We start from the raw sequence: 58,757 nt of genomic DNA, 5'->3' as shown, positions 1-58,757 counted from the left end.
CTGTTTTGTAGCCAACTGCAACAACTTAACGTATCGATGAATCAGTGTGATGATTTTGCCCTAGCACCCGACGTCCTACAAAACATCATCTCTACTTTGGACATCATCAAGCAACACCGCAGAAGCATTGTGGAAAGCAAGACCACGAAGAAGCTGAGCCGTCTCTATACGGAGGCCCCTCGCTTCTTCCCCAACGCTCAGAAGGGTACATCATCAACCTTTCACATCACAACCTGACAGAAGCACAAAAGGAGCTCCCCAACTTTGGACTCAACTGTCTCATCCAACAAAAATTCGACAAAGTGGATACTATTGCTGTGATAGAGCTCCTCCTTCAGTCCCTCCACCAACTCCAGATAGATGGTAAGATCACTGTTTCTTCTGATTTACGACCCCAGTTATTAGCTGAAACTACCAGGAGACGCAACCACAAAAATAGTTTCCTCCTCTCTCCACAACTCAAGCAAGAAGCTACAGAGCTACGCAACAACCCCGACCTTGTCATTCGGCGAGCTGACAAATCTTCCATTTATATCCTTCTCAACAAAGAGGACCATTTGTCCAAAATTGACCACATCCTCTCTGATAATTCTAAATTCAAGATTTCATGTGACCCCACCGGTAAACTTTGAATCAAAGTTAACAAATTAATCGCAGCTAACAACGCAGTCATGGGCCACCTGCATGTCCCTCGCATCACCGGCGAATTCTCTCCTGGATATATTTACGGGAATGTCAAAAGACGCAAGGCCAACTCCACTCTCCGTCCGGTCATCTCGCAAATCCCCAGTCCTACATATGGACTTGCTAAGCAGCTAAATAGTATCGTCACCCCCATACGCCCCTAAGAAATACTCCCTGAAATCGACAGATGAATTTGTCGGCATTCTACGCAGTAAACAACCCCAAGGAATAATGGCTTTCTTCGACGTAAAATCGTTATTCTCACATGTCCCAATTCTTCCCGCTATTGAAATAATCCCCAATAGTGTGTACCGTCACCCTGAACTGCCTCCACCTAAAATCCCGGAAAACATAAAGAATCTGCCTCTTGCCTGCACCACAGAAGCTCTATTTGTATGCCCCACAGACCAGTTCAGCTATACCTGCAAGTGGAAGGTGTCGCCATGGGTTCACCCCTAGAGAACACAGTATTACAAGGCCCTGACGTAAAATCCTTCACCTATTGTAGATAGGTCGACGATATTTTCATTGAGTGAATCCCACCTGAGAGACACAATTAGCCATGGAAGCAGCCTCTGTATAACACTTCACCTACGAACTCAACATACACAACAAGATCCCTTTCCTGGACATCCTCATCCACTCTCAAGACAACACATACAAGACCACTGTTTACAGGAAGAAGACTGACACTAGAACATGCCGGACTGCCGTAAATGAGTGCCCCCAGCAGTACAAACGTAGTGTCATTCGGGCATACCTTCGACGCGCATTCAGGAATTGCATCTCCCTCCTCTTGAAAACTTCTCCACGGTGAAGTATCGCGCGTCAAACAGATACTTATTAATAACGGTTTTTCCAACCCCATTATTGACAAGGGGACGAGACTTTTCATCATCCGCACCATAACACAACACGAACTAAACAACACATATTCCACTTACACACAAAATCATTACAAAAATCAAATGACACCAGCACACAAAACGGACGAACGAATTTTGAAAGAAATCGCTCCACGTAAAGTTACATACACAAACCCACACGACAAATTGGCTCCTATCATATACTACAAAAAATACAAAGGTCTCCAGCCTTATCATGAGAAACAACTTGACCAAAGAGAGTGTAGTGTATTCACATTAAAGAAATGTTTAGGTTAATGGCGATATGCACCTTTTGTTTTTGTTTTGTTAAATGTTGGATTCGCGCGCTTCTCGGAGCGCCATAATGTAAACATACATACATACATATACCAAGGCTTTTTCCCCCTTACTAGGGAGGTAGCCAAAAAGGAAAAGGCATAAAATCATTCACACCCATTCCATCCCCGAAAACACTCCACACCCCTCCACCCTCCCTCTCATCTTAGCACTTCCTAGATGACGGGTCACCCCTGCACCTTGTCCACTGCCCTGGGTCAGAAGCAGTGTCGCAAGACACAGCACATCCACAGCGAGGCTGCTTCATTAAATCGGCGACACCCCCCTCTCCGTCCCCCCATATAAAGGAGAGGACGGGGAGAAATCCCTTCGGGCTGCGTCAAAATTTTGCTCACACACACTACCTCACCCCCATCCCCCTGTCCATTCCACCTCATGCATCACAACATCTTCCATATACAACCATTCTCCATTCACCCCCTGTCTTCTGTCCTCTCCCGTCCTTCCTCAACAGACATTCCCCTCTTCCCCAAAGCCCTTCACCCCACGCATCCATCTCATCCTAGGACGTCCCCTCATGTTCACTCCCTCCACATCTGCCTTCCATACCCCCTTTACTAGTCTTTCTTCACTCATTCTTTCCATGTGTCCAGACCATCCTAATACTCTTTCATCAACCCTATCTCCCAACCCCCTTTCCACCCCTGTTCTCCTCGTCACCTCCACATTTCTCCCTCTATCTTGCCTAGTAACCCCCTTCATACTTCTCAGACACTTCATCTCAAACACATTCAAACTCCTTCTCTCTTCCTCTCTTATGTTCCATGTTTCTGCTCCATACAGTGCTGTTGGCACAATCACTCCTTCATACAGTCTCTTCTTAGCATCCATTCCCAAATTTCTATTCCTCATTACACTTTTTAATCCACCAAGGCATTTACTCGCTTCTCTCAATCTACATTCTACATCTACCTTTACTCCAACTTTTCCTGCCACATTTGCAATTTGCACCCAAGTATCTAAAACTATCCACTTCCTCCAGTTGCTCTCCCTTAATGCTCACTTCCAGATTACTGTCCCTTTCACCCCTTGTACATCTCATCACCTTACTTTTACCCACATTTATCTTCAGCTTTCTTCTATCACACACTCTCCCAAACTCTGTCACCAACTTCCTCAATCCCTCCTCCGATCCTGCCACAAGAGCAGTGTCGTCTGCAAACAACAGCAGGCTCACCTCCCACTTTTCTCCATTTTCTTTAACAATCTCCAATCCCTGACCCACTACCCTTGCATCTACCTCTCGCACTACCCCATCCATGTATAAGTTGAACAGCCAGGGTGACATAACGCATCCTTGACGAAGTCCCACCTTTACCTCAAACCACTCACTCTCTCCATTTCTAATCCTGACACAAGCTCTACTACTCTCATAAAAACTCTTGACAGCTCCTAGAAGCTTTCCTCCTATCCCGTATATCCGCATAACTTCCCACAGTGCCTTTCCGTCTACCCTGTCGTAAGCCTTTTCCAGATCCATAAAAGCCCAAAAAACATCCTTCCCCTTTCCTATAGCTTTCTCACATATGTCTTACCACAAAAATCTGATCTACACAACCTCTACCTGTCCTAAATCCACACTGTTCCTCACCAATTACTCCCTCTGTTCCTCTCCTAATCCTCTCAATCAAGATCCTCCCATAAGCCTTCCCAACTACACTTAACAAGCTAATCCCTCTGAAACTACTACATTCACAATTGTCCCCCTTTCTCTTGTAAAGTGGAACTATACAAGCACTCCTCCAGTCCTCCGGCACTCTACCTTCTCTCCAGCAAACATTAAATAACCTCACCAACCTGTCCACTATCACTGTACCTCCTTTTTTAAGACATTCTGCATGGCATCCATCCAGACCAGGTGCCTTACCTGCTTTCATCATCTTAACTGCTGCCTTCACTTCATCCTTCCTTATTTCTCCTCCATTTTCCTCACTCATCACGGTCATTTTCTTAGCATTTCCCACTGCAGCTATCTTTCCCTCCCTATCCTCCTTCACATTTAGCAACTCCCTAAAATATTCTGCCCATCTTCCCCTTACTGCCATCTCCTCCATTATCATCTCTCCATCTGCACCTTTTACCTTTTCTTCTCTACTTGATTCGCCTCCTCTTCCTCTCTTAATTTCTTTCCAAAACATCTTTTTATTACTTTCAAAAATTTCTGTCATACTCTTACCCCATTTTACATCTGCTCTCCTCTTTGCCTCCTTTACCTTTTTCTTTACTTCTCTTTTCTTTTCTTTGTACGTCTCATATGACTCCCTCGTCCTATCTTGTAACCAATCTGTGTAAGCTCGCTTCTTCTCTTCTACAACCTTCTTCATTTCCTCATCCCACCATTCACTACCCTTTCTTCTATTTCCTCCTGTCCTTCTTGTTCCACACACCATCTTTGCACACTTTGTGACTCCCTCCTTGAACCATCCCCATTCCTCCTCCACACCTACCTCTACTCTGTCCTTCACTCCCTCCCACTCCTCCTTCAGCTTCTTCTTGTACTCCTTCTCCTTTTCCTCTTCATTCAAAGAGTTCACTCTAAGCACCTCCCTACCTTTTGTCCCTTTCCTCTTTCTCCATCTGTCCTCCACTCTCAACTTACCTTCCACCAAAAAATGATCTGATATTCCCCCACCCTCTCCCCTTAGCACATGTCCATCCTTAACTCTTCCTATCATAATCCTATTTACCACTACATAGTCCATTAAAGCTCTATCTACCACCCTTCCCTCCACCACCCTCTCCCATGTGTACTTATGCTTTCCGAAACACTGTATTTGCTATCATCAACTCTCTTTCTAGACACATTTCCACCATCAACTCTCCACTACGATTTTTTCCTGAAACTCCACATTTCCCAACCACTCCATCAATTGGATCCTTTCCTACCCTAGCATTAAGGTCTCCCAGTACTATTACATTTACACTTCTCCCTAAACCCTCTATGCACTCATTTAAATCTATCCAAAAGGCCTCCCTTTCTTCTACACTCTTCTCACTGCCAGGCCCATATGCACTTACAAAGACCCACATCTCCTTTCCCAGTTTCACCTTCATCCACATTATCCTTGAGGAAACCTCCTTCCACTCCACTACACGTTTACCTATCTCTTCACTTACTAGTATAGCCACCCCTTCCCTCCCTCGCCCTCTCTTCACTCCTGATAACCTCCCACTTACACTCCCAAACTTACAATCGCCCTTCCCTTTCAGCTTAGTTTCACTCAAAGCCAACACATCCATCTTTCTTCTCACAAACATACTACCTATCTCTTCCCTTTTATTCTCATCTGTACCACATCCACGCACATTAAAAGACCCAAACCTTAGGGTGCTGGTCCGAGAACTTCTAGACCCTTTTATGCCTTTGCTTTTACTTTTAGGAATGTGCCATGTGGGGCTACAAGGAGAAGGATGCCTAGTCCCAATCCCCGTCCCTTTCTTCTCGCCTCTTACGATCCAAGTGGGAAAACTTGGTGACAGTATTCTTTTCCCCCACCACAGGGAATTCCCCCACAGCAGAAAAAGAATACTCAGAGAAATGGTACAGGACAGCAACAAGGGGTTGGGGGACAGCATAACGGAGGGACAGTCGTAGTATAAAAGTGTCATCATTTCTCTATGAACAGAGTTTTCCTCTATCATAGACAAAATAATGTGTGGCTCTGGTCCGTAGGGGCGCCCCATATAGACCCTAAAGTATCGACTGCATGCTACTTTGCCACAATAACAAGCATCCAATACACCAGACGGGGTAAACAGTGTAAAAATATACACAGTGCCGAAAGCCTATGTTTCCTTCTACCCTTCTGTGTGACAATGAAGAGCAGGGAAACTGATTGGCACATCAGGAAAAGCCAATACATAACAGAGAGCAATCTCCTTAAACAGGGTAATGTGGTATACTAGTCCACTTGCCCAGAAGAAGGCTGCAAACTTCTCCCCAATGCCTCATACATTGGTATTACCACCACCTCTGTGAGCAGGAGACTCACCCTGCATGCTTGTGATGGTAGCATACGCAAACAAATGACATAAGCGCACAATAAAACTCCTACCAGGCAAGATCTGGTCAACAACATAAAAGTACTTAAAGAGTTTACATCTCACAATGCACCCTAATCATCAACTCACACACTGACATATTTACTTCTTTACAGCTACACAACTAGGCTACGTGGTAAAAGCGAACTTCCTCTAGAAACCAAATGTCCTGCTACCACCCGCTAATGCGAATCCCCCACCCTCCTTTTCCTGGCGTCCAGCTAATGCGAAACCTCCACCATTCCTTGACCTAACGTCCAGCACCACCTACCTCTCCTACATCATCTTATATCCATATTTGAATACCGATCTGTATACTCAATTTTACTTACCTGAAGATGGTTGTATAAGTCAACCGAAAGTTTGCATTCTATTTCTGTGTAATGTTCTTCTGTCAAATAATACCATAGAACTCGGAAGCTCCCTTCGAGTTATAAACAATCCATTCGGAAAAATGAGAAAATCACTAAGATGGATACAAAATTAGCTCTGGTCTTCAATCGAACATGTATACATGAGAACTTACTGTCAGGGTCGCTTTTAAGCCAATGTGACCGAATTTATCAAATTGGGCCCAGCTCCCAAAGGTGCCCTGCACCAGCGGCGACAGTTACCGTTTGAAGCCTTTTCTCTATTCAAAGGAGAATAAACCACTACTGAAAACGTAAAATTACGAATGTGAAATTTTTATTACTCATATAATTAATTTATCGTGCATACTAAATTGACAGAAAATTGTCTTCATGTCACTTCTATCAACAACCAAAAGGTCCTTTCAACCACAAGGGTACAGAAAGATAGAATTTGTCTGCTTTTATGTAAGTTAAGCCTACTCTACGATAAAAACACGTGTTCTCTCATTTTTATAATTGTACTTTGTTCTTTGTATATTGTGTAAAAAAAATTCTTCACGTGACGTTAGTATCATTGCTCTTTGAATATATTTTTTTTTTTTTTTTTTACGTATTCAAGGATATATTGTGCTGCGGCAACATAATTTTACAAAACATTAGTGTGTAAAAATAAAATAGAAAGAGTGGGCTGATTAGCCATATAAATGACACGACAGTAATGTGTGGTTGGCGAGTGATCACCTGGATTGAAATATATCGATTATTTATCGTATTCCATTACATATATTACTTCTTTGTCGCGGCTAGTGCCGCTTAAATTGTTTTTATCGGCTTAAGAAACCTGCACAGCGAAGCTATAGCGGTAATCCCCTACCACACTCCTGGCCAAATGGCCACTTCCGGAAGGGAGTGTGTGGTTGGACATTCCGCATAAATCATCGGAAATTTAAAATTCCCGGCTCTGTGCAGGTGGCGCAAGCGTCTACAACCCCACCTCCCCCTCCCTATCCCCTCCCTTCTTACTCGGCTGCACGGATTGAGCCGTCACTTCAATGAGAAATGAAGGCTTCGCCTGTGGGAGGAGGGAGGGACCCTAAATCTGTGCAGGTTTCTTAAGCCGATAAAAACAATTTAAGCGGCACTAGCCGCGACAAAGAAGTATTATCGGCTGAGAAGAAACCTGCACAGCGAAGCTAAGCATGAGACGAGGATAGGTGGGAGGAGAAGGTGAAGCCCAAATTGTAGTCGAGGACAGGGCTCAAGCCGTTATTACGTGTGTCTCGTATGGGAGACTATTCATCTTATCATTCAGTAGAGGGGAGACAAAAAGCATCAAGTACTTATATCGATATCAATATCAATATATATATATATTCATTTGTTTATTTTTTATAAAAATAATATTGTACAATTTACATAGTGCATAAATTCTATGTAGAATATTGTATCTTGCTCAGCGGTTCCTGGGCCTTCCCCTACCCCTCGGTCGCCCTTTGCCCCCCTTCTTTTGCGAAGAGAGGGGTGGAGCCGTTCCCATGGCGACACATGGGACAGGGGTGATCGAGTGGTAGAGATACCGTGTCTTGAAGGAAGTTGCTGATGCCCAGCCCCCGAGGTCCTGCACCCGTTCCACAGAGTGGGTGCGGAGAAATGCCAGCGATGCCGCGAGGCCTCTGATGTTGTGGGCGTGGGGGGCATGGCCCGGGTCGGCCTTCTCTATAATGCGGCAAAGTAGACGCGCTAGGGACCTCGGGGTTAGGGGGTTCCGAGATTTCGAATTGTAGAAGAGATGATCCTCGGACACCCCTTCCGTGCGTTCCACGTAGTCTTTAAACGCACGGACCGGGCACAGCGGGTGTGGGTTTCCTTCCTCCAGGAAGGATGGTATTCTGATAGGGCCAATCATGTCGTCCGCCTGCTCATTCTTGGCTAGGAATGTAGGTGATGGAGCGAGAGTTAGGGCAGAGCAGTCCTCCTCCAGGTTGGAGAAGGACTGGTGGCGGGTGATCGCCGCCAGCTGTGACGCCCTATAACCCGTAGCCAGGGCGAGCAGAAAGACGGCACGTTGAAGGAAGTGTTCCCCCTCCATGATTGTCCCTTCGAACGTCAGGTACTGCAGAACACGATGCAAGGACCAGGCTAGGACCGGCTGACGTCTCGGCTCTCTCGAGGCGCGGATCCCCTTCATTAGAAGGTTTCGCTCCCTTTGTGGCACTCTGATGTTCATGCCGAAGCAGAGTGGATCAGCGAGGGCTGCGGAGTGAGCCGAGATCGTCGCCGGTGCCCTGTTGGTGGTGTCAGCTAGCCAAGACAGGAAGTCCAGAACTGTGCTAGCGGAGATGGTCACTATCGCGTGTCTCCGAAGGTTGGGAGGGTTGTTGGATCTGGATGACGGTCGGGACCGTAGCGAAGACGCGGTCTGTCGCTTCCTGGTCGAACAGACCACGGGAAAGGGGAGCTGCTCTCACCACGCCCCGGCGAGCTATCTCCGGGGCCGACCGCGTTGCAGACTGACGAGCTGCCAAACGAGCCGCGGTGAAGGCCCTCGCTGCTGGGGGTAGGGCTGATGACGCCATGTTGGCTGTACCCTCTGCCACGGTAGAGAGTGCCGCCAGGGTGTGTCTGCATACAGAAAACACGCGAATCAAATTAGTAGGGCGAGAAGGATCCCGATCCCCGGAGGGTGTAATAAAGTCACATCGCTCAAGTGTAGAACGTATAACATATGCGAGGCCGAGGTCGTTTCCGAACGACCTCGTCCTCGGGCGCTAGTCAAGAGGCTCCGTCCTGGGTGAAGACGCTACCTGAGCGTCTCTCGCCAGGACAGGTCTGGACCCTCTGTATAGATTGAAATATCCCACTCACCTCAATTCTTCCCGCGGGAAGTCCTCAAAGCTCGTGGCGAGCGTCGTCAGCCAGTTCCTCATCATCGCGATTGCCGTGACGGTCGAGATGGTAGAGGCAAGGTCTTGTCTGGTCGAGGCCTCCGTCGTCAGCAACTTAGCCTCCGGTTCACTAAGTTGATGGGGGAGGGCGGGGTCCCTGCCCGAGTGCCATAAGCAATCGCGCAGGCCCTCCGGCGCGAAGGGTGGTGGCAGGACGACGGGGAATGATGAAGGGATATGCCGTCGAGGAGGAACCGTCTTGGGTTGGTCTTGGGCCCGCTCGAAGAGAGCAGGGATGTCTAAGGCCTTCTCCCCTTTCTCCTGCGGGAACCAGGCGTTTGGGGAGAGTGCTACCGCCGGCGAGTCCCCCGACCTGTCGACAAACATATGCCCATCAGGGTTTAAACGAGGGTTCTCCAGGAGAGCACCTAATGCGTCCAGAGTGTTAGAGGTGGAAATCCTGGAGGGCGTGGAGGCCGGGGCGGAGAGGGGTCGAATCTTATATAGAACCTTAGCCCCCTCCTCGTCGTTGGCCCACTTTAGGATAACGTCATCTCTCCTCCTCCAGCCCTCCGGTAGCGAGTAGTCGGGAGACCAGGCCACTAGCTTGTGGCCTTCTCCAAACGAGTACTCCCAGGACCGGGGAAGGTCACACCATGAGAAGGGGCGGAACTCAAAAGAGTCCGTCATGGTAGGATGATAAGGTAAAGAAGAACTGTAGTGGTCCTCCACCCCGTCCAACCCGACGGACGTCTGATTGGGGGGTTCCTCCTGAGAGGGGCCTTCTAGTCCTATACCTGTCGCCGGCACGGAGGGGCGGAGGGAAGGACCAGGAGGGAGAGTGGGAGGGGGGGCTAGAGCCGTAGGTTCAATAGGAGGTTGCTCTGGAGAGGGGTGCGTTATGATTTGCGCGGCCTGAAAGGCCGGATAATGTGATAGGGCCGATTCAAGGACGGGGCCTATCAGGGACGGAAGGAGGGCAGCCACTTGGGCAGCCAGAGTTCCCTCTCCCCTCGTTTCGTCCTCCGGCTCCCTGCCCTTGTGGGATTTACGGCGAGGAAAAGGAGAGCGAGGAAGGGAGGGTGAGTTGGGGGGAGAGGCTGTGGAGGGTGGGGACAAGCTGAGCGTCCTGGACCTCGGTGAGGCAGACCTCTTTTTCGAGCGAGATTTCCTGCCGGGTTCACGCGAGTGAACTAGGGAGGAAGACGAGTTCGTGGGGGTGCTTGACAAAGCAAGCCGTAAGGGTTTTAAGGACCCTTGATGGTCGGATGTATGGGGCTGCCGAGAGGCCTGAGGACGCTCGGGGACACCATACTCCGCAACATCAGACTCGTCCCCTTGTACTCCGAGAGGCCCAGGTTGTGCACCAACGGAAGTCTCGGAGACATAGGGAGACGGATGGCGAGGGCGAACGAGGCCCAATTCCACGCCTAACGCCGGATCCGCCCACACTAGGGGGGGGGGGTCGTCAGCGGATTTCAATTTCCGAGCTCTGCGCCATGCCTCCCGAAGGAGTTCGAGGGCAGCTAGCTTGGAACGGGTTTTGGGAGGAGCAGCACGAATCTCCTCAACCCGCGCTTTGCACACAACGCCAGCTTGTGAGAAACAAGGGGTATGGCGGGAGCAGAGGTCGTGGGGGTGCTTGACAAAGCAAGCCGTAAGGGTTTTAAGGACCCTTGATGGTCGGATGTATGGGGCTGCCGAGAGGCCTGAGGACGCTCGGGGACACCATACTCCGCAACATCAGACTCGTCCCCTTGTACTCCGAGAGGCCCAGGTTGTGCACCAACGGAAGTCTCGGAGACATAGGGAGACGGATGGCGAGGGCGAACGAGGCCCAATTCCACGCCTAACGCCGGATCCGCCCACACTAGGGGGGGGGGTCGTCAGCGGATTTCAATTTCCGAGCTCTGCGCCATGCGTCCCGAAGGAGTTCGAGGGCAGCTAGCTTGGAACGGGTTTTGGGAGGAGCAGCACGAATCTCCTCAACCCGCGCTTTGCACACAACGCCAGCTTGTGAGAAACAAGGGGTATGGCGGGAGCAGAGGTCGTGGTGGCCGTCTGACGAGATCCTGGCTGTGCAGCCGGATTCCACACACAAGCGTTTGGTCTGAAAATAGAATAATGGTAATCATAGACGGGGTGTCCCAAAGGTGTCTGGACACAACACCGAAGGGGAAAAACTGCAGGAGAACAGGTAGAGCTCCCTACGAGAACACGAGCACGAGCAGGAACCAGACTTACCTGCATGAAAAGAAGGTGGGTTGTTGAGTGACCGACTCGTCTGGTTCCGCGATGCTAAGTGACGGCTCAATCCGTGCAGCCGAGTAAGAAGGGAGGGGATAGGGAGGGGGAGGTGGGGTTGTAGACGCTTGCGCCACCTGCACAGAGCCGGGAATTTTAAATTTCCGATGATTTATGCGGAATGTCCAACCACACACTCCCTTCCGGAAGTGGCCATTTGGCCAGGAGTGTGGTAGGGGATTACCGCTATAGCTTCGCTGTGCAGGTTTCTTCTCAGCCGATAAATATATATATATATATATATATATATATATATATATATATATATATATATATATATATATATATATTAACAACCACAATGCACTTTAATTCTAAGCCATCAAAGGCCAGCATGCTTGAAATTGAAATGTGGTACTGCCCAGGACTCGAACCGGGCATCCTCATGACAAGTGCGACAGTGACTTTCCAACTAGGCCATCAAAAGAGATCTCTTGATGGGCTAGTTGGAAAGTCACTGTCGCATTTGTCATGAGGATGCCCGGTTCGAGTCCTGGGTAGTACCACATTTCAATTTCAAGCATGCTGGCCTTTGATGGCTTAGAATCAAAGTTCATTGTGGTTGTTAAAATGTATCTCTAATCACTAGGACCCATTCAGTGTTGTACATATATATTTAGTGCATGATAATGATATGACAGTGTTATTGAGTATTTGGGATATCATATAGAGAAAGACTATATAATAACAGCATGAAATTAGCCATGGAATTAGAAATAAGCCTTGCCTACGACCAGTTGTCATGAATGTAAATAATGCATCAAAATTGGCTTGCGGGTGGAACAGCTGATTTTGAATGTATTGATTATTTTTCGTGTTCCATGGATACTTATAAATGCGGTGAGATATTTAGGGTCTTAGTCAAGAATATGTGCCGGGTTACCCCGCAAAGGTCATCGGACAAGAATATTGTCTATCTCTATCTACCCGCCTCTTACAGTCGCCAACTCTGTGTGTCTTCGGGGGTGAGGGGGTGCCAACCGAGCGTTCCCGTCCGTGCCACATTCACTACATTCACACCACAGTACCCACATTGGAACACGACGTGGGCATCCAAATCCGATAAATCTTCTTCACTCGATGTGAATTCCCCCATCGTGTTGCTCGCTGCTCGCTGGCAATACTGACGTCATCAGTTGTCCTAGCCGTGGAAAATGTAACTACGACATTGAAAAGTTCGTCTGCTACAAGGTGCTTCTAAGATCATGCTATTTGGGTAAACTCATGACTATAAAATGCTAGAAACGTGCATTTTAGTTTTCTAACTTCTTCTAAATTACATTTTCATGCATAAAATAACGAAAAAATAAAGATATTTAAAACCTTTTCAGAGTGTAAATTTGAAATCGGCGACCAGTGAACACGTATGCATGATAAGTCTGTAGACACTGGTTTTTTGGCCTATTGCTTGGGGCAGGCAAACATTGTTCCTGTTTTCAAAAAGGGATATAAATCGTCTATGTGCAACTACAGTCCAATTAGTTTGACATCAGTTATAGGTAAAATGCTTGAATCAATAACAGCTAATAGAATCAGTGATCACATCGAGAGACATGACTTGATTTTTAACTCACAGAATGGGTTCTCCAGGTATTAGATAACAAGGATGGTTACGATATCATTTGTCTTGATTTTAACAAAGCGTTCGACAAGGTGCCCCAACAGAGACTACCAAATAAAGTCAAAGCCCATGGCATAGGAGGAAAATTGTATGGATGGATTAGAGTTTGGATCAATGACAGAAAACAATGGGTCACCATAAACGGTGTAAAACTCAAATGGGGGAGTGTTTCTAGTGGAGTTCCCAGGACTTGGTTTTTGGGTCCCTTATTATTCACCATGCATATAGACATTGTGTATATAGACTTGAGGTATTGATTGCATGTTGTGGGGTTAAAAGCTGCTCAGTAGCACGGGCTGATACTTTAGGGTCTATATAGGGCGTTCCTATGGACTGAGCCACACATATTTTTAGTCTGTGGTAGAGGAAACCTCTATTCATAGAGAAATGATGATATTTTACAACACTAAGACTGTCCCTCAGTTATGTTGCCCCCCCCCACTCCTGTTACTTTCCTGTGCCACTTCTCTTAATTAATGTTAATCTTCTCATTTCGCCGAACCCTGTGCCGGGAGGAAAGAATAGTGCCACCAAGTATTTCCACTTCAGTCCTATAAGGCCACAAAACGGGGCGGGGATAGGACTAGGTACCCCTCTCCCTGTAGCTCCAAAGAGGACACGCCTTAGTAATAATAATAACGATAAAAAAAAGGAATAAGAGGGTATGGGAGGAGTTTTCCAACTAGGACCCAAAGGTTTGGGTCTTTTCATGTGCGTGGATGTAATACAGATGAGAGTAAAAGGGAAGAGATAAGCATTATGTTTGTGAGAAGAAAGATGGATGTGTTTGCATTGAGTGAAACAAAGTTGAAAAGAAGGGGTGAGTTTGAGTTTGGGAGTATAGTTGGGAGGGTCTCAGGAGTGAAGAGAGGACGAGGGAGAGAAAGGGTGGCTATACTAGTAAGTGAAGAGATAGGTAAGAGTGTGGTGGAATGAAAGGAGGTTTCTTCAAGGTTAATGTGGATGAAGGTGAAACTGAGAAGGGAGATGTTGGTTTTTGTAAGTGCATATGGGCCTGGTAGTGAGAAGAGTGTAGATGAAAGGGGGCTTTTTTTAATAGATTTAAATGATTGTTTAGAGGATTTAGGGAGAAATGTCAATGTAGTGGTATTGGGAGACCTTAATGCTAGGGTAGGAAAAGAACCAATGGGAAGTGTGGAGTTCCGGAAAAATCGAAGTGGAGAGTTGATGGTGGAGATATGTCTAGAGACTTGATTATAGGAAATGCAGTGTTTAGGAAGAAAGCCAATGGACTATATAGAGGTAACTAGGAGAATAATAGGAAGAGTTAGGGATGTACATTTTCTAAGGAAAGAGAGTGGGGGAATGTCAGATCATTTTTTGGTGGAAGGTAAGTTGAGAGTGGAGGGTAGATGGAGAAAGAAGAAAAAGACAGAAGGTAGGGAGGTGCTTGAAGTAAACTGTTTAAATGAGAAAGAAAAGGAGTACAAGAAGAAGCTGAGAGGGGAGTGGGAGGGAGTGGAGGATAGATTAGAACTAGGAGTGGAGGAGGAATGGGGATGGTTAAAGGAGGAAGTCACAAGGTGTGCAAAGATGGTGTGCAAAGGAACAAGGAGAACGGGAGGAATAGAAGGAAGGGTAATGAGTGTTGGGATGAGGAAGCAAAGAAGGTTGTAGAAGAGAAGCGATCATTGATAGATTTGTTACAAAATACGACGGGGGAATCATATGAGAGGTACAAAGAAAAGAAAATGGAAGTAAAGTATAAGAGAAAGGAGGCAAAGAGGAGAGTAGATGTGAAACGGGGTATGATTATGAAAGGTCTTTTTTTATAAAAAAAAATGTTTTGAAAAGAAATTGGGAGAGGAAGAAAAGGTGAATCAGGTAGAGAAGAAAAGGTAAAAGATGCAGACGGAGAGATGATAATAGAAGAGACGGCAATAAGATGGACAGAGTATTTTAGTGGAGGATAGGATAGTTGTAGTGGGAAGCGCAAAGAAGATGACAGTGATGAGTGAGGAAAATATGGAGGAGAAATAGGGAAAGATGAGGTGAAGGTAGTTTTTCAGATGGTGAGAGCAGGTAAGGCACTTGGGTTGGATGGGTGTCATGCAGAATGTCTGAAAAAAAAATGAAAAAGGAGGTACAGTGATGGTGGACTAGTTGATGTTATTTAATGCTTGTTTAAGAGAGGGTAGAGTGCCGGAGGACTGGAGGAGTGCCTGTATAGTTCCACTTTACAAGGAAAAAAGGGACAAGTGTGAATGTAGTAGTTTCAGAGGGATTAGTTTAAGTGTAGTTGGGAAGCCTTGTGGGAGAGTTTTGATTGAGAGGATTAGTAGAGCAACATGGAGTAATTGGTGAGGAACAGTGTGGGTTTAGGACTGGTAAGGGTTGCGTGGATAAGATTTTTTGCTAATACAGACATGTGAGAAAGCTTTGGGAATAGGTAAGGATGTTATTTAGACCTTTATGGATTTGGGAAAGACTTATGAGAGGGTAGGCAGGAAGGCACTGTTCGAAGTATTGCAGATATATGGGATAGGAGGAAAGCTGTCAAGAGTTTTTTATTAGAGTAGTAGAGCTTGTGTTAGAATCAGAAATGGAGAGAGTAAGTGGTTTGAGGTAAAGGTGGACTCGCAGCAATGTATTTAAATTGAACAAATTTAGATTTAAGAAGGAAATAGGCAAAATATGGTTTAACCATAAGGTGGTCAACGAATGGAATAGACTTGGTTACTATGTAGTGAGCGCTGAATTTATCGGTTATTTAAAGAAACGGTTAGACAAATTTATAGATGGGGATGGCAAGTGATAATGGGCATGAAACTGCCTAGCATAGGCATGGAACTGTCTAACATAGGCATTAGTTTCTCTTACAGTCTCCTTCATTCTTATGTTCTTATAGTTTTTGTTCATATTCTATTGGTGATCTTTCTAAGTTCCGCTTCTTGTTGCTCATTTGTTTATCGCAAGTTGAAATATGTAAACAGCAGATAAAGTTAGGAATAATCAGCAATGGTGAGAAAGCTTGAAAGTTGTAATTGTAAATGCTGAATTCTATCTCGTAATGATTTCAGTTTAGTATTTGTATATGCATAAATACTTTTTATTTTGCAATTAAAATTAAGTTTGGTGCAGTATTATAGTATATGTTGTTTTGGTGCTAACACAACTTTAAGCGAAATTAGTGTATTTTTTTCTCTACGTTGTTTAGTATCGTCGTCAAACGATTTGCTGAACTATAAACATTTACAATTAAGCATTCATTAAGTTCTAATATGAAACTTAGGTTGCCTGATAGCTTGCGGGACAGCTTGATCCATCGCCAACTCTGCTCATCGACTGCTTGAGACGCCATCTTTTGTTTCAGTAGGTACTAGGTGCAAAGGTCGAAGAAATTAAAGTATGATAAAGTTGTGTACTCTAACCCAACCTAACCTACATTACCTAACCATGGTGGGCTAAGTTGGTCGAGTAGATGGACCAAGTTGGTGTTTAGCCCTTTAATTCTGGTTGCATATAAAAGACCTTTTCATTAATAACAAAATATTTTATTTTTTATTTTTTAAATAGCTCAAAAAATAATGGAGATGCAAAAATTTTAAATTTTCTGCAATTCTGAATTTTTGGCTTGACTGACTTTAAAACAAGAGGTGAGAATAAAGGGTGGTAATTTGTATAGATTTTGGCAAAGAAGTACACACAACCACTGGTCCAATTCTAATGAAATTTTGAATTCATGGATGTGTCAGTGGAATAAGAAAAGATAAGAAACTATCAAAAAAGTATTCTAGCAGCAAAACCTGATGATCCATAATGCATTTTTCAGCAGCAAATGCACAGCCACATCACTAACAACAATCTTGAAGTTGCCTTACCCTTAGATTTCCACTCATGCATACATATACCAAGGCTTTTCCCCCTTGCAAGGGAGGTAGCCAAAAAGGAAAAGGCATAAAATCATTTCCACCCATTCCATCCCTGAATACACTCCACACCCCTCCACCCTCCCTCTCATCTTAGCACCTACTGGATGACGGGGTCATCCCTGCACCTTGTCCACTGCCCTGAGTCAGAAGCAGTGTCACAAGACACAGCACATCCACAGCAAGGCCGCTTCATTAAATCGGCGACCCCCCCCTCTCTGTTCCCCCCACGCATAAAGGAGAAGATGGGGAGAAATCCCTTCGGGCTGCATCAAAATTTGCTCTCACACACCACCTCACCCCCCATCCCCCCGCCCATTCCACCTCATGCATCACAACATCATCCATATACAACCATTCTCCATTCACCCCTGTCTTCCACTCAGTACACTAAATTACCAGTGCAACTATCCAAATTTATGTTTAAATTGGTGAAAATCCTTCAATCTTGAAAGAGCTGAAGCTAAACTTCTAGAACAGGAAGACATTTTGAATCACCCACATATGAGTCAAACACTACCAGAGTTCAAACTGAGGAGAACCCATTGAAATGAATCGCCCAAAATGGCAGTGGAAACATTCCATCCACGATGGTACACCCCCTGTAGACTCATTTGTACCTAGCTGAGTTGACCTGAATTCAGTACAATTTCAATGTAACTTATGGGCACAAATCCAGGAGGTTCTGTCAGGAAACATGGTAGATTTTAAGAAGTGCACATCTACACAATAGAGAAATAGAAAAATAATAATTTTGTAAATAATAATACATCAGTGTAATATACATTATTCTTGGCAAAAATCAATAACAGAAAAAGTTACTGAAAGATATACACAAAGATAGCCCCTTTGACTGCTTGAGACACCATCTGCAGGTATCATTTTAGTTGTGCTCACCTATGCGATATAGTATTAGATTGATTGATTGATTTATGAGTTTTTGGCCGACGGCCAGGCACTGGGACCAAAATGATCATTCAGCGCCACAATGAATTTATGAAAATTGAAATTAATGAGATGTTAATGGAATGAATTTAAAATAAAGATAAGTTGCATAGTAAGACTATGCATATGAATAAAAAGCAAAATGAATTTAAAAATTTGAATGAATAAAATCAAAATTAATTTAAAAATTTGAATGAATAAAAACAAAAATGAATTAAAAAATTTGAATGGATAAAAACCAAAATGAATTTACAAATTTGAAAAAAATAAATTCATATATATGATGATAATGAATTAACGAATACATAAAATAAAGTAAGATCTAGATAATATTTACATAAAAGTTAGAGCTTATAAAACAAATTAATTTCTTTTAAAAATTTAACTAGTCCAGCTACATCTGCGTCATCCCCTAAAAGATTTGGCATGGGCTTGCCAGCAAGTCCATATTTACGTCGAGCTCTAGCATACAGCTGACAGTGCATCAGAATGTGACCAATTGTCAGAGGACTGCCACAATCACACTCGGGTGCATCTGGTCCTTCTAACAGGAACTTATGTGTCAGATGGGTATGACCCATTCTCAACCTACTTAGGACTATTTCAGTTCTCCTATCAGCATGGAACACAGAAGGCCAGTATGATGTGTTAGGCCTAATGCTTTTATATTTCCTGTTAGTGGCAAGAAGAGGATCAGACCAACGGTCCTGCCACTTCTGTCTGATGTAAGACTTGATAGGTTTATACAGATCAGAATGGGGCAATTTTCGCACATCAATTCTACTTTTCTTACTAGCTTCCTTAGCTTCTTCATCAGCCATTTCATTCCCTCTTATTCCCACATGGGAAGGGATCCAGCAAAAACATACAGATTTATGACGGGAGTGAATGAATTGTAGCCACTCTTGTGCTTTTTGTCCTAGCGGGTGGGAAGTATTGAACTGGCATACAACATCTATGGCACTTTTTTAAATCTGTATATATAACAAATTTCTTAGCTTTAATTAATGAAGCTTCTTTTAAGGCATGGACAATTCCTGTTAGTTCAGCTGTGAATGACGACGCTGCATTGGACAGCCGTCCCAATCTCGAGTGGTCTCTGGTGACAACTGCACAACCAACACCTTCATTCGATTTAGAGCCATCGGTAAAAATTTTAAAATCTTTGACATGCTGTCGGTCATGTTCTAAGAACTTTGCTCGAACCACTTCTGGAGGAGAATTCTTTTTGACAATATTAACTGAGCAACGCTCAACTTCTGGTACCAGCCATGGAGGGTTGTCTGGATATTTAACAGGTAAAATATGTTCATCAAGCAAACTGCTATTTCCCAGTTGATCTTTAGAACGAACATGGAGAGGCTTTGTATTAGCTCTATAGTTTACTGACAGGTTCTGATTTATCAGTTTGAAGGTTGGATTCTCTGGAGAACTTTTAATTCTTGCTAGATATCGTAGACCTAGCTCCTCCCGACGAAGGTCTAAAGGAAGCTGATGACAGTCTACATAAATACTCTCCACAGGAGATGTTCTGAATGCTCCAGAGCAGATCCTTAAACCCATATTGTGAATAACATCCAGTTCCTTCAGTCTTGTTTTACATGCTGAAGAATATATTTGGCAACCATAATCCAACTTAGAGCGACATAAAGCATCATAAAGACGCAGTAATGATTTTTTATCTGCCCCCCAATCAAAACTGGACACGACTTTCAAAATATCCAAAGATTTTCTTACTTTTCGCTTCAAGTTATCTATATGACTTTCCCAAGTTAGTTTTTTGTCAAATGTTAACCCTAAAAATTTAACTTCATCCTCATAAGGTAAAATTTCCCCATTTAAAATCAAATTTGGAACTTCCTCCTGACGTCTACCTCTGGTAAAACGTACTGCCACAGTCTTGGTGGTAGAAAATTTAAGACCATTATTCAAAGCCCATTTTGATGTATTATTTATAGATCTTTGTAGGTCATGACATGCAGAAAGGGCATCATATGATGAAACATATATGACAAAGTCATCAACATATAATGACCCTTTAACTCGGGGGCCAAGTGTGTTCATTATTCCATTAATAGCAACAGCAAAACAAGTAACGCTTAAAACGCTACCTTGTGGGACCCCTTCCTCTTGACAAAAGGAAGATGATAAAGTGTTTCCTACTCGTACTTTGAGATACCGATTAGATAAAAGGAACTTAAAAATCTCAACATATTTCCCCTTACACCCATTTTATAAAACTTTTTAAGTATACCATGTCGCCAAGTGGTGTCATAAGCCTTCTCCATATCAAAAAACACTCCAATAGTTTGTTTGCGTGTAGCAAAACCTTGTTGGATCTCATTAGAGAGTTTTAAAAGAGGATCCAGGGTACTTCGGTTTTTTCGGAATCCGTATTGATGGGGAGAAAGTAAATTCTTAGATTCCAAGTACCATACCAGACGAGTGTTTATCATTTTTTCCATTAATTTACATACGCAGCTAGTCAGTGCTATAGGTCGATAGCTGGTTGGTTGAAAGGGGTCTTTGAAAGGTTTTTGAACTGGAATGACGATGGAAATTTTCCAGCTCCTAGGTAAAGCCCCTGTTTTCCATATTTTATTGATGATTTTCAAGAGAAAGAGCTTAGCTTCAGCAGGGAGTTGGCGTATCATCGAGTACAAAATTCTATCCTCTCCAGGAGACGTGTCTTCAGTTGAAGACAACGCACTATGCAGTTCTTCTAGAGAGAACTCTGTATTATACTCTTCTGAAGAGTTGGATGCGAAATTTATGGTAGCTTGAAAATTTCTTATTTGTTGGAATTCTTCTGAATAATTGTTTGGACTCAAGACATCTGAGAAATGTTTCCCTAGAGTGTTCGCTACCTCACCAGGGTCAGTGATTAGATTGTTGTTTATTTTCAAAGTTGGAAGAGGTGAAGGTATAAATTTTCCACTAAGTTTGCGAATCTTCCTCCAAACAAATCGAGATGGTGTTTTTGAAGATATTCCATTGATATAATATAACCAGGATTCTCTTTTAGCTTTTCTATAATATCGGCGTTTCTTAGCCAATGCACGCTGATAAATTATCTTGGATGTTTGAGATCCAGTGGTTTTATACCTCCTATAACATTTTCTTGTTATCTTACGAAAAACATTACATTTCTTGTCCCACCAAGGAACTGCAGGCCTTCGGGGTTGGTTTCCTGTTTGAGGTATTGATTCTTCAGCACTATTTATGATTTTCTCTGATAGGTATGAATAAGCCTCCAAATGAGAGTCAAAAGAATCAAATTCCCTATCTATTTGTAACACCTGCCTATACTTATTCCAGTCTGCCTCCTTCTCTTTCCACTTGGGTGGAGAGCAAGTAGGGATATTTTCTATATATTTCAAATGTATAGGGTAATGATCGCTGCCATGCAAATAATTGTCAACTGACCAATCAAAATCCATAGCAATATTCGATGAGCTTATGCTTAGATCAATGGCTGAATATGTATTAGTATGGATATTATGATAGGTCATTGATCCATCATTATAAAGGATAATGTCATTTGCATTCAAAATGTTTTCAACAATGTTGCCATACATATCTCGATCATTTCCACCCCATAGTGGATTGTGTGCATTAAAATCTCCTAATATTAAGAATGGAGGAGGAAGCTGATTAATAAGGTTCTGTAGATCTACATTAGTGACACCAGCTGCACCAGGCAGATAGATGGAACAAACAGTAATTGATTTTCCCAATATAGCTTTAATTGCTACAGCCTGAAGAGGTGAATTTAATCTCACAATTGCATGCTGAATGCCTTTATTTATTATAATTGCAGCTCCTCCATGTGCCCTGTCTCCAGGAGGAGGAGTGGAGGTGTAAATATTGTAATTCAACCCAGGATTAATAGATGTATTTCCAAGTTTTGTTTCCTGGAGGCAAATGATACCTGGATTACTATCCTTCATCAGCACTTTCAATTCCTCTGCTCGAGTACGAAGACCCAGGCAGTTCCATTGGAGGATGTTGAACGTGAAAATAATTTATTTTTTCTTGGATCCAGCCAAATTATCTTTGGACTGGAATTCTGGGGTATTTTTATTAAAAGACTTGAAGTTGTAATTTAGTCTCTTTACCTTGGAGCCCTGATCTTTACTTTTAGAATCAGGCGATAATGTCTTTCTCTTTATGTCTTGTTTATTCTTTTGAGGGTTAGATTTTTCAATTTTTTTTTCCTTTCAATTCAGAGGTACTTACCCGTCTAACCCCGGAATTACTGTCAGTAGAAATCTCCATTTCAGAAGAGCCCAAAGGTTTAATACTGCTTTTGAAATGTGATGTTCCACTCTGCATCTGATTAGAGTTGTCTGCACCTACCAAATTCAATTCACAGCACGAGCTGGATGATGCCATATCTTTAAAAGGTGTAGTAGAATGTGATGGTCCAAAAGGATCATGGGCGGTAAACTTATTAGATGTTTCTAATACAAAATTTTGAGGAGAAGCTGGTCTACCTTTCTTTGGTCTAGGGGGGGTCCAGAATCCATCTTTGGATTTCGAGATGTTGGTTTTTTGCTTGACTGAAGGTGAGGAGGTTGTTGGAAGGACACTAGGCTTGGAAGAGGTGGTGGGTAGAACTACAATTGTGTTCTCGCTATGAACTGTAGAGGTGTTGTCTAATGAAACAGGGGCATCCCTTTTATTCATTCCAGATTGAACTTTAGGATCATTGTTAGACTTCTTGGCAGCATCTGCGTAGGTAAATGGTGGATTTTTGTTTCTTTTAAGCTTATATTTAGCAGCTGCAAAACTGATGTGCTCATTGGCTGCTGTTTCTAGCACTTCACCTTCAAATTTGTAGATTGGGCAGTGACGCCAATTTGGTGAATGGCCACCTCTACAATGAAAACAGAACCTTTCTTTTTCACAAGTTTCACCTAGTGCATGCATACCTGAACATATATAACATCGTGCATTGTTAGGACATTTTTCCTTAATGTGACCAAAGTCAAAGCAATGATGACATTGCATAGGTCGTGCTTTAAATTTCTTAACTTGTAAATTTAAACGACTAATCTTTACATAGTCTGGAAGGTAAGGTGAATGAAAAGTGAGCTGTATGGCACCATTAATTCCTTTAAGTTTTTTTACAGCTAATATAATATCAGGACATCGTCTAAGGATCTCTTCTTCATTAAAGTCACACAAATCTTTGCAGTATACAACCCCTCTAGCGGTGTTAAATGATCTATGAGGGGTTATGGCCTCTACAACATTGCTAGGTTGATCTTTAAAAGATGATAATAAAATAGCCTGACTTTTGCTGACTGCCTTAATTAATATTTTCTTTCCATACTTTTTTACATTTCCATCTGGAATGGATCCTACAAATTCTTCCAGATTCTCCCAGGCCTTTATTAGATTACTTTGTCCCTCTTTATATGTAGCGATATGCCAAATGGGAATTTGCATTTTCCTGTTCTTTGGATCTTTGCCATTTGGTTCAGAAATTTTAGGAATAAAATCACCATCTTCATCATCAATATTTCTAACATCCAGTAATTTAGATTGTCTTGAGAATATAAGGTCTTCATCTTCCTTTTTCTTTATATATTCAATTACTTCTCGGGCTGAAAAAGCCTTTTCATATGTAATATAGAGATTAAAAAATTGCTCATTACAAGAAACCTTAAACTTCATTCGTTCTACAGGTCCAAAATTCTTTGCTGTCTCATAACAAACTTTATAATTTAAGTCTAAACCAACATTAGGGCTGAATATGACTCTTAAATTTTCGTTTACATTTTTGACACCTGTTTTGTCATCCTGGTGTCCCGGTGAAGACTTTTCTTTATTTCTATTTTTCCGCTGTGGTTTAGCGGAATAGGGTTCCAGTGTGATGAAAGACTGTGGACTTTCATCTCTAGAACCAGTAGAGGCCTTGCTCATATCCTTGGTCATGCATAGGTCGTCAGCGTTAGGAGAGTTCTCTTTTGAGGGTTTGTCTTGACCGCAGTGAGGGTGACCTTACTGGGGGCGGTTCCCCAGTCAGGTGGTTATGAGGCAAACTATGTTTGGGGCACCTTTTCTAGCCCCCTCCCCATGTGGGGTGAGCAGAGTGGATCCTGAGTAGGGCTGCTCAGTCATGTGGGTAGCTACCGAACCGTGCTGTTGCCTCGATCCCAATACGAGAGCGATTTATCTTGCCCACACCGCCTATGTGTAGTTCGTGACTAGAGGCTTCCAGAGATCACCTTCTCCTGCCCCCATCGTCACTAGCCATCGCCATAGGGCTTTCTTTTGCCGCTACTGAGAGGGGCGGCTGAAAATTAGGTCGGAGGGATGGAACAGCAAGCGGAAGAGAAGAGAGGAGTGGAAAAGTAAGTTTAAGAGGAAGCCCTGTGCGGGGAAACAAGAGCCCCGCCCGGGGATCGGCATTAGTCGCCTCTTACGACACGCAGCCGACGTGGCGGGGGCTATATTCTATACTACACCCCCTAGGATATAGTATTAGAAAATTGAATATTAATATTTTAAATTATAATACATGAATATAATATGTGATTTTCTTGGCAGAAACCTTGCTACAAGCAAACCTATTAATGAATGAAACCTCTAGGATACGGTCCAGACGCCATGCTGTTGTCTGTCCAGTTCAGTTGCTGTCAATTAGACGATGGCTTTCATGTTGTGGATTGGGTGTTCTCCAACTTCAGGTGACATTAATAAGTGCTGGTACAAATACAGTACGGCTTCTTTGGACTTTATGAGAGAACATGGGGTTCTGCCATTGTCTGTTAATTGCCTGTGGTACAATAATAATCAGGCCGTCAGCATCTGTGATGATGACTTGGATGATCTTTAGAATTTGAGGTACCAAATTACTAAATATAGGTTAAGTTATATAGGTTAGGTAGATTAAGATAGGTAGGTAAATTGGTTAGGTAGGTTGGGTTAGGTAAGGTAGCTTAGGTTAGAATAGATGGATTTATCATCCATTAATTTCTTCGACCTCAGCATCTATCAAAACAAACCTGGCATATCATTCAACTGCTGCGACTTCATTTCTTTAGTAAATAGGTTTTAGCAGTTTTTTTGTTATTGATTTCTACCAACTAAAAATGTACCCATCTTTGTTGTGGAAGATGTGGAGGTTGAAGAAATTAAAGTAGAAATTCGTCTATGCTAACCCAACATACCTAACCTAACCTGCATTTGGTAATGTGGTATTTGTAACTCTGGAGGTCATTAAGGTTGTCATTGTCATCTTCAACCTCCGAATCTATGAAAACAAAGATGGTATCTAAAGGAGTTGATGCAACTTCAATTGTGCATAGCTTTTAGCAGTGTTTTCTGATATTGATTTCTGCCAAGAAAAATATTACATTGATGTATTATAATTTACAAAATTAGTATTTTATATTCTAATGTTCTATCACATAGGTGTACACTTCTAAAGAAATACTGGAAACATAAATTATTTCAATTTGTGCAGCACAAAATGAATTCTTATGCAACAAATATGTTCTAGATAAGATCCCCATTATTGTGTCAAAACAGTTAATTGAGAAAATGAAGATGTATCAATCTGAACATTGTGATCCAATTTTCTTTCCCAAACCAGTGCTCCCCCGCCTTCCCCCTAAAATCTCAGGGAGATTTTTACTTTTTGAAGTGGTGGGATGGGGAGCTTTGTATATTGCCTTGCATGACAAGAAAATATGAAAATGTATGCTTTTGGGGGATCATTTCAAGTTGAGGCACCTAAATTCATTTAATAGAATAAGCACCAATTTTCAATTTATGATTTGGCACCTGGTTGAAACACAGTAAAAAGCACCTATGCAGGGTGAAATCCCTTCGGGCTGCGTTAATTTTTTTTCTCATACTGTACATACTTCCTCACCCCCCATGCCCCACCCACTCCCCCTCATGCATCACATTATCATCCATACACAACCCCTCTCCATTCACCCCTATCTTCTGTCCTCTCCCGTCCTTCCTACACAGACATTCCTCTCTTTTGTAATGCCCCTTTCACCCCATCCATCCATCTCATTCTAGGATGCCCCCTCATATTCACTCCTTCCATCTCTTCCCTCCACACTTCTTTTACTAATCTTTCTTCACTCATTCTTTCCATGTGTCCAAACCATCCTAATACTCTTTCATCAACCCTATCTCCCGGCTCCCTCTCAACCCCTGTTTTCCTCACCTCCTCATTTCTCACTCTATCTAGCCTAGTAACCCCTATCATACTTCTCAGACATTTCATCTCAAACACATTCAAACTCCTTCTCTCTTCCTCTCTCATGTTCCATGTTTCTGCCCCATACAATGCTGTTGGCACAATCACTCCTTCATATAACCTCGTAGCATCCATTCCCAGATGTCTATTTCTCATTACACTTTTCAATCCACTGAGGCATTTACTCACTTCTCTCAATCACATTCTACCTCCACATTCACTCCTCCCTTTCCTGCCACATTTGCACCCAAGTGTCTAAAACTATCCACTTCCTCCAGTCGCTCTCCCTTAATGTTCACTTTCAGTCTGCTGCCACTTTCACCCCTTGTACATCTCATCACCTTTTACCAACATTTATCTTCAGCTTTCTTCTTTCACACACTCTCCCAAACTGTCACCAACTTCCTCAATCCCTCCGATCCTGCCACAAGCGCAGTGTTGTCTGCAAACAACAGCTGGCTCACCTCCCACTTTTCTCCATTTTCTTTAACCACCTCCTATCCCTGACCCACCACCATTGCATTTACCTCTAGCACCACCCCATCCATGTACAAGTTGAACAGCCAGGGCAACATAACGCACCCTTGACGAAGTCCCACCTTTACCACGAACCACTCACTCCATTTCTAATCCTGACACATGCCCTACTACTCTCGTAAAAACTCTTGACAGCTAGAAACTTTCCTCCTATCCCATATATCCACAAAACCTCCCACAGTGCCTTCCTGTCTACTCTGTCGTAAGCCTTTTCCAGATCCATAAAAGCCCAAAAAACATCCTTACCTTTTCCTATAGCTTTCTCACATATCTGTCTTACCACAAAAATCTGATCTACACACCCTCTACCTGTCCTAAATCCACACTGTTCCTCACCAATTACTCCCTCTGTTCCTTTCCCAATCCTCTCAATCAAAACCCTCCCATAAGTCTTCCCAACTGCACTCAACATGTTGATCCCTCTGGAACTACTACACTTACACTTGTCCCCCTTTCTCTTGTAAAGCGAAATTATACAGGCACTCCTCCAGTCCTCCGGCACTCTCTCAAACAAACATTAAACAACCTCACCAGCCAGTCCACCATCACTGTACCTCCTTTCTTCAGACATTCTGCATGGCATCCATCCAGACCAGGTGCCTTACCTGCTCTCATCATCTTAACAGCTGCTTTCACTTCATCCTTCCCTATTTCTCCTCCATTTTCCTCACTCATTCCTCTCATTTTCTTAGCGCTTCCCACTGCAACTACCTTTCCCTCCCTATCCTCCTTCACATTTAGCAACTCCCTAAAATTCTCTGCCCACCTTCCTCTCACTGCCTTCTCTTCCATTATCATCTCTCCATCTGCACCTTTTACCTTTTCTTCTCTACTTGATTTGCCTCCTTTTTCTCTTTTAATTTCCTTCCAAAACATCTTTTTATTGCTTTCAAAGTTTTCTGTCATACTCTTACCCCATTTCACATCTGCTAAGGATTACAAAGGTGGAGCATGCCGACAGGAGACCTTTTGGTCCATATCTAGATCGGATGCAAAAATAATAATAATAGTAATAGATTAATAGATGAAAACTATAATAATGTAAATAACAAATAAAATACATAAATAAATGCATAGGTATAGTTAAATAATAAACAAACAGGTAAATAGTAAATGATAATAATAATAGATTAATAGATGAAAACTATAATAATGTAAATAACAAATAAAATACATAAATAAATGCATAGGTATAGTTGAATAATAAACAAACAGGTAAATAGTATATAATAATAAATTGACATATAACTAATAATAAATTAAAATCAAACAGACAAATGATAACAAAACAAAAACAAATAATATAAGATAAATTATAATCATTACAGCATCTTGCTTAGGTGTTTATCTAAATAATTTTTAAAGCTTCGAACTGAGCTACATTACACTGGCTCTGCAGGAAGTATATTCCATTCATTAACTACACGGTTGGCGAAGTTGTTTCTACTCACTTCCAAATTGAATCTATTTCCGGACAGTTTGAGACCATTGTTTCTTGTCTGATTCTCATTCAGTGTGAAAATTTGGTCACTTTTGATGTCAATTCCCTTTAGAATTTTAAAGACCTGTATCAAGTCACCTCTGAGTCTACACTTTTTTTAAGGGAAACGGATTCATATGTTTTAGTCGATTTTCATATGATTTATTCTTTATATTTGGAATCAGTTTTGTGGCTCTCCATTGTACTTTTTCCAATCTGTCTAATGTCTTTAATGAGATTTAGTGACCATACAGAAACAGCATATTCCAAATGTGGACGAATTAACGATTTATAGAGCTTGTTAATGAAAGATGGATCTTCGAAGTCAAAAGATGGCGCAATCAGTCCTAGAATCTTATTTGCTTTCTCAGGGGCTGAAGTATACTGCTTAGATAATTTGAGATCATTACTGATAATTATACCGAGATCCTTTTCACTATCCACTTTTGTTAACGAGTTTCCAAATAACTTGTAATCGTACTTACTGTCTGAAACCATACTGGTTATCATTTATCAAACGGTTACTTTCTAAATGATGTTTGATAGCATCTCTGATGATAGTTTCCATTATTTTCCTACGATTGGCCTATAGATATTTGGTTTCTTTTTGTCCCCTTTTTGAATATGGGAGTAATGTTAGCTAGCTTCCATTCCCTTAGGACATCTCCGAATATGATGGATTACTTGAAAATAATTTCTAATGGAACAACAGTGGCGGCGCCAAGGGGGGACTTGGGGGGGGGCTTTAGCCACCCCAAAAAAGTGGTCAGCCCCCCATTAGCCCCCCTAACTGAAATGAGCAAATTGAAACACTCGTTAAAATGATTTTATTAAGTGGAATTTTTAATGGCCAGGTCTAAAAATTTGTCCGCCATCAGCGCTAGCGCTACCATTAACCCCCTCCCCATCTGAAATGAGGACAATATATGTGTATTATTTCGGCGTTATGCAAGTTCAACTGCTTTCATTGTATATGACCCACGCCTCAAATCACCTGTAACCCGTTGTAGAAATGTCACACATTACAGATAGCCTATCTGTAATGTGTGACATATATATGCATAGCCTATCTGCGATAGACTATGCAACGAATCAGGGCATGGCCAGGCGACAATAGTATTCCCAAAGTATATAGACCAGGGGTTCTCAAAGCGGTCGATATCGACCCCACAGGGGACGATCGGAACATCCAAGGGGTCAATGAATAGCCAAGGGGTCAAGAGGGGGTCGGTGAATGTTTACTGCTGGAGTAGAAGAGACCATTTAAAAATAATTTCAAACTACAAAATTATACTGTATTAATGATTATGCTGATAAACATTTTTAGTTAATAATAATCATTGCTTTAATACTGATAATATAAAAATACTTTATAATAGGTTACAATACATTATTGTAGTGGAATTTTATATATATATATATATATATACTGTATATATATATTATATATACATATATATATGATATATATATAAATATATATATATATATATAAATTCGACGCACCCAAGTTATATCACATTTGACCTCTGTCACACTCCAAACTTCATCATAGTTCTTACCTCTTCTTAAACTTTTCTTCGCATTCATTCTTATCCTCTACCCACGTTGATTTTTTCTGTCATATTTGAGATGGTGCCAATATGAATGGATCATATTTATATGGAAAACCAGATATAACTAATATTAATGACTAATGAGACTGAGTAATTTCTTAAAGATGCAATAGATGATGAAATCAATTCAAATTAATTAAAATAAAATCAATTGAGGTTTCAATTTTACAGCCTTCGTTGTCCGTGCAAGTTTGGTATGTAGTGTTCATAAGCAAGATGCATATTTTAGGCGAAATTGCGTTCTTGGCAACTATAAACTTCAATCAGTTTGATTGGAAACACTTTGAGGAATTTCGTGGTTGTTATTCATGCAGTTTCAGTTTGGTTGGTAGTGGGTTTGTTTGTGATTTTGTACATGCTGAGGTTTTTCAACTTGCTGTTTCAATCTTGTAAATCGTTTTCCCCATATGGAGATGATTTCACTTCATGTATCTGTTTTTATATTGTGGTGCTGCTATTGATATATGGCCATTTTTATGCATAATTATACAAAAAACTGTATACGTACTTTCCACTGCCTGGCATCGTTGCAACCCTAAAACATTTAATGGAAGGGGGAAATGTGGACAGGGCCAGTGGAGCAAGGTCACTCACTGCCCTTCTGGATCACCATTTTGTGACGAATGTGGTGTTCATGGAGAGTTTGGTGCATTTGACGAAAACCTTGTCAGATCAACTCCAGTCCCCCGATCTCCAGCTTGCCTCAGAAGTTGATTTGGTTGAAGCAGTGATGTCTAGTCTCACAGAGATGAGAAACGAAGAGAGTTGGGAGCAACTACGAAATCATGCTGAAGAATTGTGCCAGACTGTAGGGATTCGCAGACAACTTGCACGTCAGAGGTAAAGGGCAGCCCCACGATACTTGGATGAGTTTGTCATAACATCCGGCATAGGACAAGATGATGATTCGAATGACTCCGATGTTACCAAGAGACGGATTTACTACTCCGTGATAGACAAGTTTCTCAGTGAGTTGAGAAGAAGGTTTTCCGGCAATGCATGTCAGGTACTTATTGGAGTATCTGCCCTCAACCCCAATAATCCAACCTTTTTTAACAAGGAAAAGCTATCAGGAATGGCTGCAAATTACGGGGTGGAGGACAAAAATCTATCCGTAGAGCTGCACCAACTAAGAAGGTTGACTGCCAGAAAGCAGGAGCAGGGAATGGAAGTGGACACAACTATGCAACATGCCATCATGCTCCAACCGTACAAAGATGCATTCATAGATTTGTATAAGCTAGTGCGTATTAATGTTACTCTTCCAGTTAACTCAGCATCATGTGAAAGAAGCTTTTCATGCTTAAAGCAACTGAAAACCTACTTGTGTAACAGTAGCGGTGACAAATGTACCAGTAATCTTGGAGTATTAAACATCAATTCCCAAAGAGCAAAGATGTTAGACAGGGCTATGATTATCGATGCATTTGCTGCCAACCATAGGAATAGGCATATCATTTTAAAGTAGGTGGAACGATGTATTTCCTAAGATATATCATTGTGAGTTTCTCTTCTTTTTTTAACTTAATCTGTTTATGGTCGAAATCCATGAAATTTCAAAACATCAAGGATTTACTGGCTTTTTCATATGAAGGACACTGAATGAAGAAAACATGTATTTCTATCTGTTTTTAAAACTATTCTTAAGGAACAACTTGCAATTAAGTTTAGCAAGAGGATTACACTTTTGTTATCGAAATATGTAAATAGTTTTTAGGGAAGTGCTTATGTTTCAAAAGTGTTTGTTCAGCTATATATGAATTTCATTTTCATTCATATAAATGTTTTACAAACCATAAAACCTTTTTGTTTTTGTTTTTATTTCAATTTTTGTTTATTCGACAATTGAAGAAATATAGCCTACTTCAAGTAATGTTTCATGAAGCAATTTACACAGATGTATATGCTACATGGGTTAAAAGGGTGATTAGATGCCAGGGCCCACAATACTATATAAAAATATACACTTGATTTCCTTCCTTATCCAGTTATACAATTTGATGATTAACCCCTTCCATACGGTGCCGCATACGTAGGCGGCATGAGGAGCAAGTGGATACATGAGGCTGCCATATCGGCGTCTTGATTATATTTATTGTAGTTGCCCCTGCGTAATGACATACTCTCTAAACTGTCATCACATTTTCTATGGTTATCAAAATTCACGGGTGAAAGAGAGAACGATCAATATAAGCGGTGACTATATTTTATGATGCGAGTATTATTACGACACATCGTACGTCTGGCAGCTAATGCTGCCCGCGAGATTTTGGCCCGTACTGAAGAGGTTAACAGACAATAATACCCCATTCATAGACATTTAATCCAGCTCAAGAAACCCCAGTCACAGCATGCAGAGCATGTAGAGGGGGTTTTGATTATAATCCTGCCCAAAGTACCGTGTAATTTTTTTGCAACCTAAGTGGAATAGCAGCTCAGTGAAGTGATAATAATAGATTTCCAGCAGTGGGTTTGGAAACTATATACCTCACTCGAACAATAGATAAGTGAGGTTAGAAAGTCAAGTTTTTTTTTACCGGGATCAAAACAGCATGGTATACCTCCCATATTCAGATGTTCATGAATGATCATCATCTGAGATTATTTTCTGAGACCCCCTCCCCCCTTGTCAACATGTTGAGTCCCTCCTCAGCCCCCAACAAAAAATCCTAGCAGAGCTCCCGTCAGGGCGGTGCCCCTGGACCCCACCAAGGATCTTAGGCCGGCCCCTTTGACCCCATGGTGGACCTTGGACTACGCCTTTCAGATTGTCGCTAACGCGGAAATTATAGTACTATAAGCCACCCATAAAATTTGCTCAGGCCCACCTTAGCCTCCCCAACTAAAAATTCCTGGCGACACCGCTGTGGAATGACAATCTCATTTTTCATTCCTTTTAACATTCTTGGATGCCAACCACCAGACCCTGGTATTTTATTAATTTTGAGTGTCTCTATACATCTTTTATTTATTTATTTATTTTTTTATTTACCGTAGTGAGTAAGTTTACCCTACCCTTCTTCTCCTGCATCATCTTCATTTCTTCTTCTTGTACACCTGTAAGAGCTTGAAAATTTCTGCATTCAAGCAGGCCTGGTGAGGGCTTTTTGCCATCTCTGTTTTGTTTGTCACTGTTTCCCACCCAGGTTTCAAACATGGTTTGCCGTCTGTGTTTTGGGTCTTCGAGTGAAGAACTCGATTCTCCTCTTTGAGGCCCTCTACAGCCCTTTCTAAAGCTTCAGTTCTACTATATAGGCTATAATGTAAGTAGGGTACTTCCTTTTGTCTGTGAAGTAGGTTAATTTAGTTAGCATACAGTATGTTGTTCTATCAGCATTAAAAGTTGATATTAATTTCTTTTAGTTCTTAATTTATAATGTATGAATACATGTATCATATGTAACATACAGTGCATTTAAAAAATAGCCCTCATTGCATTATATTTGACAAATCAACACTGAAGTATAATTTGTATATTTTATAAAACTTTTTATATTGAGACTCCTCAATAAACATATTCAAATTAAGTTAAAAATCAATGTCGGCAATATAGTTAATCTTTGTTTACACTCTTCTTGATGGGCCGCCACATCGTCTTCCTCAGAACAAAAATCCAATTTTAGAAATTAACTTCCAAATATCTCAGTTCACTGTGCACTGATTATGGACACTCGTCAATCGTGTACATGTTTTTATTGTGTGGCAGAGGTTATTTCATTATCTGTTCATTACGTGATGTTGCCTGGCATGATGTTAGTTCCACATGTGACATGACCACTGGCTATTTAGTAATTGGTGGGCAGAATGTAGTCTTGTCAAAGCGCTTATTTATTGTTTACATTCATGCATAATAGGTATGCAATGACCATATATTCAAACCCACAAATTAGGTGATACATTCCTTAGGTAACTATATTCTCGGCAAATTCTATTTAATGCAAAGTTTACGGGTTACAGGAGTATTATCAATTACTTTGAACTGGAATACCTCAAATACATACAGTAAAATATCTTGCAAAAAGGAACTGTTGCCTCAAAAAATGTTAATAATCAATTTACTTTATATCAGAAGGTTCCAGAAATAGCACCATTCTTCATAAAATAACCAAAAAGTAGGCCTATATTGTCCTTGTGATTTATGAGTAAGATTACCATGGGCACAATTAAGTTTTTACAAAAAATTAATTACAATTCACTTTAATTGACTGATTAACCAAAACTGACCTAGCTACTCTCACCATGCTCCTTGTTTTAGTTGATGGAATTGAAGGGGTGGATGGGTGAGTGTCATCTAACCTAGCTGTAGGTAAGGATTGGCATGGTTTGACTGACTAAATCATATTCTGATAGATAAACCTCTTATGAATCTGATTATATTCTTCTGGTGCTGTTTCTGCCAACATTGCCTTGTTCACTCCTCAATCCTGTGTGTGTAGGGGGGGGTTGGAAGTGTTTCTTGTCAAAGGGAAGCCAATAAAGGAATCACACATTGATTTTTGACATCCTTGGTTATTGGATGGGTGTAGGCCTCTGCAAAAAATACTAATATTTTATATTTCCATTTATCTGTGTCATTGTATGTTCCATGATGCTCCGATTTTTTTCCATGTGGCTTCTTTTCCTTTGTAATGTTTATTGATCCACTCCTGTGCCTTATTATTTTCATGTTAATTTTCACTTTACCAGTCACCTAAAGAATTAAATTATATGTTGACTAATGGGGCACAAATATTTAAGCAAAATATTTATAACTCATTTGAAGTGGTTGTTTACTCTGAATAACTATAACTCAACAAGCTACCCTGACAGTGTCTTGTTTTAGTATTTGATGGAAGTGGGGTCTCACTAATTGCCGACCAAATCGACCATAAGCCGACCAAAGCCTACCAAACCCAAACAATGACAGTTTTTGCTCAAATGCACAATCTTGTATAAGAAATTAGCATATAGTTGCATTATTTGACCTATTTTCTTGAGAATGTGTGATTTTCATGTAATTTGATCAAAGAGAATTTGTTTTAGCCTCTGCAAAATGACCAACCACAGCTACGAATACCGTAACAAAATAGCATATGGTTGCATTATTTGAACTATTTTCTTTAAAATGTGTGATTTTCATGTAATTTGACCAAAGAAAAGCCACGCTTTTATCCTCTGCAAAATAACCAACCACATCTACGAATACCGTCCAGCCCGCCATCTATGATTACTGGTGGTATGGATCAAACTTCACTCTATTAAGTTTCTTACTATTGTGTTATTAGTGTAATAGACTGTATATAGTTGAATTATTTGAACTATTTTCTTTAAAATGTGTGATTTTCATGTAATTTGATCAAAGAGAAGTTACGGTAATTTTGCAGAGGATAAATGTGTAACTTCTCTTTGATCATATTACATGGAAATCACACATTTTAAAGAAAATAGGTCATATAATGCAACCATATGCTAATTTTTTATTTAAATCGTGCATTTCAGCAAAAATCGTCCTTGTTCAGGTTTGGTTGGCGTTGGTCAGTTATTAGTGAGTCGGATGGTATTCGTAGCTATGGCCGGTAATTTTGCAGAGGATAAAAACGTAACTTCTCTTTAATCAAATTACATGGAAATCGCACATTCTAAAGAAAATAGGTCAAATAATGGAACCATATGCTAATTTTTTAAATAAAATTGGGCATTTGAGCAAAAACCATCATTGTTTGGGTATGGTCGGTGATTAGTGAGACAGTGGAAAGGGGGGGGGGGCAGCTGAATCTAACCTATCCTAAGTGTCGGTAGTGACATGTTAGGATACACTGACTAGAAGTAATTCACTTCTCCCACAAGGATGTAAAAAATCTACATTTCATTTATTTGTAGGCTTCTAGTGGTATTTCTGTGAAATGTTTTCCTGGCAACCGTGAGGTTAGGTTAGGTAAGGAATCTCCGAAAAATCGAAAACAAGTCATCGGCTGTTGAAATAAATATCAGATTCCCATGACTCTATCAAACAGTGATTTACAACATCCTTGATTGGTGTGTATGTGTGGTCCTCCATGAAAATTTGATAAAGATTTCTTATTACTGACTATGCTATTGTGTCCTACATCATACACCAATCTCTTTTTCTTGTCTCCTCTATATCTTTGCATTATTTATTCAGCCACTCATTTTCCTTTTTATTTCCTGATTCAGTTTTACTGTCACAGTCTCTTTTATTTATTTTTTCTCATTTTCTGCACAACCTCATACTTTTTAGTAATTGTTCAACCTTCGTTTTTTTTTTCATCTTTCATCAAGCTGCTTCTTTAGTACAAGTTATTTGTTCTCTTCCTCTACAGTATTTTGGTTAATGCCCCATTGTATACGCTTGTGTTACTCTCAAAAAGTTAGATGTCAAACTTATTGTGTATTTTCTTTCAGGTTGAAGGGTAAATATAAATATTTCCTTGGAAGAGGTATCAGAAGATTCTGTATATTCCTCACATAATAAAGAGAATCCTGTGTGGCATCTGCAGCACTCAAATCTTGCAAGTCACCTGAAGTATCATGCGATGACCCGTACTTGAGAGATGCCTTTCAAAAGTGACCTGTGTGATGCAGCTTTCTCAGGAAAGAGTGCTCTGGAATGACAGGTGAGGACTCACACTGGAGAGAAGGCTGTAAAGTTAGAATTCTCTCAAACACACATGATGACCCACACTGGAGAGAAGCCTTTCAAGTGTGTCCTGTGTGATGCAGCTTTCTCAGAAAAGTGTGTTCTCAAATACCACGAGATGACCCACTCTGGAGAGGAGCCGTTCAAGTGTGACCTGTGCAATGCAAGTTTTTCAGGAAAGAATACTCTGAAATATCACGTGATGACCCACACCGGAGAGAAGCCTTTCAAGTGCGACTTGTGCATTGCAGCTTTCTCAAGAATGGATGCTCTCAAATATCACATGAGGACTCACACTGGAGAGAAGCCATTCAAGTGTGACCTGTGCAATGCAGCTTTTGCAGGAAAGACTGCTCACAAATATCACATGATGATGCACACTGGAGAGAAGCCTTTTCTTTGTGAAATGTGTGATAAATCATTCTTACATAAGAATCATCTCAACCGACATTTAGTGACGCACACCGGAGAGAAGCCTTTCAAGTGTGACCTGTGCATTGCAGTTTTCTCAAGAATGGATGCTCTCAAATGTCACATGAGGACTCACACTGGAGAGAAGCCATTCAAGTGTGACCTGTGCCATGCAGCTTTTGCAGGAAAGACTGCTCACAAATATCATATGATGATGCACACTGGAGAGAAGCCTTTTCATTGTGAAATGTGTGATAAATCATTCATTCATAAGAATAATCTCGACCAACATGTGGTGACCCATACTGGAGAGAAGCCTTTCCAATGTGACTTGTGTGATTCATATTTCTCACGTAAGACTTCTCTCAAAGAACACATGATGAGCCACACTGGAGAGAAGCCCTTCAAGTGTGACCTGTGTGATGCAGCTTTCTCAATAAAGAGGGGTCTCAAATATCATGAAATGACCCACACTGGAGAGAAGCCTTTCAAGTGTGACCAATGTGATGCAGTTTTCTCAAGAAAATGTCATCTTAAATGTCATGTGATGACCCACACTGGAGAGAAGTCTTTCAAGTGTGACCTGTGTGATACAGCTTTTTCACAAAAGAGTTCTCTCAATTGTCACGTGATGACCCACACTGGAGAGAAGCCTTTCAAGTGTGACCTGTGTGATGCGGCTTTTTCACAAAAGAGTTCTCTCAAAAGTCACGTGATGACCCACACTGGAGAGAAGCCATTCAAGTGTGACCAGTGCAATGCAGCTTTCTCAAGAAAGAGTCTTCTCAAATATCACATGAGGACCCACACTGGAGAGAAGCCTTTCAAGTGTGACCTGTGCCATGCATCTTACTCAGAAAAGAGTGCTCTCAAATATCACGTGATGACCCACACTGGAGAGAAGCCTTTCAAGTGTGGCCTGTGCGATGCAGCTTTCTCAGGAAAGACTGGTCTCAAACTTCACGTGATGTCCCACACTGGAGAGAAGCCTTTCAAGTGTGACCTGTGTGATGCTGCTTTCTCACAGAAGAGTTCTCTCAAACGGCATGTGATGACCCACACTGGAGAGAAGCCTTTCAAGTGTGACCTTTGCAATGCAGCTTTCTCAAGAAAGAATTGTCTCAATCGACACATGGGGACCCACAATCGAGAGGCACTTAAAGTGTGACCTGTGTGATACACCTTTCTCATGAGGAAAAGTAATCTAAGGTGTCATGTGGTGAGCCATAGGGGAAAGAAGCCTTTTCAGCCTTTTCATGAAGGACTTGTTTCAAATGTCACATTGTCATTCACACTTCCTCACGAAAGGTTGATTTCAAGTATTGCATTATCACCTATGCTGGTGAGAGGCCCCTCCAGTGTGACTTGAGAGATTTAACTTTTCTGTGTGATGGTATGTTCAGCTATTAAGTATTGACCCACTGTTACAGACCTGTTTGACTATTTCATCACACACAAATACTGTCAGTTGTAAATTTTGGTTGACTCCGAATGTTTATGTAATTATGGAAAGCCATCAAGAATGTTAGAGAGTGACATGACTGGTGGCTATAGATACCTGCATATCGTGATGGATACAGTTCTGTTTACTTTAGTATTATGGAAGGTTGTCTGGAGTATACACCATTGTTACATATGATTTGTGACTGTAGATATAACTATGATAATATATTCAACAGTGTTTATTGAATCACTGGAAATATAACACCCACAGTTTAATGGAGTCTTCTCAGTTGTGATATCAGATGGCATATGATTCTTGCTCATTGTTGTTGAAGAATAAATCCATGATGTTGGATGAGTGGTTTGTTTTTATTATTAACTGAGACAAGAAAAATTTGTACTTTCTAGTAGTAGTTTTGATTGTATTTGTTTATCTTAAGTACCTCCTGAGAAAGAATTTCCTGGTCAAATAGTTTCTGAAATATATTACACCACAACTTCTAGTGCATTTGTCCGCGCTGTATGAAATGTAGTTGTCAATTGATTTGTCAGCATGTAACACATCCTTCTTTGAGTCCTTGGGCAGCGTGCATTGAAGCTTCCTCAATGGTGAGCTTTTTCAGGAAAGACTTTACCGTGGTTATTTTTATATATTATTGTTATTATTTTTTATTTATATTTGTTATCATTATTATTATCACTATTATTTATGTACTATTTTATACATATACATATATGTACGAAAAAAGCTGGAGTTCAGGAACCATGATGAAAAAAGTAAAAAGCACTGGACTCAGAAACAGATTATTTAATCCTGACATTTTGAACTCCCTCTGGGGATCATCCTCAGGGGTTACAATGGAGAGGCAGTTAATTCTCCTTTATATATAAAAAAGCAATGCATGTGGTACACTTGGCGGTCCACTGTTATCATGCACAAAGAAGACTTTGAGACAAAGTCCACCACTCTGCTCCAGGACAGAAATACCTGTGAGATTTTTGTCTTTAGATCTGTCACTGAAGCTGTAGAAAAAGGTTGAAGGGGAATTGAGAAAGCTAAAAGAAAAACAGTTATGGAAAAGGGGTGGAACAAGACGAGGCCAGGGGATTCCATCATTCCCTAGTTTTATGGATTACCTAAGGTGCACAATGACAGAGTACCTTTGAAACCCATCATTGCCTTCAGTGGGTCCCCCCCCCCCCCCATACAACTTAGCATTGATGATGACCAAATAAGTCAAGCCAGTGGTGGTGAACTTGTTGCAGATGTTGAAGAACTCAAATAAGTTCCTGGAGGAAATTTGAGGCATCAGTGTGAAGGAGGATGATGTGATGGTTTCGTTTGACGTAAGATATGTGTTTACATTGTTACCACAAGACCTGGTAAAGTCATCCATCCTGCTTGTGCTGAAGAGGATGTGGGGCTTCCTGGAAAACGAGAAACTATCACCAGAGGAACTGATGGGGTTGGTAAGTTGGTGCCTGGATTCTACCTTCTTCAGGTTCAGAGACATTGTTTACCATCAGAGAGTTGGGACTCCCATGATTTCATCTGTATCAGTAATACTAGCTGAAATCACCATGCAGTGCCTCGAGGAGGAGATCCTATTAGCAGTGCCAACATCCTTGAAGCTCTAGGTACGATATGTAGACAACATATTTGCAGTCCTGAAGGAAGGAGAGGTTGACAGTTTGCTCTTGCATCTCAGTTCTAAGAACGAGACTATCCAATTTGAGATGGAGTAGGAGGTGGAAGGTAAATTGCTGTTCCTGTATGTACTGGTGACACATAAAAGAAACTCATCAAGTTGTGTTTACAGGAAGTCAACGCACACCGACCACTTGTTGGGTTATGAGAACAACCACCCGGCATGTCACAAAAGGAATGTGGTGAAGATGTTGTGCAGCAGGGCAGAGAGAGTGTGTTGGTTGGCTCACTAAAAGAAGAGAACAGGCTGAGAAAGGTATTGCAGGCCAATGGGTACCCAATTCAAGTGGTGAAGAGGTGGATGGCACCACAAAGGGAAAATGACTGAAGTGCGATACCACAGACAACAAGGGTGATGATCCCTTATGTGAAGGGAGTTTCTGAGATTATGGCAAAACTGCTTTGGAGATGTGGGCTCAATGTGGCACATAAACCAAGCAAAACCTTACACGATGCTCTCATGAAGGCCAAAAATTGAGAGTGCAAGGATGGCCATGCAGGGTCAGTCTATGAGGTGAAGTGTATGGACTGCAACATGCACTACATTGGAGAGACTGGGAAAAAGCTGGCCACAAGACTGCAAGAACATCACAGAGCAGTGAACAGGAGGGACCAGAGTTCGGCAATATTCAAACATGACTTTGATTGGGGGGGTGCAGAGGTTTTGTAGAAAAGCAACAAGGTAGCAGGCTGTTTTTGGATGTGTGGGCTAGTGACAAAAACATAAATGGATCCACCACACTTAACCCTAATTTCAGATGGGCAAGGGAAAGGATGAGCAGGACAGACACCCGAGAGCAGGCGAGAACCTAGGAAAGGTTATGAGCAGGAACGGGAGGGGGGCTTTTCATCCACACCCACGCCAGGACAAAATCCCAGACATTTGGTCACTTTGGTAACTGTGACAAAAGAAAAGCAGCCTCTGAGGTGACCTTGCCAAGTGTACCACATATTTCATTTTTGTATATAAAGGACGCGTGCGCATGCATACACACACACACACAGATCTGAAAGAGAACAGCTTTCCTCACAGAGTAATAGACAGTTGGAACAAGTTAGATGAGAAAGTAGTGTGTGCAAAAACAATACATGAATTCAAAAATAGTTTAGATAAAATGAGATATGAAGACGGGCCACTACGAGCATAGCTCCCCTTCCCGTAAAATACAACTAGGTAAATACACACACACACACATATATATAATATATATATATATTCTGTAAGTCTTGAAATAGGTCTAAAATTTTTGTGATTTTCCTTTGTTGTTTTGCCTCTTATTATGAATGCGGTTTTCTCTTTCTGTTTTTTTAAATCAGGCATGGTTTTTGAGTGCTCATGACTGCCCCCCCCCCACTTATATTTTTTAAGGAGGCATATCCTACATCTTTGGCTGCCTTAGGTTAGTTGTAGGATAAAAAAATTTGGTTATGGTAGACTGAATAACATGATCAGGTGGGGTTTTGACATAAGTGTCCTGGCCCTTCTTTGTCTGGTGATTGGACCTGGTCGGCATGTGTAGGTTAATCTATTTTTCACATGATATGACACATTTTTACTCCCCTCATCCATTTTACCTAAATCAGCTTTTGATGCTTCCTTTTTCTTTTTGTCAGTAGTGTTATTTTCTGCTTCCTCTTCCTTTGAGATAAACTCTTGTAGATTTTTTAATAAGAGTTCATTATAGTTTTCGTATATTTGTCATTTAGGGTGGCCAGGCGTCCTGCTTTAGGCAGCACAGTCCAATTTTGTAGCACTGTGTCCTCCGTCATGTGCTACCTCAAGTAGGTCATCAATTTGTCCTTTTTTGGGCCTGTCAAAAAAAAAAGAATGATGTAGATTACATTAAGTATATTAAAACAGTGTGAATTGAAGGTCACAATAACCAATGATGTAATTTTATCATAATTTCATAAAGTTGCTCCTGGGTGCAACAAAGTGATTCCCAATACTTCTGAGATACTTTAATTTTTAGAAGGTGGTGCACCAGGTGGCACTTGACTTTTACAGTGATAACAATTATCAGAGGCTACTATCTAAACTAGAGGCATCAGATCTGGATCTGAATAAAGTGCATGAACTGCTGATGATGCAAGTGTGAACTATAGAAAACTTAACAGTATTTATAAAAGATAAAAATTGCTCAATAGAAGGTTTTTGCCTCAAACTGTCTGGCCTTGCACAGTGCAAGAAAATTTGCTGTAGCCAAACTGGAAATTGATACTGAGAATATAGTGCTCAAAGAGTATGTCCATTGGAGCTACCTCAACTAAAAGCAGCACAGTTGAAGGAATTCTGTAAACTTGTGGAGGTTGATAGCTGCAGTCTGTTCTGGCATGCAGTGACTACATGTCTTTCTCTTTTGCCAGCTATTGACAGAATACTTAAGTAGTGGTAAGTCCTAAAACATTATTTCCAGAGATTAGGAGTGTCCCAAGGTACTATGGAAGTGCTTTTGAAAATCTGTTTCATCCTCCTCAGTAATTCTTAAATCGATCTTTCACGCTATTGAAAAATGAAAAACCAAAAAGTTCAGCATAACATCAGTATTCAAGTTAATGTCTTAGCTGAAATGTTTTTTATTTATTTATTTTTTCACTTTGCAATCAACACCAAAGTTAGCCAGCTTCCACCAGATGAGTGTAAGAAATGTAAAACAGACTTCATTGTTTGCTATGAAAGAGCCATAAAGTACTTAAATGATGGGTATTATATCTCTGAAAGCAGCTTTGATAACAATGTCAAACTTTAGCCTAACACATGCCATACCTTTTGGAGAATTTTGTGATGCAGTCAAGGCCTGTAACTTTCATGATATATGGATGAAATATATGAATATTATGGGTTTGTGGAGGCAATTATCAATACTCCTGAGATGATAGAAAACCACAATGTGGAATGTCATCTCAAATTGTTCAGTAAATCTGAGGTGTCTTTCACTAAAATGAGGTAGGTGAGTGCTTATTTTTTCTCTATTACTTGTGGCAATGGTAACACCGAGTTTTTCCAATCACAAACTTGGATTGGAGAAACTAGAAAAACTGCAAGCGGACTCAGTCAAAGCAGAGCTCCGAATCTGTATGAACTTCTCAGAAGGAGGCCCAGCCTGACCAACAGAAAAACCTTGAAGATAGCAAGTAAAGGGGTGAAATACAAAAAAGAAATAGACTGCCATAATGGATGTACGTGGTAAGTAGGTTACTTCCTTTAGTTTGTGGAGAAGTTAATTTACTTGGCATACTGTAAGTTCTGTCGGGTAAAAGTTGATATTTCTTTCAGTTCTTTATGATACATGTATTACATTATATCTTTGACAAATCAACACTTTTGAGTATAATTTGTATATCACATACAACTTATATCCCAACCCCTCAATAAACACAGTTAAATTGAGTTAAAAGTAAATTTCGGCAAAAAAAAAAAAAAAATCACTGTTTACATTCTTCTTGGGGTGCCACTTCTGTACAACAATCCAATTTAAGAAGTTAACTTATCTCTCAATTCACTCTGCATTGATCATGATATTGTGACAAATAATACTTTTCTTTATATTCACTGCACAAGTCCACTTCACCCTAATTGAATACAAAGAATTGCTTTATAGTATGAGCAGTTATATAGTACAGACTTGAAAGAATCTTTGAGATTCCTGGGACATCAGTGAGATCCAGAAGTGGCATAGAATTTAGGAGGACAATAGTCATGCAGGTAATAAGCAAGTGTTATTATGTGTACCTGTCAATTGTATACATGCATCTATTGTGTGGTAGAGGCTATTTTTCTTATCTGTTCATAACTTGATGTTGCCTGGTCAGATGGTAGTTCGGATCATATGCAAGCACTGCCTATTTAGTAGGCAGAATATAGTCATGTCACAACACTTATTCATTGTTTACATTCTCACATGATAGGTATGCAATGACCATATATATATACAAAGCCACAAATGAGTTAATATGTTTATTAGGTTACTATATTCAAGGCTAGTTCTTTTCAATGTGAAGTTTGTGGGTAACAGGAGTATCATCCATTATTTGGAACTGGAGTACATCAAGTACATGCAGTGAAATGTCTCGAAAGAGGAACTGTAGCTTCAGAAAATATTAGTAATTTACTTTATATATGAAAGTTACAGAAATAACGTTATTCTCCATAACCTAACCAAAATGTAATCTTGTCTTTGTGATTTATGAGTAAGATAGCCATGGGCACAAATGATTTGTCTTGAAATATTAATTGTAATTAATTCTAAATGACTGAATAACCATAAATTAACTCCCATCATGGGACCCACCCCCCCCTCTCCGTCCCCTCATGCAGAAAAGGAGAAGACGGGGAGAAATCCCTTTGGGCTGCATCAAATTTTTGCTCATACATACTTCCTCACCCCCCATCCCCCACCCACTCCCCCCTCATGCATCACAGCATCATCTACACACAACCCCTCTCCATTCACCCCTATCTTCTGTCCTCTCCTGTTCTTCCTCCACAGACATTCCTCTCTTTTGTAATGCCTCTTTCACCCCATCCATCCATCTCATCCTAGGACGCCCCCTCATATTCACTCCTTCCACCTCTGCCTTCCACACTTCTTTTACTAATCTTTCTTCACTCATTCTTTCCATGTGTCCAAATCATTCTAATACTCTTTCATCAACCCTATCTCCCAGTTCCCTTTCCACCCCTGTTCTCCTCACCTCATTTCTCACTCTATCTAGCCTAGTAACCCCTATCATACTTCACAGACATTTCATCTCAAACACATTCAAACTCCTTTCTTCTCTGTTCCTTTCTCATGTTCCATGTTACTGCCCCATACAATGCTGTCGGCACAATCACTCCTTCATATAACCTCTTAGCATCCATTATCAGATGTCTATTTCTCATTACACTTTTCAATCCACCAAGGCATTTACTCGCTTCCCTCAATCTACATTCTACCTCCACCTCCACTCCTCCCTTTCCTGCCACATTCGCACCCAAGTATCTACAACCATCCACTTCCTCCAGTCTTTCACCTTTAATGCTCACCTCCAGCCTGCTGTCACTCTCTCCCCTTGTACATCTCATCACCTAATTTTGCTCACATTTATCTTCAGCTTCCTTCTTTCACACACCTCAAACTCAGTCACAAACTTCCTCAATTCTTCCTCTGATCCTGATACAAGCGCAGTGTCATCCGTAAACAACAACTGGCTCACCTCCCACTTTTCTCCCTTTTCTTCAATCATCTCCAACCCCTGACCCACTACCCTTGCATTCACGTCTTGCACCATCCCATCCATGTAAAGATTGAACAGCCAGGGCGACATAACACATCCCTGACGAAGTCCCACCTTTACCTCAAACCATTCACTCTCTCTATTTCTAATCCTAACACAAGCTCTACTACTCTTGTAAATGCTCTTGACTGATCATAATAGCTTTCCTCCTATCCCATATATCTGCAGTACCTCCCACAGTGCCTTCCTGTCTACCCTGTCATAAGCTTTTTCCAGATCCATAAAAGCCTAAAAAACATCCTTACCTTTTCCTATAGCTTTCTCACATATGTCTTACCACAAAGATCTGATCTACACAACCCCTACCTGTCCTAAACCCACACTGTTCCTCACCAATTACTCCCTCTGTTCCTCTCCTAATCCTCTCAATCAAGACCCTCCCATAAGCCTTCCCAACTACACTCAACAAGTTGATCCCTCTGAAACTACTACACTCACACTGTTTTAATGTAGTTTTAATGTTTCTTGGTGTGTGTGGGTGTTCTGCTATGTAGTGTAGCGGGTGTGATGTGTTTGTGGTGGCTGCAGCAAGTGTTTGTGTGCCTCTTATGTCGAGGTGGTCCTTGACTTTGAGGACTTTTGTTTCATGGTGTAAAACTACACCCAAAGACCTTTATTACGCACAGATACTCTCTTCTCTTCCTCCACAACCACCAAATACCAGCCTCCGGAAACATATTCATAATCATATCACTCACCGCTCCATTAACACACTGAAAGACAACACACTGCTGCATGCCAGACCCCCTGATATCCACCCTTCTGAATCCTCTCTCCCACGAAAGGACAGAGTCCACTTGGCCAGACTGCGATGCGGTCACCACCCAGCACTTCTAAGCTACCAGAAGAGGCTGGACGACCGTGTTGTGAACAGCTGCCCAGGATGTAACACTTCACCCTATACCATACAACACATAATGGAAGACTGCATTATACACAATCATGCACGCAAACAACACAACATACACTCTATAAAGGATTTGTGGGAAAACCCAGTTTCGGCTGTGGCCTTCCTTGGGGAGACGGGACTGCTCGGACAGACAGTCTAGGGAACGACAACAACAACAACTACACTCACACTTGTCCCCCTTTCTCTTGTAAAGCGGAACTATACAGGCACTCCTTCAGTCCTCCGGCACTCTACCCTCTCTCAAAGAAACATTAGACAACCTCACCAGCCAATCCACCATCACTGTACCTCCTTTCTTCAGACATTCTGCATGGCATCCATCCAGACCAGGTGCCTTACCTGCTCTCATCATCTTAACAGCTGCTTTCACTTCATCCTTCCCTATTTCTCCTCCATTTTCCTCACTCATTCCTCTCATTTTCTTTGCCCCTCCCACTGCAACTACCTTTCCCTCTATCTTCCTTCACACTTAGCAACTCCCTAAAATACTCTGCCCATCTTCCTCTTACACCCGTCTCCTCCGTTATAATGTCTCCATCTACACCTTTTATCTTTTCTTCTCTACTTGATTCGCCTCCTCTTCCTCTCTTAATTTCCTTCCAAATCATCTTTTTATTACTTTCAAAGTTTTCTGTCAAACTCTTACCCCACTTCACATCTGCTAAGGATTACAAAGGTGGAGCATGCCGAAAGGAGACCTTTTGGTCCATATCTAGGTCGGATGCGAAAATAATAATAATAATAATAATGATAATAATAGATTGATAGATGAAAACTATAATAATGTAAATAACAAATAAAATACATAAATGCATAGGTATAGTTAAATGATAAACAGGTAAATAGTAAATAATAATAAATTGACATATAACTATTAATAAATTAAAATCAGACAAATGATAACAAAACAAAAAAATAATATAAAATAAATTATAATCATTACAGCATCTTGCTTAGGTGTTTATCTAAATGATTTTTAAAGCTTCGAACTGAGCTACATTGCATTGCCTCTGCAGGAAGTTTATTCCATTCATTAACTACACGGTTGGCGAAGTTGTTTCTACTCACTTCCAAATTGAATCTATTTCCAGACAGTTTGAGACCATTGTTTCTTGTCTGATTCTCATTCAGTGTGAAAATTTGGTCACTTTTGATGTCAATTCCCTTTAGAATTTTAAAGACCTGTATCAAGTCACCTCTGAGTCTACGCTTTTTTTTTTTTTTTTGGGGGGGGGGGGACAGATTCATATGTTTTAGTCGATTTTCGTATGATTTATTTTTGATATTTGGAATCAGTTTTGTGGCTCGCCGTTGTACTTTTTCCAATCTGTCTAATGTCTTTAATGAAATTCAGTGACCATACGGAAACAGCATATTCCAAATGTGGACGAATTAACGATTTATAGAGCTTGTTAATGAAAGATGGACCTTTGAAGTCAAAAGATGGCGCAATCAGTCCTAGAATCTTATTTGCTTTCTCAGGGGCTGAAATATACTGCTTAGATAATTTGAGATCATTACTGATAATAAAAAATATAGAAAAAGACGATGAACACTTTTCAGAATTCATCGTCTTTTTCTATATCTTTAAAAAAAATCTCTAGGTTTTCTCAGAATGTTTCGCTCAGTGTTAATATGAAAAAGAAAAATTCAAAATTCATCGTCTTTTCTATATTAAAAAAAATCTCTACATGTGTTTAAGGATTTTTCAGAATGTTTCGCTCAGTGTTGATATGAACAGAATTGCCCAAATCATTGTATTTTTTTATATTTTGAAAATGTTCTCTCCACGTGTTTAAGGGTTTTCTCAATGTTTCGTTCAGTGTTATTATGAACTCAATTGTCAGAATGTTTCGCTCAGTGTTAAAATGAACATGATTGTCAAAATGTATCGTATTTTCTATACGAGTATTGTCCATATTTTCTCTACAAGTGTTTAAGGGTTTTCTCTTAATGTTTCACTTAGTTTTAATATTAAAACAATTGTCAAAAATCATCTTTTCTATATCTGTAAAGCATTTTTTCTGTACGCGTTTAAGGGATTTCTCAATGTTTCGTTCAGTGTTAATATGAACAATTTTCAAAATTCATCGTCTTTTCTATATTTAAAAAAATTCTCTGTTTTCTCAGAATGTTTCGCTCACTGTTAATATGAAAAATTTCAAAATTCATCGTCTTCTATGTCTAAAAAAATCCTTACACTTGTTTAAGGATTTTCTCAGAATGTTTCGCTCAGTGTTAATATGAATACAATTGTCAAAAATCATCGTATTTTCTATATTTTTAAAACATTTTTCTCCACGTGTTTAAGAATTTTCTTAGGATGTTTCCTCCAGTGTTGATATGAACATAATTGTCAGAATGCTTCGCTCAGTGTTAAAATGAACATAATAGTCAAAATTTATTGTATTATCTACATGAGTATTGTTCATATTTTCTCTACAAGTGTTTAAGGATATTTTCAAAATGTATCGCTCAGTGTTAATATGAACACAATTGTCAAAAATAATATTTTCTATATCTTTAAAGCATTTTTCTCTGCACGTGTTTAACGGTTTTCTGAGAATGTTTCGTTCAGTGTTAATATGAGCACTTTTCAAAATTCATCGTCTTTTCTATACTTTTAAAAAGTTTTTCTCTAGGTTTTCTCAATGGTTCGCTTAGTGTTAATATGAAAAAAAATCGTCTTTTCTATATTTAAGAAATTCTCTACATGTGTTTAAGGATTTTCTCAGAATGTTTCGCTCAGTGTTAATATCAACAGAATTGCCAAAAATTATTGTATTTTTTATATTTAAAAAAAATTCTCCACGTGTTTAAGGATTTTCTCAATGTTTCGTTCAGTGTTAATATGAACACAATTGTCAGAATGTTTCGCTCAGTGTTAAAATGAACATAATTGTCAAAATCTATCGTATTATCTATACGAGTGTTATTCATATTTTCTCTACCAGTGTTTAAGGGTTTTCTCATAATGTTTCGCTCAGTGTAAATATGAACACAATTGTCAAAAATAATATTTTCTAAATCTTTAAAGCATTTTTTCTGCACGTGTTTAAGAGATTTCTCAGAATGTTTGTACAGTGTTAATATGAACACTTCAAAATTCATCGTCTTTTCTATATTTTTAAAAGGTTTTTATCTAGGTTTTCTCATAATATTTCGCTCAGTGTTAATATGAAAACAGTTTTCAAAATTCATCGTCTTTTCTATATTAAAAAAATCTACGTGTGTTTAAGGATTTTCTCAGAATGTTTCGCTCAGTGTTAATATGAACACGTGTCAAAATTCATCGTATTTTCTATATGTTTAAAACCTTTTTCTCTTCACATGTTTAAAAATTTTCTCAGAATGTTTCGTTCATTGGTAATATGAACACAATTATCAGAATGTTTCGCTCACTGTTAAAACGAAGATAATTGTCAAAATTTATCGTATTTTCTAAACTATTTTTCATATTTTCTCTACAAGGGTTTTCTCAGAATATTTCGCTCAGTGTTAATACGAACACAATTGTCAAAAATCATCTTTTCTATACCTTTAGAGCATTGTTCTCTCCACGTGTGTAAGGGTTTTCATTCAATGTTGATATGAACAATTTTCAAAATTCATCGTCTTTTCTATATTTCGAAAAAGTTTGTAAGGTTTTCTCAGAATGTTTCGCTCACTGTTAATATGAAAACAATTTTCAAAATTCATCGTCTTTTCTATATTAAAAAACTTCTCTACACTTGTTTAAGGATTTTCTCATAGTGTTTCGCTCAGTGTTAATATGAACGCAATTGTCAAAATTAATCGTATTTTCTCTGTTTAAAACATTTTTCTCACCACGTGTTTAAGAATTTTCTCAGAATGTTTCGTTCAGTGTCAATATGAACACAATTGTCAAAATTCATCGTCTTTTCTATATTTTAAAACGTTTCTCTCTAAATGTATAGAAGGATTTTCTCAGAATGTTTCGCTCAGTTTTAATAAGAACACAGTTGTCAAAATTCATCGTCTTTTCTATATTCTTAAAACATTTTTCTTTCCACGGGCTTTCTCACAATTTTTCGTTCAGTGTTACGTAAGGCCACGAGCTGAACTGGAAATTTCGCTCCATGATACTATGACATCTTGATTTCCCTTTCAAGTCGTCATTAGGCAAAAACACAGTCCATTTCCATCTTCAAATGAGGTAAAAATACCGTCGATTTTCATCTTCACACTAGACAAATATACCGTCGATTTCCATCTTCACACTGGACAAAAATACCGTCGACTTCCATCTTCACACTTAAGCTAAAATATCGTCGATTTCCATCTTCACACTAGGCAAAAATACTGTCGATTTCTATCTACACACTATTCACACTAGGCAAAACTGCCGTCGATTTCCATCTACACACGAGGCAAAAATAACGTTGATTTCCATCTTCACACTAGGCAAAAATACCTCCGATATTCTCCTTCATACTAAGCAAAAATGACGTCGATTTACATATACACACTAAGCAAAATTACCGTTGATTTTCATGTACACACTAGGCAAAACTGCCGTCGATTTCCATCTTCGCACTAGGCAAAAATAACGTTGATTTCCATATACACACTAAGCAAAATTACAGTTGATTTTCATGTACACACTAGGCAAAACTGCCGTCGACTTCCATCTGCACACTTGGCAAAATACCGTCGATTTCCTCCTTTATACTAGGCAAAAATGACGTCGATTACCATCATCACGCTAGGCAAAAATACCGTCGATTTCCATCTTCACACTAGGCAAAATGACGTTGATTTCCATGTTCACACTAGGCAAAACTGCCGTCGATTTCCATCTTCACACTTGGCAAAAATACCGTCGATTTCCTCCATACCAGGCAAAAATGACGTCGATTTCTATCTTCACACTAGGCAAAAATGCCGTCGGATTTTGGTTTTCTATGTCGATGTCTTCCTTCACATTTGGCAGAAAAATCGTATATTTTTTATTCTACTCAAGAAAAAAAAAAGCCTTCAACGGGACAGAAATACCGTCAAAATCTACTTACATGGACTTCCTTCACACATGACAAAAATACAGTCGATATTTTTTACCCCAAAACCCGTAAAGGTGTTTTGTCCCTTGAGAATATAAATAAATAAATGAATAAATAAACATAAAAATACAAATAGAATAAAGAAAAAATAAAAGAATAAATAAAAAACAAATCACATAAAACGCAATATGTAAATAAGTAAATAAATAGATCAATAGAATTGTTAAACAAAATCAACTTTTACCCTTACACTGCCGTATTCTTGCGCATTGTTTCATGATTTTTTTTAGCTTAGGGTAAAAGCATAATCATTACTTCATTTAGTTTATGTCTTGCCAAAACGATGCTTACTATCTAATTAATATAGCAAAAAATTGCCATGCTTATGCATACTGTTGTTTTGGAGAAATAATGCAAAATATTGGAATAATTTGAGTGAAAATAGGCTATTAGCAACTCGACGGCAGTGCTGGAATATGATTGGCTAAATCATATCGTCATACTGAATTTAGATCTTGACTAATTTCGAGGGGATTATGCCGTTGAAAAACGAACATGCGTGTTTTGAATAATATATGTACTGTATATATATATTTATATATATACATATATATGTATATATATATATATATACACATAACCCTTATCCTCCCGAAATAATGATAAATTGTGAAAATGAAACGTCAGGACCCGATACTCATGAATAAAAATTCACGTAAATACCTTTCCATCAAATAAAGTATTTCCCTGTAATACGTTATGATACTGCAGAACACGACAAACAAATAATAATGGAATATTAGACGGAAAAGTAAAGAGAGGAAACGAAACGAAAGGAGGGTCGGCTTTCAGCGACTACAGCACTATCTCCCTCAACCTTGGATACAGTACCTACCATCCGGAAAGAGAGGAGAAAGCGCATCTGTCTCTAGCACACATTTCAACGACAAATGATTGGAGCTAAAGAGATGCTAGATGGTGACGTATAGATTCATAAATTGATTTTACATTTTCAAATTATAAATATAAAGAAATACACCTTTAGAATATATCATTTCAAATAATATAAGAATTAGTAAAAGTTGAAAATGATAACTTCCAATACAGTAATAACTACTGCCATCCCTTTCTAGTAGGGGTATGAATTACAATTCATAACAATGCAACATTATATCATGAAGGAACTAATACAGACAGACGAGAAATTAACAATTTCCATTACATCGCATTCGCATTCATAGATTTGTATAAGCTAGTGCGTATTAATGTTACTCTTCCAGTTAACTCAGCATCATCGTGCCTAAAGCAACTGAAAACCTACTTGTGTAACAGTAGCGGTGACAAACGTACCAGTAATCTTGGAGTATTAAACATCAATTCCCAAAGAGCAAAGATGTTAGACAGGGATGATTATCGATGCATTTTCTGCCAACTATAGGAATAGGCGTATCATTTTAAAGTAGGTGGAACGATGTATTTCGCGAGTTTCTCTTTTTATTGTTATCATTATTATTATTTTAACTTTATCTGTTTATGGTTGAAATCCATGAAATGTCAAAACATCAAGAATATACTGGCTTTTTCATATGAAGGACACTGAATGAAGAAAACATGTATTTCTCTCTGTTTTTAAAACTATTCTTAAGGAACAACTTGCAATTAAGTTTAGCAAGAGGGTTACATTTTTGTTATCGAAATATGTAAATAGTTTCTAGGGAAGTGCTTATGTTTCAAAAGTGTTTATTCAGCTATATATGAATTTCATTTTCATTCATATAAATGTTTTACAGACCGTAAAACCTTTTTGTTTTTGTTTTTATTTCAATTTTTGTTTATTCGACAATTGAAGAAATATAGCCTACTTCAAGTAATGTTTCATGAAGTAATTTACACAGACGTATATGCTACGTGGGTTAAAAGGGTGATTAGATGCCAGGGCCCACAATACTATATAAGAAGCTTTTGAATTTCCACACTGGCCCTGAATTTCCTATGGCATGTACTGCATGATGAATTGGTCACGTTAAAAATATACACTTGATTTCCTTCCTTACCCAATTACATAATTTGATGATTGACAGATAATAATACCCCATTCATAGACATTTAATTCAGCTGAAGAAACCCTAGTCACAGCATGCAGAGCATGTAGAGGGGGTTTTGATTACAATCCTGTCCAAAGTACCGTGTAATTTTTTACAACCTAAGTGGAATAGCAGCTCGGTGAAGTGATGATAATAGACTTCCAGCAGTGGGTTTGGAAACTCGATATACCTCACTCGAACAATAGATAAGTGAGGTTAGAAAATCAACTTTTTTTTTTACCGGGATCAAAACAGCATGGTATGCTTCCCATGTCCAGATGTTCGTGAATGGTCATCATCTGAGTTTATTTTCTGAGACCCCCCCCCACCTCGTCAACATGTTGAGTCCCTCCTCAGCCCCCAACAAAAAATCCTAGCAGAGCTCCCGTCAGGGCGGTGCCCCTGGACCCCACCAAGGATCCTTGGCCGGCCCCTTTGACCCCATGGCGGACCTTGGACTACGCCTTTCGGATTGCCGCTAACGCGGAAATTATAGTACTATAAGCCACCCCAAAATTTTGCTCAGCCCCCCCTTAGCCTCCCCAACTAAAAATTCCTGGCGCCGCCGCTGCAAATTATAATGTGGATTTCAAAGACTGCATTTCCTAGGTTTGACCTTACTATTCTAAACGCCTAACTGTTGTTTGGTAAAATCTCAAGGAGCATGAGGTCCAATTAAAGATCTATTTAATTATTGCCCATCATTACGTACAAATGGTTACACAATAATAATATCAAACAATAGAAAGCGATAGAAACACGCAGAGATCAAGGATACATTAGAAATGCATATATATAGATTACGTAAACACAATGTGTTATACTGGTCATTCAACATAAACGATGTTAAAACATGTAGGAACCACAAAAAAGTGTTACTTCGCTATGCGATCTACAGTCAATTAATGTGCACTATAGCAGCGGAATAGGAGTAAAGAAATCAACGACGGAGTAGCCATTGCTGTAAGATGCAGGCTTGAAGCATAAAATAGTACCGCGCTTGGAAGATTCAATACCAACCGTACATATAGAAACAAACAGAGGCCCCTTTGAGTATAAGAAAAAGGAAACTAAAACACATAGGCCCAGATTTCCCAATTTACATTTGACAGATTCCTTGAAGATGTCTCAAACAGACGAAAACGGTCGGTCACCATTTATCTAATTTTCCAGTCGACAATAATACTAACAGAAACGAAGAATTATTACTGAACTCAGTCATTGTGCTGAAATGCAACATTCTTTTTGTACCACTGTTATACATTTTATTTGTTATAATGAACGTTTAGCATAGGGGCTGAAGTGTTAACAAATATTTATGCTTCATGTCCCCTCACAAGGATTCTGAAATGTTTACTATATGTTTACTTATACAATGTTTACTAAATGTTTACTTATACAATGAACAAAGGTACTTGGTATGTTTATTAGATATCGGAGGTAATAGTATCTACTACCAATGTAGGATATCTTATTGTCTTTATATTGAATTCTAAAATTTAAAAAATCATAAGTTTGCAAGCATATCATTTGTATCAAAATATATTCTATATATATTTTTTCGAAACAATAATATCCGTCACGGGATATCTAGAGATTGACAAAATGTTTTCTCAGAAAGTTTCGCTCAGTGTTAGTAAGAACACAATTGTCAAAAATCATCTTTTCTATATCTTTAAAGCATTTTTCTCTGCATGTATTTAACGGTTTTATCAGAATGTTTCGTTCAGTGTTAATGTAAACACTTTTCAAAATTCATCGTCTTTTCTATATCTTTAAAACGTTTTTCTCTAGATTTTCTCAAAGTTTCGCTCAGTGTTAATATGAAAAAAATCAAAATTCATGGTCTTTTTTATATTCAAAAGATATTCTCTACATGTGTTTAAGGATTTTCTCAGAATGTTTCACTCAGTGTTAATATGAACAGAATTGCCCAAAATTATTGTATTTTTTTATATTTTATTTATTTATTTTTATCCACGTGTTTAAGGATTTTCTCAATGTTTCGTTCAGTGTTAATATGAACTCAATTGTCAGAATGTTTCGCTCAGTGTTAAAAAGAACATAATTGTCCAAATTTATTGTATTTTCTATACGAGTATTTTTCATATTTACTCTACAAGTGTTTAAGGGTTTTCCCAGAATGTTTCGCTCAGCGTTAATATGAACACAATTGTCAAAAATAATCTTTTCTATATCTTTAAAGCAGTTTTCTCTCCATGTGTTTAAGAAATTTCTCAGAATGTTTTGTTCAGTGTCAAAATGAACATTTCAAGATTCATCGTCTTTTCTATATATCAAAAAAAAATTCTCTGTTTTCTCAGAATGTTTTGCCAAATTTCATTGTATTTTCTATATCTTTAAAACATTTTTCTCGCCACGTGTTTAAGGTTTTTCTCAATGTTTCGTTCAGTGTATATATGAACACAATTATCAAAAGATTTCGTTTAGTAGTAAAATGAACACAATTGTCCAAATTTATCGTATTTTCTATAGAAGTATTTTTCATATTTTCTCTACAAGTGTTTAAGGATTTTCTCAGAATGTTTCGCTCAGTGTTAATATGAACACAATATTCAAAAATCATCTTATTTATGTTTCATGCATTTTTTCTCGGGTTTTCTCAGAATATTTCGTTCATTGTTAATATGAACATTTTTTCAAAATTCATCGTCTTTTCTATATTTTAAAAGTTTTTTCTCTAGGTTTTCTCATAATGTTTCGCTCAGTGTTAATATGAAAACAATTTTCAAAATTCATCGTCTTTTCTATATTAAAAAGTCTCTATACGTGTTTAAGGTTTTTCTCGGAATGTTTCGCTCAGTGTTAATATAAACACAATTGTCAAAATTAATCGTATTTTCTATATTTTCAAAAAAAAATTCTCCACGTGTTTAAGAATTTTCTCAGAATGTTTCGTTTAGTGGCAATATGAACACAATTCTCAGAATATTTCGCTCACTGTTGAAATGAACATAATTGTCAAAATCTATCGTATTTTCTAAACTAGTATTTTTCATATTTTCTCTACAAGGTATTTCTCAGAATATTTCGCTCAGTGTTAATATGAACACAATTGTCAAAAATCATCTTTTCTATATCTTTAGAGCATTGTTCTCTCCACGTGTTTAAGTGTTTTCATTCAGTGTTAATATCAACACTTTTCAAAATTCATCGTCCTTTCTATATTTCTAAAAAGTTTGTAAGGTTTTCTCAGAATGTTTCGCTCAGTGTTAATATAAAAACAATTTTCAAAATTCATCGTCTTTTCTATATTAAAAAAAATTCTCTACACTTGTTTAAGGATTTTCTCATAATGTTTCGCTCAGTGTTAATATGAAAACAATTTTCAAAATTCATCATTTCTTTTATATTAAAAAAAATCTGCACGTGTGAAGGATTTTCTCAGAATGTTTCGTTCAGTGTCAATATGAACACAATTGTCAAAATTCATCGTATTTCCTATATTTTCAAAACATTTTTCTCTCCACGTGTTTAAGATCTTTCTCAGAATGTTTCGTTCAGTGGTAATATGAACACAATTATCAGAATGTTTCGCTCACTATTAGAATTAACATAATTGTCAAAATTTATCGTATTTTCTAAACTAGTATTTTTCATATTTTCTCTACAAGGGTTTTCTCAAAATATTTCGCTCAGTGTTAATATGAACACAATTGTCATCTTTTCTATCTTTAGAGCATTGTTCTCTCCACGTGTTTAGGATTTTCATTCAGTGTTAATATGAACACTTTTCAAAATTCATCGTCTTTTCTATATTTCTAAAACGTTTGTAAGGTTTTCTCAGAATGTTTCGCTCGGTGTTAATATGAAAACAATTTTCAAAATACATCGTCTTTTCTATATTAAAAAAAATCTCTACACTTGTTTAAGGATTTTCTCGTAATGTTTCGCTCAGTGTTAATATAAAAAAATTCAAAATTCATCGTCTCCTATATTAAAAAAATCTCTGCACGTATTTAAGGATTTTCTCAGAATGTTTCGCTCAGTGTTAATATGAACACAATTGTCAAAATTCATCGTATTTCCTATATTTTCAAAATCTTTTTCTCTCCGCGTGTTTAAGAATTTTCTCAGAATGTTTCGTTCAGTGGTAATATGAACACAATTATCAGAATGTTTCGCTCACTGTTAAAATGAGCATAATTGCCAAATTTATCGTATTTTCCAAACTAGTATTTTTCATATTTTCTCTACAAGGGTTTTCTCAGAATATTTCGCTCAGTGAACACAATTGTCAAAAACATCTTTTCTCTATCTTTAGAGCATTGTTCTCTCCACGTGTTTAAAGGTTTTCATTCAGTGTTAATATGAACACTTCAAAATTCATCGTCTTTTCTATATTTCTAAAAAGTTTGTAAGGTTTTCTCAGAATGTTTAGCTCAGTGTTAATATAAAATTCAATTTTCAAAATTCATCGTCTTTTCTATATTAAAAAAATTCTCTACACTTGTTTAAGGATTTTCTCATAATGCTTCGCTCAGTGTTGATATGAACGCAATTGTCAAAATTAATCGTATTTTCTATATGTTTAAAAAAATTCTCACCACGTGTTTAAGAATTTTCTCAGAATATCACATGATGATGCACACTGGAGAGAAGCCTTTTCTTTGTGAAATGTGTGATAAATCATTCTTACATAAGAATCATCTCAACCGACATTTAGTGACGCACACCGGAGAGAAGCCTTTCAAGTGTGACCTGTGCATTGCAGTTTTCTCAAGAATGGATGCTCTCAAATGTCACATGAGGACTCACACTGGAGAGAAGCCATTCAAGTGTGACCTGTGCCATGCAGCTTTTGCAGGAAAGACTGCTCACAAATATCATATGATGATGCACACTGGAGAGAAGCCTTTTCATTGTGAAATGTGTGATAAATCATTCATTCATAAGAATAATCTCGACCAACATGTGGTGACCCATACTGGAGAGAAGCCTTTCCAATGTGACTTGTGTGATTCATATTTCTCACGTAAGACTTCTCTCAAAGAACACATGATGAGCCACACTGGAGAGAAGCCCTTCAAGTGTGACCTGTGTGATGCAGCTTTCTCAATAAAGAGGGGTCTCAAATATCATGAAATGACCCACACTGGAGAGAAGCCTTTCAAGTGTGACCAATGTGATGCAGCTTTCTTAAGAAAGTGTGATCTTAAACATCATGTGATGACCCACACTGGAGAGAAGTCTTTCAAGTGTGAGCTGTGCAATGCAGCTTTTTTACAAAAGAGTTCTCTCAAACGACACGTGATGACCCACACTGGAGAGAAGCCTTTCAAGTGTGACCTCTGTGATACAGCTTTCTCAGAAAAGTGCACTCTCAAATATCATGCAATGGCCCACACTGGAGAGAAGCCCTTCAAGTGTGACCAGTGCAATGCAGCTTTCTCAAGAAAGAGTGCTCTCAAATATCACACGAGGACTCACACT

At 39.5% G+C, this 58,757-nt stretch overlaps 2 protein-coding genes across 6 annotated transcripts in view; both read left to right on the top strand.

Annotated features, from left to right (window-relative positions):
* The first annotated feature begins 16,042 nt into the window (after positions 1-16,042).
* Positions 16,043-38,781, top strand: LOC143031125 (uncharacterized). Of its 5 annotated transcripts, none has more exons than XR_012966979.1 (2): positions 16,043-16,093; positions 24,505-25,273. XR_012966979.1 is itself a non-coding variant. In XM_076194606.1 (2 exons), exon 2 carries the CDS (start codon positions 36,478-36,480, stop codon positions 38,023-38,025), a length of 1,548 nt encoding a protein of 515 aa, XP_076050721.1. In that variant the 5' UTR covers positions 16,043-16,093; positions 36,212-36,477; the 3' UTR covers positions 38,026-38,781. The 5 variants fall into 5 exon arrangements, 3 of the variants coding, with proteins under 3 accessions (XP_076050721.1, XP_076050720.1, XP_076050719.1); XM_076194606.1 differs by lacking the exon at positions 24,505-25,273 and adding an exon at positions 36,212-38,781; XR_012966980.1 differs by lacking the exon at positions 16,043-16,093 and adding an exon at positions 16,249-16,444.
* Positions 38,782-57,931: 19,150 nt separating this feature from the next.
* LOC143030607 (uncharacterized) overlaps positions 57,932-58,757 on the top strand; it is a 2,010-nt gene continuing 1,184 nt past the window's right edge. Inside the window, exon 1 of the mRNA XM_076193772.1 lies at positions 57,932-58,757. This exon is cut by the window's right edge and continues 1,184 nt beyond it. Within this exon, the coding sequence (XP_076049887.1) occupies positions 57,942-58,757 (816 nt within the window). The 5' untranslated portion in view covers positions 57,932-57,941.

This window comes from Oratosquilla oratoria, chromosome 12 (genome assembly GCF_046742065.1).
Source record: "Oratosquilla oratoria isolate Oo_2021 chromosome 12, ASM4674206v1, whole genome shotgun sequence".
Lineage (NCBI taxonomy): Eukaryota > Metazoa > Arthropoda > Malacostraca > Stomatopoda > Squillidae > Oratosquilla > Oratosquilla oratoria.
Note: the sequence above shows the minus strand (reverse complement) of the source record. Positions and strands in the feature narration are given on the sequence as shown.

What these genes read in the sequence shown, in the direction of transcription:
- LOC143031125 (XM_076194606.1), top strand. Translation starts at nt 36,478, where the DNA reads ATGATGACCCACACTGGAGAGAAGCCTTTCAAGTGTGTCCTGTGTGAT.